Source organism: Monodon monoceros, unplaced genomic scaffold, assembly GCF_005190385.1.
Source record: "Monodon monoceros isolate NGI ecotype Baffin Bay Population unplaced genomic scaffold, NGI_Narwhal_1 Super_Scaffold_7, whole genome shotgun sequence".
Taxonomy (NCBI): domain Eukaryota; kingdom Metazoa; phylum Chordata; class Mammalia; order Artiodactyla; family Monodontidae; genus Monodon; species Monodon monoceros.
Genome location: NW_021703784.1, coordinates 93,185,197 through 93,254,732, shown reverse-complemented (window position 1 = coordinate 93,254,732; position 69,536 = coordinate 93,185,197). Strand labels below are relative to the sequence as shown.

Below are 69,536 nucleotides of genomic sequence, written 5' to 3'. Positions count from 1 at the left end.
GGACCTTGGGGTCAGGCCGGGTTTGTTCCTCTGGTCTGGAATTCCCTTCTCAACTGTGTCCACACTGAGGTCATCTTCACTGAAAACTGAAACCAACCCAAGAAACAAGTCTCAGGAGAAAACCCTTACTTGGGGTTATCATGTGTCTCATCTGTTTAAACACTGTGGTGTTGATATGGAGCAAGAACCCTGGGATCTGGTGACTCGACTTTCAGGGAACTATCCTGAGAAAATAATCCCACCCGGGGAAAGACCTTTATACACAAGGATGTGTGTCCTGGTAACGGCAAACAGCAGAGCGGGTATGACTCTCCTTTGGGATGAACGTTATAAAGTCTGTGAACTGGGACTTCCCTGGAGGTCCAGTGGTTAAGAATCCGCCTTCCAATGCAGGGGACACGGGTTCGATCCCTGGTTGGGGAACTAAGATTCCACATGCCGCGGGGCAACTAAGCCCGTGCGCCGCAACTACTGAGCCTGCGCGTCACAACTGAGACCCGACGCAGCCAAATAAAGTCTGCGTATTAGTGTAGAAAATGGCAACTAATAAAATGAGCAGAAGACGGAACGTGTCACCTTATGGCTCCATGTGATGATTCACACGCAGGAAGAAACACTGACAAAACACAGCTGTGAGATGTGGTGGGATCTGGGGGGGTCTCCTCTCCTAGTGCTTGCTGGGTCACACCTCCCACCAGCCGCCCCTCACACAGATGGGTTTCCTGAGGGCATGAGACCCAAGGCCCTGTACCCTGTAGGCACTAAATAAATGCCTATTAGAGGCAGTGCTGGTTGACCCAGGCCCTGGGTGTTCCAAGAGAGCATCTGGTGCCGGATGAGGCAAGGCCCACGGTCGACGCTCCCAGAGATTTCCTGAACGAATCCAAGAGCAGGGTCAGGGGCCAGAGGTGGCACCCAGGATGGGCAAGAGCCCCTGGAGGGGGGAGGGGGCCAGGGAACCAATCTGTGGGATCCACTGGGGCCCCAGGGATCCAGAGACCAAATTTAAGGCTCTGACATCCAAGAAGGGGGGTTGAATTCCTGCCCTGGCCACAACCGGCTGTGTGAGGCGAGTCCACGTTCTGTCCCTGCACTGGAGATTCATCGCAGCTGGCCGGGGCACTGCCCAGGGGCTGGGGCGCAGTGGCCCCGGCAGCCGCAGCTCTTCATCCCCCCCCCCGCCCCAAAACGTGGCTGGCCCCCGGCCTCACCCTTCTCTCTGTCTCTCTGGGTGTGACGCTCTCCCTGAGGCTTCAGACCATCGCGCACTCTCTAAGTGGAGACTCCCAGGGTCTTTGGCCCCAGCCCCATCCTCTCCTTTGAGCTCCAGACCCCAAACCAACTGCCTGCTTGAACCCTCCAATTGGCTCCCCCAGTGATCGCCAAGCTCAGATTCAGCAGGCCTCCGAGTGACTTCACCACCCTGCCCGCCAAACCTCTCATCTCCTGCAAGGCACCCCCTCCCTCGGGACCTAGCATCATCCTGGACTCCTGTCTCTCCTCCCCCCTCACACCAGGTCCCTCAAAAGTGGGTTAATCTACCCTCCCAGCAGTCTCCCAGCCTCCCTGTCCACTCTCTACCTGGCAGCTGAGATACCATCTTTTTTTAAAATTAATTTATTTTTGGCTGCACTGGTTCTTTGTTGCTGTGCGCGGGCTTTCTCTAGTTGCGGTGAGCGGGGGCTACTCTTCATTGCAGTGCATGGGCTTCTCATTGCGGTGGCTTCTCTTGTTGCGGAGCACGGGCTCTAGGCACGTGGGCTCAGTAGTTGTGGCTTGCGGGCTCTAGAGCGCAGGCTCAGTAGTTGTGGCGCACAGGCTTAGTTGCTCCGTGGCACGTGGGATCTTCCTGGACCAGGGCTCAAACCCGTGTCCCGTGCATTGGCAGGGTGATTCTTGACCACTGAGCCACCAGGGAAGTCCCCGAGATACCATCTGATACCGTCATTCCCTGGACCTCTGCTGGCTGCCCCTGCTTGCAGGTGGACAGGCCAGGGTCCCAACACGACCTTCGCGTTCCTGCATGCCCTCTCTCTGCGCTTGTGCCAGACCGGGCGTCACACACCCTGCTGGCTCGCTCCTGCCTTGGGCCCTCCCCCCGGGCCGCTCCCTCCCTCTTCTCTTCCCTCTTCACCCTTCCTCCTCTTGGGTGACACTCACTCACCCACCAGGCCTGGGTGGAGCTGACCCTTCCCTGACCCCTCCAGGCCCCTGACCCGCACACCTACCGCCTATCTGGTAAGGCCTTGTCTGTCTGTCTGACCACACTGACCACACGTCTGCACGACGGGGCCAGGGCCCTGTCAGTGGCTCTGGAGTGTCTCAGTGAGCCTGGCAAAGTGCAAGCACTTGTAGGTTTTTTGGGGGGCTGTGCTGCATGGCTTATGGGATTTTAGTTCCCTGACCAGGGATCGAACCCAGGCCCTCGGCAGTGAGAGCACGGAGTCCTAACCACTGGATGGCCAGGGAAATCCCACAAGTACTTGTTGAATGAACGAAGGAACAGCTGAGTGCATAGCACCTTGTGAAGAGATGAGTAGGGAGGGCCCTTGTCTCTCAAGCCCCAGGCAGTGTGGAAGCAAGAACACCACCGCCCCGCAAGGGGTCCTGAGGCCCCGGTGCTGCCCCAGCTCTGCGGCAACTTGCTGTGTGTTCTCGGGAAGCCACTCACCCTCTCTGTCTCCTTCTAAGTAAAAGGGGAGGAGGATGGGCTGGACGAGCTGACCTCTAAGGCCCTTCTCACCCGCGCTCCCCTTCCACACACCCCGGGCAGCTGCTCACTTTACTCCCCACGAGCCTCCCATGTGGGCTGTCCCACTGTCCCCCTCCTACGTCCCACTGTCCCCCTCCTACGTCCCACTGTCCCCTCCTACGTCCCACTGTCCCCCTCCTACGTCCCACTGTCCCCCTCCTACGTCCCAGCTCAAGGCATCCGTTGCTAAGTTTCTAAATTCTCTCACAGAATTTCCTTAAAATGAACATGTATCACTTTCATGTTCAATTTTCTTTTATTATTTTGTAAGTTACAGACGTAACCTATGCTTGTGGTAAAAATAAGAAGTCAAAGAATACAGAAGTATGTGAAGTAAGTGAAAATCCCTCCCCCGACACCAGAGCCAAAGGTAACTACTAGTAACTGGTTGGAGTATTTCTAAAATCAGGAAAAAAAAAAAGAAAAGCACATGTTTATTTAAACCAACTATCAACGAACAAACGCTCGCCACTCTCCCAAATCCACACCATGTGTCCCCCTCCACAAACTCTCCTCTGTTGTTTTTCCTCCAGGCCCTCTCTTTCCAGGGTGGCTCTGAACTCAGACTGCGTTCAAACCCCAGCTCTGCCACTTATCTAACCTCTTCATGCCTCAGTTTCTTCATCTGCGAAGTGGGGATAACAATAACACTCTGTTTACGTGGTTCTGGGCAGGACGAGATGCTCTTGCACAGAAAGCGCTTAGACTGGCAGCTGGGCAAAGTGAGGGCCTCCCAAAGCGGCGGTGGCGTTTACAGCGTGTTTCTCTGACAGTGTGCACTGCTCTCTGAACTCTCCAATTTTATCTTGAATTAAGTAAGAAACCACGAAGGCATTATTGGGCACCTACTCTGTGCTGGGCATTGGGCAAACCAAAGTTTAGGTATTGACTCCTTTTGCCTCCTGGAAGCTGACAGTGGTGCTGGGGGCACACACACGCGCAATAATAACAACAATAAGAACAGCTCTCCGTGAACGCAGCTCTTCACAGCCCTTGAAACACTCAGCATGTGTTGTCTCATCCAAGTCTTAGGGCCGCCCTGAGCAGGGGCCAAAGTCGGCGTTGTGGAGGAGAAACAGAGACTCAGGCCATTCAGCACCCACTCCTGGCACGTGGCTAAGAGGACTGAGCCAGGATTGAAACCCAGGCCAGAGCCACTGGAGAGCAGTCCCCACCAGGGGTTACACCAGCGGTCTGGGAGAGGCGGGAGGGGGAGCCGGCGGGGCGGGCCCTGAGGGGCTGGAGACACTGCCTTTATTATTCCCACACGCGGCCAGGCCGAGGAGTCCTGGAGGGCAGGCCCACGCCTCAGCCTTGGCGTACTGCCACTCTCGCCCACCGGGCCCAGGGCTGGACACACTCCCTGGCTGGCCCGCCTCGTCAGCTCCTCTCCCTAAGGCGTCCATGGTAACCTGCCTGCCAGGGCTGGGGCGGAACGGGAAGCACTGTCACCTGGGGATGGGGTAGCCGGTAGGGGGGGCCAAGCTGTCCTCTGGGCCAGAGGCAGGGCCTGGAGGTAGAGTGGAATGAACATGCAGACCCTGGTTCCAGTGCAGCCTCAGGCTCTGACTCCCTTGGGGTCCTCGGGCAAGCCACCCCACCTTCCTGAACCTCAGTCTCCTCATCTACAAAATGGGCGGGCCCATGCCCAGGGTGGTTGTGAGGGTGACCTGAGCCAGCACAGGGAACACGCTTTGAGCCGTAATGAGCTATCTAAACGCCCGCTGGTGTGGAGGGCTGACACTTGTTGAGCGCCCGCTTGACACACATTAAGGAATCAATATTAATTAGCTCACCTAACAGATGGGATTCAGAAAAGACAAGAAGCTGCCCAGGTCACACAGCTAGAAAGTGGTGGAGCTAGGATTTGAAGCCAGGCCTGTCTAAGCTCGGTGCTCTCCCACTACAGAGGGGTCTCCTGGAAGGGAGGCAGCGTTTGTGTCGAGGCGGTGTTTCATGTCAGTGGGGTCAGTCTCAGACCTCAGCCCCGTTACTCTGAGGCACTAACCCCAAAGCCCCCGGCCCTGGAGCCTTCAGGCTTGGCCTCCTCCATCTGGTCCCCTCCCTCTGGGCTCTTCCAGCCCAGCTCAGGGCCTTGGGGGAGGTTTCTAGTCCTGATGATGCCATTAGAGATTCCCAGGGGTCCCCGCCCACCTGAGGGCCGGGGAGCCAGCAACCCCTTGGTCTGAAGAGGGGCTGGCGCCAGAGCCCAGCTGGGGCCTGGCTGGGGTGGGGGCCCCAGGAGAAGGGAAGGCGCCAGCTCATTAGCTGGAGAAACAATGGGGAATGCCGAGTCCTCTTTCTCGGAGGCTCTGGAGCAGTGACACCCTCCTCTTCCTCCTCTCCAACCGGCCGGGTTAGGAGGGCCAGGTTAGGAGGGAGGGACGTTCACCCCTTCTCCCACAACACCCTCTGCCACTCTCTGAACTCCACCTCCCAATTGCCTAACACCAGATGGGGGCAGGGAGAGAGGTGAAGGAGCAGCTCAGATCAGGGTCCTGGGTAGCTACCCCAGCAGGAACCATCCCACCAATACCCCTGGCTACTCCTGGGTGCTCCAAACCCGACTCCCTCTCTGCCACAGCCGGGCCTAGGATCTCGGGGTTGGGCCTTCTTCTGCACCTGCACACACCTGACCAGGGCCTTCTGCACCTGCACACACCTGACCAGATCAGGGCTTGCCCCAGTCCACGGAGGGTCCTGGCCACGCCAGGCCTGGGAGTTGGGCCCCTCTGGCCAAGCAGGACTGGGGGAGGGGCCTACGACTCCCTCCTTCCTGCACCAAGGCTGTCGGTCGCCCCAGGAAACTGGGACCCGCGGGGCACCCCGGCCTGCTCCCATCTCTATTCAGAAGCCTTCTGACTGGGCACAGGCAAAGCCCCAGACGGCCTGCCTCCTCCGGGATCTCAACGCGCACGCCAGGCCTCGCCGCAGCCCAACGTCGGGGAGAAGGCGGCCTCCGCGCCCACTCCTCCAATTCCAGCTCACGATCTCCTCGCCTAGGACACGGAATGGCGGAGGCAGCCGCACCACGGATATGCAGCGGCCATCAGTCCGGACCTGAGGCTGAGGGGGGGCTCTGGGCGCTCTGTCTCGGAAGGAGACTCCATCCCCACGCCGCCCTCTCGTTCCCGGGGTCTGTGAGCTGGGGGCACGGGGGTGGGGGAGCCCGGGCAGGTCAATCCTGGCCGAAGGGCGGGTCGCGGCGGCCGGAGTTTCTCACCTGAAATTGGGCGGCGACGCGATGTGCAGCCCCAGGAACGGGGAGGCGGCAGGCGGGGACGCGGCCCCCCCGCCCAGGCCGCCGCTCTCTCGCTCCGCCATTCTCCCGCACAGCCCTGGCCATCCGGGCGGAGCGCGGCGCGGAGGCGGCGGCGGCGGCGGCGGCGGCGGCGGCGGCGGAGGGGAAGGAGGCGGGGGCGCGGCGAGAGGCCGCCGCCGCGGGTAAAGGGCTGGGGAGGGAGCGGTGGGCGCACCTGCGCAGGGCAGGGCGCAGTTCCAGACCGCGCACCGCTCTCGGGACTGGCGCGAGCGCCACCGCGCGCGCCCCCGGGCTCCGTGCCGGGGTCTCGTGCGCCCCGCCCCCTGCCCCGCGAGCTCCGCCCCCCCCCCCGCGCGCTCTCCAAGGTGCTGAAGTCTCCGCCCCTGGTCCCCGGCTTTGGCCCAGCCCCGCCCTAAATCCCACACCGACTCCTCTGCCCAGTTCCTCCTCCCTCAAAGCCCTCCGTGCCCATGCGGGCTCTGCTTCTCGGTGTGGGCCTAGCGCCTGGGTATCGAATAACTAATGGTGGGTCCCTGGTCCCTAGGACCCTAGTTGACCCCCTCGCTGCAGGCGAGGAAATGAGGGTCAGGAAATGAGGGTCACGGAGGAAGGCAGAGAAAGGCGAGTGGGTGTTGGGAGTTGGCTCCTAGAGCAGACAGATTTGGAGTCAGGTGGTGTGAAATCACAGCCTGGTTCTCCAAGTGAATAGGTGGTGTGGCCTTGCGTTAGTGACAAAAGTCCTAAGGTTTGATTTTTCTCATCTGTGAAATGGGGACAATAATGGTCCATCTCACGGTTGTGAGGATGAAATGTAATACAAATGTGTTGTCACTGGAGGCTGGGAACGCCCCACCTCCAGCTGGGAACCAGGGCTAACCCCACCCTGTCCCCTTACCTTGAGGGGACCCTCTGTCCCAAGAACTCTCCCCAGAGTGTCTCCTCACTAAAGATTGACTCAAGCCTCCCTTCAGCCCCAAACACCTCTAATGGTGAATTGAACCCTTCCTTTTGGCTTCTGACTCTCAGCTTCTCCTCCCTGTGTCAGGACTTTCTGCTTTCTCCCTCTCATTTAGCAGCTCAGTTGCATTTCCTGCCGAGCACCCCCTCTGTGCACCCAGACGCCCCATAGCCAGCTTCTCACGTTCTCAGACTTGGGGCCTGTCCTCCTGTCCCTACAGTTGACTTCTTGGGATTCTTCCGGTGGTTTTCCTGCTCCTCCCAGCACCTCTGCCCCTGCTAGGTTTGGGCCATGGCTCCTCCTGGTCTTCTCTCCCCTAAGAGGACTAAGCCTGTGAGCTCTTTCACGGAGCATGGACTTCTGGATACTCGGGCTGCTGGCCACGGCGAGGCCCCCAGCTTTGGTGGGTCATAGAGCCTCTGGCCAGTCCTCACTGGCTTGTCTGGCCAGCTGAGAACCACAGAGGTCCTGTCCTTCTGAAGAAGGGGCAGAGCAAACTGCTTCACAGCTGTGGAATCCTATTTGCAAATCTAGACTGCCCACTGGTTGTGCCACCCAGTGGCACGACCCTTCGATTAGCACCCAGAAAGGAGCGGCAGGCACCTGTCCCACAGTAAGCAGCCCCCGAGCTCCAGCCCTGAGAACATTTCAATACTTAGAGCCGAAGGCCTTGCTGCCTCTCTTCTCCCTGCCCCTGGGCCCAGAGGGGACACTTTACCTTTCCTGTCTTGGCTCAGGCTCCTTTCACTACACCCAGATGGTAACCACCTGCTGCTATGGTGCTGACTTTTCCTCCCAGGGAAGCAATTTTGCCATAGTGGCTAATAATTGTTCCTTAGAGTGTGTGCTTCTCCACTAGGGAGCCTCCTCGGGTCAGGAGCGTGCGCGCGCGCGTGCGCAGGTCTGTGTGTGTGTGTGTGTGTGTGTAGGAAAACTCCATCTTCCAGAATCTCTTGCTCAAGAACAAAGGTATCTTAGCTTCCGTGGCCAAACCAAAGCCACATTAGAGAGAAGCCAGGAGAAGGGAGAGAGGGAGGGCCAGGCCCAGGTGTCAATGGGAAGGGGGCCATCAGGAGCTTCAAAGCAGAGCTGAGAATGAGACGCGTCCCAGGGTCAAGTTCCTCCTTTTCCCCTTTCTCGCTCTGTGCAAGGCAGCTTGTGATTTTCTTGGCCTGGCCCAAACCCCACCCCACAGGAATTTGGGGTGTGGGCTAACAAAGCTCTCATGTCCAGGGGTCCAAGACTAGACACCCTCACAGGAAAGCCCATGCACACCGTAGAGAGGGGCCGCTCTGGCCAGATGACACGAGACAAAGTCAGCATCCAGGCTCTGGGCTTGTCTGTGGGCAGATCTGACTCCGTGGCCAGAGCCACGTAGCATCCCCTCTGCACCAAGCAGTTGCAGCTTACGTGGCTGAGCTGAGGTAAAGAATGGATTGAGCGCCTGGGGGGGCCCTGCCATTGACTGATCCCCAGCCTGGGGGTGTTTAAGTGGGCCGAGAGGCTGGGTCACTGCAGAACAGCACTCAGGAACCGCATCCTGGCCCTGGCATGCTCTGTACCATTATGGCCGACTGACCTCCAACGCTGACCAAGCTCTGGAGTTTACACCACTAGGTGCTCCAGTTGCTCAACTAGGAGCCTCCCCGATCCTCCATCTCCCATCCACTCCTCCCTGCCACCTCCAAAGTGGCTGAGAGGCTCCTGGTTCAGCAGAACCAAGACGGTCTGACCTAAGGCTTCACGCGGGCTAAGCCCCACTGCCTCCCAGTCCCCAGACCTCCCGCAAAACTGACAACAGCACAACTCTGCTCAGACAGGATCAGACATTTATGGAACACATGAATATTCACAAACTGTGGCAGAAACACACCTTCCCAGCAATAGAAAATCTCTGTATAAAGTGCATTTGGCCTGCCACCATCTCCCCATGCTGGTCCTTGGATCAGGATTTGGGGCAATGCTCCGCAGGAGCCCCCAGGGACACCTGGGCCAGGAGACGGGAGGCGCGAAGCGATTGTGGAGCTCCACGCCACTGGATGCACCCTCTCTTCACCCTGCCCCTCCCAGCTCCGGAGTGGACGCATGCCAGGGATGGTGGAGATGTAGGGGGAGGAGGTCCTGCCAACTTGTACCTTAGGGAAGAGAACCATCCTTAAATGGGCAGGAAAAGGGAATCGTCCTGACATGTGAAGGTGCTGCTAAATAAATACTGACTCTGGCCCTAAGCCCTCTGGCCTTCTCAGTTTCTCAGACTAGCCCTTCCAGGCTTGCTCTACTCTCCTTCTGACAATAGCCCCCGATTCTCTTTCCTCTTGGCTGGGGCTAAGGGAACAGTGAAGCCCCCAACCCAATGCTGCAGAAAAAGCCATCACTGGTGCCCTGTTCTCCCCACATGATTATGGGACATTTCTAGTGAGGGTGACATACATACAACAGTTGGACTCTAAAGGCAGCTCTCTGGCTGAGAAAGCCTGAGGACGTCTCAGGAAGAAGCCTGTCGATGTGCTGGACAGATGTAGGAGGCAGGGGCCTGACCCAGGGTTCTGGTCCCAGGACAGAGGACAGTGAAGGGCAGGGCTGGCGCCAAGGGAATGAACAGCTCTGAGGCTGGCGAAGGTCACAGGGGAGGTAGAGAGGAGAAGGCCCAGAGGCCAGCTTAATGTTACGTGTGAGGACAACGATCCCAAGAGGAACTGGCCTCTCAGCTACACACGCACACGCACGCACACACACACGTACGCACACACACACGCACGCACGCACACACACACACGCTGTGGCTCAAGTGCAGGCCATGGGTGGAAGGAAGACTTGCTCCAGCTGACCGCACAGCCCTCCTTTTCATGGTGTCTTTCTCAGCACAGCCCCGACCGTGGAAGGCTGAGGTGGGAGGCACAGGCTGCCTCTAGAATGCAAGGCCTTGGCTTCTTTGGGTCAAACCTCCCACCCGCTGCTTCCGGAAGGCTTGGTGCGCTGGGTGGGATCTCGGCTTGGGTCTTTCCCAACTGTCCCCGGCAGTCCACCTGCCTGGGTCTTTGATGTCCAGCTACTGGGAGAGCTGGTGTGGCAGCTTGGTTGCTGACCAGCCCCGGGCAGGCTGTGGAATCCTTCAGAGCGCAGACTAGAATGGCTTCCCTGGCTGGTGTCAGCTGAGCTCGGTGGCAGCACCGAGATGCCATGGAGTGTGGCGAGAGGCGCCATGGGGCTTTCTGCCACCAGGAACCTGGCCTCCTCCCGGTGGAGGCACTTGAGCCTCCAGTCAGCTTTGGGGCCGGCTCTCAGCTTCTGGGGAACAGTAGTGAGAGCCGGCCTTCTACTTCTAACCTCAGGTTTTCAGCCCCGAAGAGGGAGATGTTCTTCTCAGCTCTCATCTATGATACTGTGCATGCAGCACTCCAGTCAGGCGCCTGGCTGTACTTCTGCACGATGATGCGAAGTTTCCAGATCTGTCTACAGCCGCGTGCTCAGTCCCAGCTCCCCAAGGAAGAGTCCGGAGAACCCAGTGGCAGGGAATTTTAAAATAAGAAGCCAGGCCAGGTGACTATGTCTGGACACACCCGTCCCCTCCAGCCTGCCCAGGAACTCAGCAGAACCCTAGCTGCCGCTAGAGTCCCACACTCTGGACAAGAGCCAGAAATGCTTCCCCTGCTTGGCAGTCTGACATGAGGAGGGAGGGAGGGAGGGAGGGTTGGGGGGGCAGATGCCAGGATCCCAGCTAAGGTCCCACCACTCTAATATTCAGACAAGGCAGCTGGCTCACAGGGACAGGTCTGGGGTGAAAGTCACTGCCATGACCTCTAGCCTGGTGTCCAGAGGCTGAGGTAAGCTGCTACAGGTACTCCTCCAGCCCAGGTAGTGTTCGGAACCACAAGAGTGTAGACACATGCACATGCAAACAGGCGGGCACTCCTTCCTCGGCACACACGCACACACACGCACGCGCACACACACACACGCACACGCTTGCTCCATCTCTGGAGGTGATCAGCTGTTCTGCAGGTTGCACTCTGCTGGCACGGTGGCTGCTCAGGCACCCAGGCTTTGCTCAGAGTCACGGCACTGCAGCTGAAAGAGAAAAACAAGGGCAAAAGGGAGCGTTCAGGAGGCTCTCAGTTGCCCAGGGACACAGCTCCTCCAGCTGCTTCTCTGGGGAACTGGGAAGAGCCCAGAGCAAACTGAACGGGCCACGGTACCTGGGGACAAGGTTGTTGCTGGGATGCCAGCGGGTGCCTGAACACTGGCCCTCTGGGGTGCTGACGTGGACAAGCTGTCCCCCGCAGACCCTCTGGGCCTCCTCTGCCCCTTGCCTGAGAGCAGCAGAGGAGGGGGAGAAGGCCACGGACAGTCACCTGAGGCCTTGGGTAACACTTGCTCAGATATGACAAGGGCAGTTTCTGAATCAAGGCACAGCGGCCGCTGCCAGAGATGGAGAATCAGATAAAAATGGCTGGAACAGAAGCCAGCCGGGACCAGTCATCTTGAAGGTGAAGGCAATGCCTGAGTTCACAATCGGCCGGTGAGCAAATTTCCACACAGAGATAAGAGAACCCTGGCACTGTGCTAGAAGACTGAGGGGCGGGGCGGGGAGAGGAGACGCAAGGATGACTCATTTTAAAGATTTATAACATCCTGAATCTGGGGCAGAGGGAAGAAAAGGCCTCGTGTCTGATAACAGAGGACAGGGTAAGCCCATCATAATGCTGGGTTGCCTGCTGAAATAGGTCTAGTGTGTCTGAGAGAGTAAAGAGACATGCAGGGCTCCGTTAAAAGTTTGTACCTTTTAAATGATGGTCAGACAGATAATAACAAGGAGGCTTACTGAGCCTACTATGGGCCAGGCACTATACACTTGTGTTATGGCTGAACTGTGTCCCCCCAAATTCATACACTGAAGTCCTAACCCCCTCAGAATGTGACTGTTTCTGGAGAGAAGGTCTTTAAAGAGGTAATTAAGTTAAAATAAGGTGCTTAGGGTGGGCCCTGATCCCAAATGACTGGTGTCCTTATAAGAAAAGATTAGGACACAGACACGCACAGAGGTGAGACCATGTGAAGACAAAGGGAGATGGCGGCAATCTACAGGCCAAGGAGAGAGGCCTCAGAAGAAACCAACCCTGCGGTCAACTTGATCTCAGACTTCTAGCCTCCAGAACTATGAGAGAATAAATTTCTGTTGTTTAAGTCACCCAGTCTGTGGCACTCTGTTGTGGGAACCCAAGCAGACTAATACAGCTTGCGATCCCATGAACCCTGAAGATGTGGCTTCCAGTTGTACAGATGAGAAAACGGAAGCCAGAGAGGGTAAGTAAATTGCCCATGACTAGAGCATTCAGAAGTGGCGGAGGCAAGACAGGAAACCGAGGTCTGTCTGATTCCAAAACCTGTATTTTTATCACTAAGTAATCTCTATATTATAGTATTGCTCATTAAGACTTTTAGAGGATATAAAAAGAAATCAACATGATGGCATGAAGACTAATATCCAAGCAACATAAATGGAGGTTCAGACATTAACAGAAAAGGGGAAATGCTCTCAAGAGTCCAAGACACTGGAGTCAGGGATTCAAAATCAGTCTTCTGACACATGCGACCCTTTTCAGACAAATGTTAAATCTGAAGAAGATTTTAACTGGATGGTGATAATTTATCTAGAAGCTGGGAAAAATCAAGAGCAAACGTAGGAGTGGGTGGGTACCTGTAGGGGTCAGTACTGAGTGTCTCTTTAAAATATTTTCAACAATTTTTCCTTTAAGCTTGTACTATAATAACCTAGCCATATTTTTTCACTACGAATAAATATATTTGTTAAATATAAAGTGTACATATGTTTATTGAAACATGCTGATTGTGATATCTATTTTATACATAGATCTCTCTCTGGCCCATATTGTTAAGCCAAAGAGATGACTATTCTTTTGAAACTGAAAATTTCAGGCTTGAAGAGTATACACAACAGGTCCTCCTACCTACTACCTCCATTTCTTGTGTTTTCTCCACCTTCAGGAATGAGGGAAGATAAAGAGTGCTTTAAGATTCCTTAGAACGGGGCTCTTATTCTGGGGGTTCCTGGATCCTTAAGGGGTCCAAGGATAGGCTTAAGGGGCAGTCCACGAAGACCAGGAAGAGAAATGTGTACATTTCTCTGTGTGTGCAAATAGGTACAATTTTCTGGGAAGAGGCTCTATCCTTCATCAGACTCTTCAAAGCATGGGTAACCCAAAGAGGGTTCAAGAACTGATGCCTAAGCTTAGAAGATATGGGGGTGAGGTGCAGTCAGGTGGCTATAATAATAACAATTCATTCGGACCTACGCTGACTTGGGTGTGGTCGAGGTATGGGGCAGACTCATGAAGGGAGGTGGCAGTGTCCTGGCCTCAGATAAGCCCCAGTGACCCACGACCCTCTATGATGGGTTCAAAAACCCAAACAGGGGGCTTCCCTGGTGGCGCAGTGGTTGAGAGTCCGCCTGCCGATGCAGGGGGCACGGGTTCGTGCCCCGGTCCAGGAAGATCCCACATGCCGCGGAGCGGCTGGGCCCGTGAGCCATGGCCGCTGAGCCTGCACGTCCGGAGCCTGTGCTCCGCAACGGGAGAGGCCACAACAGTGAGAGGCCTGAGTACTGCAAAAAAAAAAAAATACCAAAAAAACAAAAAACAAACCCAAACAGAAAACCAAGGTTTGGAAGAACCAGCTTACCCTTGTCTACAAAGCTAGTCAGAGGCCTGTTCAACTAGTTACTCAAGTTGCTCCATCTGCAGATAATTAGATGGTCCCTGCACTCTTGTTCTCAAGCTAGGGCATAAGTCTGCAGAAAAAGGGGGCTGGGGAAATCAGATGAGGCCTTGCAGGAAAATGATAACAGCAGCACTAAAAGAAAGGGAAGAACAGCTAGGGGAGAGGCACTAGGGAAAAATCAACTCATAAAACATGCACTAAAAAAAAAAATCAATCTCACGATTGTCCAACTCTTTCAACCTGTCATTAATACAAGAAGCAGAAGTGGCTGGAACGTAGAATAAGTTAATGAGCGCCTCCCTCAGTGTGCCGATGTCAGTTAGGACGGCCCCCCTGGGTACCTGTGCCCTCACACCCCTTCCCACCCACTGGATGCTAACAAGAAACCCAAATCTGCAAGTCCACCCTTCCCCAGCTGCCGGCCCAGGAGGGGTGTGTGGATACCGTGCACGCGTGAGCGTGTGTCAGCAGAGGAGACACGACGGCTCAAGGTCGGGAAGAAGCTTTGGAGCCTGTAACCAGGTCTCAGAGGTCACCCCTCGCCACCACACGGGGTGAGTCACAGTGCCCAAGAGCTCGAGAGGGGCAGAGGGTTTGCTGCCAGCTCCCAGTTAGGAGCAGGGAAGGCCAGAGGTGCAGCTGGGCCTGGATGGGGTACAAAGCTGGGCTCTTAGCTCAGTCTCATTCCTCATGTCAACTACATGCCTGCCCTTCCTGCACCACAGAAATCACATGGCAAAGGGGAGGGGACGTCCATTAGTCGACAGCTTCTTAGTAAGTGCCAGGGAAAGTGTGAGGGGACACCAAGTCCCAACTAACTTCTTGTTTCAGGAACTGAGAGACAGAGAGGTGAGAAGAACCTGTGCGAAGGCCCCCGGGGCAGCGAGCAGCACGATGGGGTTTCTGACCACCACACGGCCTCCGCTTCCACTGGGCAGCATTTTGCAGATCGCCCAGTGCCTTTCACACACATTATTTCACGTGAGGAAGGATATACACGGAACAAATGTCAAAAAGACAATGAAGAGATTCCAGAAATCAGGTTTTCCTCAGCGAAGCCCCAGGGCTAACCGAGCTTGGGTGAACTTTGGTGGAGGAGGGGAAGAGGTGATCCTTGCCATGAACCCTTTATATTCAGTGGGCTTCTCTCAACAGATCACCATGTACCAGCAGAAGGACAAATGGATCACGTGAACTGTTAAAATAATTAGACCAATAAGAAAACTCTGTACACAATTGGAGCCTGCTGGAGTCCTGAGCAGTCAGCAGCTTTGGGGATTACGGGGAAGCAGCTGAAATGAGAGCTATTTGGCGCTGGCTTAGTTTTCAGTTTAGTGAACATTGTACGATAACCAAACACAGAACAGATACTGATGTGGGTTTGAGGTAAACACGGAACCGACGGATATCAGGGTATGTTTTCCCACAAGATCAGTTTACATCATTGTCTGGTGCAGGCCTGAGGCATTAGAAATAACAGAATCACAAAACTATAGAGGCTGGAGCTAAACATGGCCTCAAAATGTCCATGATGGAGCCTTCAGGCTGGTAAAGAATGATTATTCACACTTTATAGCTAAAGCATCTCAGAAAGGTTATGAATCCTGCCCTAAGTCACAGAACTAAAACTGACAGAGAGGAGAGGGGGAAGGGTCAATACGACTGTATCAACACAGGCCCTGTGGCCACTGCTCTGTGGTCCATCCAGCTCAGCGTGCTGGCCCTGACCGAAGTAACAGTAACATGGTCAAAGACACCCTGCGAAGCATATGCAAAGGTGGTAATGTGATTTCCCCTGCGTGGTGCATTTTACTCATTCAAAGGCTTTTCACATATGGTTTTTCATTCTTTCCCCAGTGTGTATGCTCGATGGGAGGGCAGGTGACAAGATGCTATTATCACTGTTTTACTGACGAGGATGCTCAACATCTTTAGGCCCAGGTGCTACCACCAGTACACAGAGAAGCACAAGTGTCACTAAGAAACACTCTTCTCTCAGGGTTTCCAAAGAACATGAGTATCTGTCCCGTCCTCTGACCTCCTGGTCCTCCCTTCCGATCAATCAGCCATGATTAAGGGCTAAACCTTGAGAATCAGTCCTTAAGATCCCAACAGGCTGATGGATATCTCCTGGACTACAAGGCAAGAGACCAGTGCTGACCTCTGCACCCTTGTAATGTCCACTTGGAATCACCACCACAGACTCTCAGCTGGCTCTCTCCTCCCACCATTTCTTCTTAGGTCCCAGCCCAATGCCTGGTTAATCTTCCAAAAATGCCAATTTGATCATTCACTCTCCTGTTCCAAAATGCTCCTTAGTTCCCAGAGAGTACACCAAGGACTCCATCTGCCTGACCTTAAAGAGCCTCCATGATCAGACCCAACTGTAACCTTATGTTCTTCTAAAAAAATAACAATATCCATAATAATAATAATAGCTACCATTTTATTTATGAACTTATAAGGCAGGCACTGGGCTAAGTGCCCTGTATATCGTAGACAGTTATCGACCAGTACCTACACTTCCTAGCTAACAGAATCTGGATTTTGCTCAGTGGGTCATGGACGTGGCCCAGACAATGGGTCAGGCATGGTCTAAGTCAGTGATTCTCAAAGTACAGTCCCAGAACAGCAGCATCATCAAACTGCTGCGAACTTGTTAGAAATGCAGATTCTCAGGTCCCACCCCGGACCCACCGGATCCGAACCTCGGGGGGTGGGGCCCAGCCATCTGAGGCTTAACAAATCCTCTAGGGAATTCCACTGCTCACTCAGGTTGGAAATCAGTGGTCTAACCAATCCTGACAATCCACATCCCTATTTCCCAGCTTTGGGGAGGCTTTGTGACTCAGTTCTGGCTCACGAGGCCAACGTGAAAAGCTGGGGAAGGGGTATCCTGGGAAAGCTTTTATTTTCTTGGTGGAAAAGGAAGAGAGGCATCCCCTGACAACCCTCATAATATAAAACTGCAACCTCCACTGTGCCCCAAGCTTTCTACCTTCTTACTCGACTTTATTTTTTCTTCATACCACTTAGGGCTTCTTGACACATGATGTATCTATTTGTTTACTGTCTGTCTCCTCCCACAAAGATGCACCCAAGAGGGAAGGGACGACTTTTTTAGTCTTGTTCACAACTATATCCAGTGCCTACAACGGTGTCTGGCAAATCGCGATCACTTGACATATGTTTATTGTATGAATGAGTGCAGCTGTCTCTGCGTTTCCTTCTCTTTCTTGCTTTGAACAAGGAGTTGATGGCTGAAGCTGTGGCAGCCACCTTGAGGCCAGGAAACAAGAGAATCTCAGAAAAACTGGCTCTGACACTGTTGAGCCACCAAACCAAAACTAGCAGCACCCAGCTCTGGGCCTTTTGTTCAGTAAGAAAACCAAATCCCTCTTTGTTTTAGACACAGTAGTCAGGTTTTCTGCAACTAGCAGCCCCACACATCCCTGACACATACATTTCATCATTTAATCCTTGCAACAAGAACCTAATTTTTGGTGAGGAAACTGAGTCTCAGAGCGGTTAAGTAATTTGTACAAGATCATGTAATCATTAAGCTGTTTTTCTTGTTGGAAATGCTCTCCTTGCTGTCTAAATCCAATTCATCTTTTGGGTCCCCTAGGGTAACCTTCTGTGTTGTACTCCCTGATCACTCTGGCCCACCAATAACTGTCTCGTGATAAGCTGGTAGAGTCTGTATCATTTGTCTAGGAATTACAGGTTATTTGTCTTGTTTTTCTAAGCAGACTATTTAACCCTTGTGGATGGGCATCGTATCACATTTTTTTTTTTTTTTTTTTTGCGGTACGCGGGTCTCTCACTGCTGCGTCCTCTCCCGTTGCGGAGCACAGGCTCCGGACGCGCAGGCCCAGTGGTCATGGCTCACGGGCGCAGCCGCTCCGCGGCACGCGGGATCCTCCCGGACCGGGGCACAAACCCACACCCCCTGCATCGGCAGGCGGACCCTCAACCACTGCGCCACCAGGGAAGCCCCGTATCACATTTTCTATGTCTTATGCTCCCCTTCCTCACACACTTGCTGGCAACAGTTTCAAGCTGAATTGGATGCCATTACCTCTGAGGAACCATGACCCAGACATTTAACCTCTCTGTTCTTTAATCTTCTCACCTGAAAGTCAGAGTATCACCCTGGAAAGTTCCAGGTTTGTAAGACAGAATGAACTATGCTCAGTACCACAGAGTTAAGAGGTAACTAAGAGAACAGTACCTAAGGTTGCTGGTACTCCCAGAACAAGATAACAAATCTGTCCATCTGCAATGTCTAAGACGAAGAGCCTAGTAAAGACAAGGGCACAGGCATCAAACGCTCGCCGTCTCACTGGCATTCAAGTCTAGATGTGCAAACCAGTTGGCCTCACCTGGCTTGAAGTAGAAGGGTTTAGAAAAAAGAATTGGCTCCGTGGAGAAAATCACCCTCCAACCTAATGATGCTGACGGCACATAAGGAACAGCCCGAGATGATGACCGAAAGGGGACAGTAATTTATATCTCCCCCAGAAAGGCTCAAAAGGCCCTTCTTGCTCTGGGGAAGGAAGAGCCAGGTTTTTGTTTTTGTTTTTTGAGACATTCAGGGGGCTTTCAGGATGAGCACTGCCAGGGAAGTGCAGAGCTGAAGCCACAAGAAAGGCACGAACGGGAAGAGTGGCTGTAAGAGGCACAGGCGATAGGGGAGCCTGGGTCTTCTGGCCCTCAGGTGGGGCTGGGCTAAGTGAGCCTCCAAACGTCCCTAAGCCTGAATTCTGAAGGTAAGTGCTGCCCTCTGCTGGCCAGCCTACAGGACACAGCCTGTCGGGGCGATGGCAGAGGGGCCTGGAGCACCCCCAGACCCTGCCCTGGGACTCTTTCTCCCACAGCTTCAATCGGGTCTCTGCTTTCTTTTTCTGGATTTGGCTCACTTTGATAGGTAGCAAGAGTCAATTTTTTTTTCCCTTAGCTGGCAAAGAAAGAACAAGGCTTTATCTTTAAATTCTCTTTCTAGTATTAGAAGGTATAGAAGTCAGGATGGTAGAATTTGAGCTGAAACCCTAGAAAAGCCCCCGGCCCCTACCAGGTTCTAATCTAGTTTGTGGGTTTTAGCCTTCGGCTGGCAGGGCAGCTCTCCACACTCACCCCACCTCTCTCCCACGCCCGTCCCTGAAGCTGACTGCCAGCTGCTGTCACTCACTCTCAGACATCCTTGCTCAGCAGCTCTGAGGGGGCAGCCCTGCCACCCTGGCCCGTTTGCTGAGTTCTTCACCAGGTGGCTCCTCCGCTGCTCCCAGCTTGCGTTTGGGGGACGCTGGGCCACTGGGTAGTGGTCTTGGGCCTGTAGGGAAGCAGGTCAAAGTGTCACACAGACTTGTGTGTGGAGCCAAGATGACGCTCAACCGTGTAGCAGCAGCTCTTTAGGGGGCAGGGAGCCTGCTCATCAATGCAACCAGCGCGCTGCTTCTCAGACCTGCCCCTTGACCTTCCTTTCAGCAGCGACTCTGCCTGGAAATATCCAAGGAGAGCATAACCAGGCCTGCTGGCAGTACAGCCAGCTTTTGGGCCCCAAATCCCATGGGCTCCAGGCCAGAGACTGATTTGGCCTGTCTGCCATCCTCGCGCTGAGGGTGAGGCATTCCCTCCGTAACTGGCCTCCTGAAGCCAGAGTGAGCAGTGCCCTAACCCGGGGAGCCAACCTGGCTGGGCAAACTAGAAACTAGAAAAAGCCCTGACGTTCTTGCCGGTCTAAGCTCGCTGACCTTCGTCCCGGAGCCGAACGGCAGAGGTTAAGAATGCAGCAAGGCCATCTACTCCTCTCTCCCTCCACCTGCCTGGACAACTACAGTCGCCTCCTTTCCAGCCTCCGATACTCGGGGGCTCTTGCCCACACTGTGCCCTCCACACGGCAGGCAGAGTGAGCTTTCTAAAACATAAACCAGGTCACGCCTCTGCCCTGCTGACCCCCGTCAGTGCCTTCTCCCTGCCCTGACGACGGAACCCTAATCCTCCTCGTGGACGCTGAGTCTACACGCTGCTACTCCTGCTGTGTCCGTCCTCCTCTCGTTCCAGCTCCTCACTCAGAACACACCAGCCCCACTGGCCTCCCTCCTCTCGTTCCTGGAATGGGTAAGCTTGTTCCCATCTCTGGGTCTTTTCCTGCTCTTCCCTTTGCCTGGAATGCTCTTCCCCCTGTTCTTAGAAGGCTGGCTCTGCTCACTGCATGGGGCCCTGGTACTCCATCTAAAGTAACCCCCTTCCCCAGCCCTCTTTTATCAGGTCACTTGATTTTATTTTCCCCCAAAGCACTTGTTATCTGACATGATCCTGCACAGCTCCTTTACCATCTGTCTCCCCAGGTGGAATACAAGTTCTATCGGGGCATAACTTGGTTCTGGCCTCCATCCTCAGCCCTCAGTGACTGAAGTGGGAGTAGCTCTGCAGTGCCCTTGGGGTGGGCACAGGCCACGGGAGGCTGGCTGTACTCACCTGCACTGCTCATGCCCCCAGCCTGGCTCGAGCTGGGCTCTGCCACTGGATTGCTGAGGTCTTCCATACAGGAAGGGACAGACGCCAGCAGACCTGGGAAAGAGGTAGGGGGATAATCAGAATGCAATCTCACAGGACTGTACAGGGCCCCAGGGCAGGTAGGTACAAGGCAGGGGGTGCTGGGCCATGACATCAAGGTTCCATCGCTTCCCACTGGCCACAACTAATTCAGAGAGGCCTGATCCAGCCCAGCCTGTGTGGCGTGTGCCCGGGAAGTCAAGTCAACAGCCTGGAAGACAGTGCTCGGCGGCCTCCCTTTGCAAACATCTGGGAATGTCTACGCCCCGAGCCTGTAGGTGTTGTCCTTCCCTTCGGGGAACTAGGGGGTGGCAGTCAGAGTAGGGGCTCCTTACAGAGTCCCCGGTAGCGGGAGAGCTGCTGGTAAATCTGCTTCATCCGCTCAATGTTGAGCCGGCTGGTCTCGGCATGGTTGACGATGGGCCGTGGGTAGTCCACACCAATGATGCACTTGGCTGCCTTCTGAATCGACTCTGGGGCATTCCAGGGCTCATAGATGTATCGAGAGGGGAACCCTTTCAATTTGGGCAGGTATCGCCTGAAACAGACACGCCAGAGGACCCATCAGCACGCTAGAGTCTCCTTCAAAGGCCAAGCACGTCTCACCCTAGGAGGAGGCCAAAGTGGCCAGAAACCAGAGAGCCTGGTCTGCACCCGCACCTGATGTAGTCTCCACTGGGGTCCGTGCGGCGGCCAAAGCCCACCGGGCAGTAGCAGTGGAAGAACTGTTGGAAGAAAGCACTGCAGGACAGCCACATCCAGCTGCCTGCGTTCACGCTGAAATCTGCATCCAGGAGCAGCTCATCAAATACCTAGATGCAGGGAGGGTGGGACAATCAGCCTCCTTGGGGACCTACAGCCATGGTTCCCCCCAAGTCACCACACACCCTGTGGAGAAGGGAGCCAAAGCCTTCTGCTGAGGGCAAGCCAAGAAGGATCTGGAGGGAATCTCCTGGACCCAGGGGTCCCAGCCCATCCCCCAGCCCAAAAGGGGGCTGCCCTGGGCTGCCCGCTGAGAGAGGACTCACCCGGACCCCGCTCTCCCAGCTGACCCAGAGGTCCCCGCGCGTGAGGAAGCAGGCCACAGCGTGCCGGGCCAGATGGTGGATCCAGCCCTCCTGCCTCAGTTGGGTCATGATGGCGTCAATCCAAGGGAAGCCTGTCTTGCCCTCGGCCCACTTGGCCAGGGCCTCGGGGTTGCGATCCCAGGGGATCTGGATGCAGATGGGGTTCCCCTCCATGCGGTCAAACCTGGGGTTGTTGGTGGCCGCCGTGTAAAAGAACTCTCGCCACAGGAGTTGCCCAAACAGGGAGAGCGGGGGTGTGCTGCTCCGCTTCACCTGGTGGGGTGGGACAGCACGTGGATACAAACGCTTGCCCAGCTATCAGCGCCGTGCCACTCAGAACTTCCCCACAAAGGAATCTGGAGCTGCCATGAACTTGGTGGCTCCAAAGCCCCTAGATGCGTGGAGGGACCCTGTCCCAGGAGAATCGGCAGAGTGAACCCTGGGCCCTGGCTGTGCCCACTACTGCTCAGAGCCCTGAGGATGGCTGCGGAGCAGCAGGCAGTGGAAAGGGATAGCGCTGCCGGACTCTGCACTGGGAACCAAACTCCCAAAGACTGGTCATGATCCTTGCCCTCGAGAGTTCCTGTTGGGCTCCACTTTCTAAAACGTCAAAGTAAGTTTTCTCATCAGCACACGGAAAAAATGCTCAGTCTAGATTTTGGTTAAATAAGTTATGCCCAACAGCCTGGATCTGGGGCCATGAAAGAATTAAGACATCAGACTGCCAAGCAAATAATAATCTTCCTAAAATCACAAGATTACCCACCAAGCGGGCAAAGTTACCGCATGCCATGCCACAAAATCCAGATATTGGCAAGAATGAGGAAACAACGTGAAACGATGCAGACGCAAGGATGGATCTGATGAATCTGAACAGCTGGATGTGTTGTCCTCTCTCCTCCTGGGGGTGGGTGCATTACTACAGGGCTATCCACCTATTGTCCGTGTCCAGCCCTGCATTCAGCCCTCCGGGTCATTTCCTCATCACTGATGGGCAACTGCCGCTCCTAGGCTCCCCTTTAAATGCTCTGGACACAGCCCCATAGGGGGCTGCTGTGCTCTTCGCCTTAGAACTGGCAGCAGCCTCAGCCTCCCTGCCTCCCACCCTGACTGCTTGGCCCCCATCCACCTGCTGCCAGCAGAAATGCCACCTCCGGGGTCACACCCCGAGGTCGGCTTTCCTGCCTGTTCTGGTCCACTTGAGAATCTGGATTTGTTTAGATCAGCAGTTTGCGCTGTGCTTGGCTCTGGCCCCTCTTGGATGTGGCTTCTTCCTCACCTTCTCTGGACAGTACGCACACTTAAGCCAGAGGGAAGGCCTCTCTTCAGGGTAACTGACCGGCCCAGAAAGCCCTGGTGTCCTCTGGGCTGCAACCGGGGGCGGGCTCTGCCGCGCTCACTGCCCCTTACCTTTTTGTACAGGTCCCACAGGCGGTAGTAGAAGAGGCGGCAGGAGAGGCAGCCGAAGCGCAGGTAGGGGCTGAGGCCCGTGGGGCTGGCCAGCAGGGAGTTGGCATTCATGCGGGGTCTCTCATAGTTGGCAACCCAGGCCTGCAGCAGAAAGAGAAGGCAAAGAAAGGACAGACCTGGAGGCTTCAGAGGAAAAAACCTGACACACCAGCTAGTTAAGGAATCTGCCTAAGGTCGCAGACCAGAAAGCCAAAGAGCCAGGATGAGAACCTGTGCACGTCCTGCTACTTCACGCTGGCAGAATTTTTGATGGAACCACCACCGATCAAACAATGAGGCCCAAGTTCTTGTCCTGACTCTGTTTAATTTGTGCTATGAGCATAAGTTATTTAGTCCCTCAGCTACTTGTTTATTAAATGAGAACAAAATTTCCCACCTCCTGGGGATGAAATAAGATGATGAAAATGAAAGTTTCTGAAAGCACTGAAGGGTCTGTGATTCTACAGAAGAACGGAAAAAGGGCATCTACATTACAGAGGAAGATATCCCTCCTTCAGTCCCTGCTCTGTCCCAGGGGCCCTGAGGCTGCTGCTACACGGTGGCTACCCAAGCGCTTCTCCCCACTGTTCAACAGCGCCGAGAAACCCATTCCTGGAAACCCGCAGTCATTCACTGCTGGGCCACTTGTCACGCAGGATCGTTGGTCTCGTTTTTATCATCCGTAGCTGCTGCAGAGCTTTATCTCCACAGCTCACTGGCACCTGTGTTCTCTCGTTCGCTCTTAACCGTCGCCTGAGGCAGCATTTGTCATTACCTCCTTTCAAAAACGAGGAAAGGAAGCTCAAAGTGTTACGTGACTCTTCTGAGGTTACAGAGGTGGTAAGAGACAGAGCTGGAGGGACTGACTCCAGATTCCAGTCTTTTTCCACTACCTCTAATAACCATTTTCTCTTTCTCGACTCCTAATGCCCTCTTTCTCTTCGTGATGACTATTTCACAAACTTCACGCCCTCTTTATTCTTTTTTTGGCCGCACTGCTTGGCATGCGGAACTTCCCCAATCAGGGATCAAACCCACAGCCCCTGCAGTGGGAGTGTGGAGTCTTGACCACTGGATCACCAGGGAAGTCCTTTACACCCTCTTTAGACCTCCTATTCCACACTTTCCCACCACCCTTCAGCAGATGACCTTCCCTCCTTTTGATAAGGAAATGGAAGCCATCAGGTAGGAAACACCTCAACTTTTAGCCACCAAATCTAGAAACTCACCTGCATCCCCATCTACTCCCTGTCCCTCCTGTGACCCTGCCCAAGGCTAAGGCCTCCACCTGGCTCTGGAGCCCTCCCCTCTTCCTTCTCTTGCACATTCCATCTCTCCCTCTCTTCCCTGTTCACTCCAAGGACATTGGGAAAATGACCTTGTTTCGTTGCAAACAAAACAAAACAAAAAGAACTTCTAGTCACCCTGCGGACTTCTCCCCTTGGGTCCTCTTTCCTCCCTTCGCAGCCAGCCTTTCTCCATTTCCTCACGCCCACCTCCACTTCTGCCTTCACCACTCCCGCCAGAGTCTCTGAGATGTCCATGCCACCGGATCCTGTGGGCGTTTTCTGTCCCTGTATTTTTGGACTCCCCCGCAGCACTTCATCCTGCTGACTGCTCCCTGTCTCCACACCTGCCATTCTGTTGGCTCCTGGCTGCCATCAGCTGGTTGGTTGTTCTTGGTGTTTCACCAGGTCCACCACCCCTCCCAACTCCTTAAGTGTTGGCACCCCAGGGCTCTGTTCTAGGTCCCTTCTACTCAACTGTGTTCCTGCCTGAGTTCATCCAGTCCCACGGCTCCCGAGACAATTTCTTTGCAGACGATCACCATGTCTGTAGCTCTGGCCCAGACTGCTCACCTAGACTCCCAAGTCACTCCACCCAACTCCCTGCCAGAGAGCTCTACTTGATTGCCTTTCAGGCACCTCAAGGGTAGCAGGTTCTTTTCTTTAAACCACCCTTCCATTGGCATTCCCTATCTCAAAAACTGCACTGTCATCCACCTCGTTGCCCAAGCCAAAAGCCTGGCCGTCACCTTTGACTCCCTGCTTACCAGGTCCTGTCAATCCTACTGTCCAAGTGTTTCTCTAATCTGTCCTTTTCTTTCCATTCCCTATTGCCACCAACCTGGTTTAGGCTAAGATTGTATCTATACTGCACAACTGTGACAGCCTCCTAACTGACCTCTCTGCATCAATTCTTGTCCCCCCTAATCCACCCTCCACAGTGGGAGCACAGTGATTCTTTAAAATGCCTGTCCCTGAGGACAATACATGCACTGGGCTTCCTGGTGTTCTTAGGCTAGAGTCCCAAATCCTAAACATGGCTTACAAGCACCCCACAGTGGCCCCATCTTTCTAGCTTCCTTCCTCACCACTCTTCTTTAAGCACCATGCTCTTACTAGCCTTTACACACGCAGCTCCCTTGGCTGGAGTGCTGCCTTCCTTTCCACTCCCCTTTCCTTGGTTAATTTTGACTCTTCCTTCAAGTCTTAACCTAAAGGCCACCTCCTCGGCAGGTGATCCCTCAGGTATTGGTTAAGTACCTCTAACAGACGCGAGGTATATTTACCTGCTCATATCCTTGGCCCACCTCTCTTTGAAAATCTTTTTATTTTAAGTGAAACACAGATACAGAAATCACACAGATGTGTGCTTAACAAATTATTCTAAGGCAAACACCTGTGCAAACACCACCAAAGTTCAAGAATCAGTACTTTGCCGGCCACCCCAGAAGCCCATCTATGTGCTCATCCCAGTCACGGTCCCTTCCCTGCCCTGTAAGTGACCACTTGCCCAACTTTTATAATAATCACCTTCCTGGGACTTCCCTGGTGGCACAGTGGTTAAGAATCCGTCTGCCAAGGCAGGGGACACGGGTTCGAGCCCTGGTCCAGGAAGATCCCCCATGCCGTGGAGCAACTAAGCCCGTGCATCACAACTACTGAGCCTGCGCTCTAGAGCCCACGAGCCACAACTATTGAGCCCACGTGCCGCAACTACTGAGGCCCGTGCACCTAGAGCCCGTGCTCCGCAACAAGAACAGCCACTGCAATGAGAAGCCCGCGCACCGCAACGAAGAGTAGCCCCCGCTTGCCGCAACTAGAGAAAGCCCGCGCGCAGCAACAAAGACCCAACGCAGCCAAAAATAAATAAGTAAAATAAATAAATTTAAAAAATAAATAAATAAAAATGTTTACATTTTCCTGTTTTTGCAAAGCACATTTGGAAGGGAGGGCTTTATCTTTTCAGTTATTTCTCGCATTTTTAAGTGTTTTTTTCTTGTTTTCACCCAAATGTGCATCCCTAGGCACTATAGTTTAGTCTTGGCTATGTAAAAGACTTTGAAGTGTTTTTTTTTATTATTAATTTTTATTGGAGTATAGTTTCTTTACAATGTTGTGTTAGTTTCTGCTGTACAGCAAAGTGAATCAGCCATATGTATACATATGTCCCCTCTTTTGGATTTCCTTCCCATTTAGGTCACCACAGAGCACTGAGTAGAGCTCCTTGTACTATACAGTATGTTCTCATTATACTTTGATGTGTTATTTAAGTTTTTTTTACTCTATGCATTCCCTGCCATTTCCTTCTTTTCCTCTTATATTTTCTGCCAAAGAATCCAAGCCGTTTGACTTGTACTAATTCCCACAGTCCAGATTTCCCTGTGTACTTACGGGGCAGTTCAACACATCCCTCTGTCCTGTGTGCTGCCTGCAAACTGGTGGCTGGTACCAGAGACTGGCTTGGACTCAGGTCTGATCTCCTTGGCAAGACTACAGGGGGTACATGCCTGACCGTCACTCTCCTTGGTGTTAGAGGTCATTAATGCACCATGTGTCCTCACTAGGGGCTGCAAGATTCCATCATCCCTTTTTCATTTAATTGGGACACCTTTATGGAGAGATGCTTGTCCTCAGCTACTACTGGGTAACCCAGTGGTAAAGATCATACTGTTTGCCTCCCCCTTTTTGGTAGCAGCACCTAATTTTCTTGTGGTGGCCCAACCCTTCCCTAATCTCAGTTCAAGGTGGGAAAGTAAAGCTAAGCCACCTCTGACTCTGGGAGTGGGCTCACTCCCAGATTCAAGTCTGGCCAGAGAAAGCGCCCCCTTCCCTGGCCACAGTGACAGAGTCAGGGAGAGTCACATGGCCCAAGCCAGACCAATGAAAACACTCCTTGGGACTTTTTCTGAAGCTTTTGGAAAAGAGGCAGACAACGTCCTCTGGTGGTGCTAAGCAGATTGAAAATAAGCTGCTGGTGACCAGCCTTGCCACTGCTCAAGGAAAGCCTGCCTGAGAATGAAATAATACAGAGGAAAGCAGAGCTGAGATGGTGAATGCATTCCAAGTAGCACTAGCTGGACACCTAGATCCAGCTGTGCCTGAAGGCTACATCTTGGACTCTTGGTTATACGAGTTAAAAAAATCCCTTTTTCAAAGGCCAACTTGCAAACAAGAACTGATTAATATAATCCTCTTGCTCTTTCATTCCCATAACCCTCTGAACTACTCCTTTCCTAACCCTAAGCATACTGTAATTACTTGTTTCGTGTCTATCATCTCCTATAGACTGTGTTTCTGGAGACAGACACGATGCCTGTCTTTTTAGGCAGTCTTTCTAGCAGCTAGACCATTCTGACATAAGAAAATACTCGCTTCAGATTTGGAGAATTGAAGAAGTTAAAATAAACCTCCTGAAATGGTTAAACTCCCGCCCATCAGGTACCTTTTGTTCTCCCTGACGTGTAAAATACCGTATTCCCTCGGGCTACCACTGAGTCTGAAGGGCCCTGACATAAGGCCCCACTACAAAAGAGGCCCTCCAGGGGTGTCTGGAAAAGAAGTCCCTGACTTGGTGTGTTTTTTTTTGTTTTTTTTTTTGCTGTACGCGGGCCTCTAACTGCTGTGGCCTCTCCCGTTGCGGAGCACAGGCTCCGGACGCGCAGGCTCAGCAGCCATGGCTCACGGGCGCAGCCGCTCCGCGGCACGTGGTATCCTCCCAGACCGGGGCACGAACCCGTGCCCCCTGCATTGGCAGGCGGACTCTCAACCATTGTGCCACCAGGGAAGCCCCAAAATGCTTTTAAGGGGATAATAATCCCCAAGCTATAGGTTAGCTCTTTACACTTTTAAGTCTCATTGTACTCCTGCCACCCCATTTCTGGGGTGGCCTTTGAAAAAGGGATTTTTTAAACTCATATAACCAAGAGTCCAAGATGTAGCCTTCAGGCACAGCTGGATCTAGGTGTCCAACTAGTGCTACTTGGAATGCATTCACCATCTCAGCTCTGCTTTCCTCTGTATTATTTCATTCTCAGGCAGGCTTTCCTTGAGCAGTGGCAAGGCTGGTCACCAGCAGCTTATTTTCAATCTGCTTAGCACCACCAGAGGACGTTGTCTGCCTCTTTTCCAAAATCATCTGCCCCTTTCTGCCTCCTTGGCCCAGCCTTTGTCTCCAGGCTGACCGTAAGAATCTCTTGGTAAAGCTGACGTGGACAAAGACAGCTGGTTCCCCCATGCCCTTGGACATCAGTTCTTATCCTTTTAAATTGCTGGGGCTTGCTTTCGGCCCTGTCTGATGGTAACACCCAAATAGGGACATCAAGGCTGCTGGGCCTTGGGGAGGCTAGGCCCATGGTGTGCTTTCACTGCTGGCGAGGTACCTCCAGGGCTGGGAAGCATTCTTTCCAAGTCTGCTATCTTAGCCTCCTTCTTGCATTGTTATCACCTGGATGCTGGGCCAAATGCCCAGCCATGTGAGCAGGAATAGAACAAGTTGTGATTTTAGGGACCCAGTCTATAAACCATCTGCAGGGGGGCAGGAAATAGAAGCTGACTGTTCATGAGAACCTCCTCTGCTTCTCTAGTCCCAAGGAGGTAGCGGCATGTGACACTATGAGGGGTGCCTCTGGGGCCTTGGCCTCTTTCCTTCCTCTTACCAATTCCCACTTTACTGGGAGGTGGGTCATTTGTTCTCTGTGACAAGCAAATGGAAATCAAACCCTTGGAGGAGACCCAGCAAAAGATGGGGGACACATGAACACAAAATAATTAATCTTATGGACTTTACTGACCAGATACCCTCTTAGTAAGGGGACACACAGATGAAAGAAAAGCAATCTAGCCTAAGTTTTAGAATCACATAGAACAAGATCTCACTCTACTACTTACTAACTGTGTGACCTCAGGCAAGTTACTTAACCACTCTAAGCCTTAGTTTCCTAATCTGTAAAATGGAGGAGCTTAATGCTGTCCTTGTAGGGCTGTTGGAAAGATGAAAGGATATAGTGCAAGCAGGTGCTAAACCCAGAAATGCTCAGCCCAGTGACCAGCCCATGGTAAGCACTCATTAAATGGTAACTGCTATTATTATTGTTGCTATTGCCATAAGGAAGACTTTCCATTTTTCAACCAGCTTGAGCTAAGAGGCCCTAAGGGACATGAACCTGGCTCCATCTTCCCTGCAGCATGGGTGTCAGCATCTGAAGTTCTGTGTCTCAGAAACGCGGCCGTACCTTCCGTTCCAGGTGCTTATCCAGGCGGGCCAGAGCTTCCGTCTCTCCTCCTTGCCAAACAGCTGGGCCGAGTCCTTCAGTGGGGAATCCTACACGGGGAGGAGCAGGTCACAGGACTGGAGGTCAGGCCATTTCAGTGACGGCTCGGCAAGTCCTCCCAGGCTGGGCTGCTCTTTGAGCTTCGTGGGAACTGAACCACTGTGTTTCTGGTGCTAGTGGGGCTGAGATAATCCTTAATGGGTCCATGTTTTCTAAGTCACGTTGGTTCTCTTTCCACCGTGACCTTTCCTCTCCTTTCTCTCACCTCCCCCAAGCTTCACTCTGGACAGGTGAACAGTCCTGTACAGCTGGCACTGTCAGGTTAGCTGACTACTCGGTGAGAAAGGCTAACTGTTCAGATCAAAACAATGGATGGTGGGGAGGAAGGGGAACGGGAAGGGGAGAGAGGGTGTAGTCAGTAACCTGACAGGCCGACATACCCCCTTTCATCAGAAACAACACTAGTTATGTTGGTATTGAGAAGCCCACTGATGCCAGCACCAGGCTGTGCCTGTATCTGAGAGGGAAAAGTACAAAAATAGAGGCATGAACTAGAAACAGAAGATTACATACATAAATACGAACAGAAAAAAGACTGCAGAAGGACTACTGCAAAATTAAGGCTGGTTTTCTCTGGGTGGTGGGTAATAGAGTTATTTCCATTTTCATGTCTCCGTATTTTCTAAAGTGTCTACAGTAACTGCATTACTTTGACAGAAAAGAAAAAACGGCAAATTCTTTTACAAAAAAGGAGGTGCTGGCATGAGAGGCTTGGGGCAGGAAGTACGCACCCAGCTCCTCCAGGGAGGGCACGCCATAGGTCTCATCGTGGCTCTCCTGGATCTCAGCCCTGCAGCCCTCCATCTGCTGGCTGGTCACAGAGCCCACAGGCTTCTTGGGCAGCTCCACACGGCTGATGATGGCCTGAAAGCGCTTGTAGGTAAGGGGCGGCTTCTGCCCATTCAGCTCAATGATCCTGGGAATCCCAAAGCACACCAGACGTCACTCACAAGACCCTTCATCTCAGGTCCCTGCCCACCCAGAAAAGAGCCCAGACTTCGAAGGCTTGGAGGGTGGCTTTCCTCATCCGCTCATGGGTCCCCCTCCTAAGTGGAAAGGAGGGGACAAGGGGGGCTACATCTCCGTTTTACCGAGAGGGAATATGAAGCCTAGATTGCCGGAGCAGGTGCTTGGAGCAAGTCAGGGCCAAAGCTAGGGCTCAATTCCAGGTTCCCTGGTGCCGATGTGGAGCCGCCTAAGGACAGAGACTGACCATATCTCTCTAATCACAGAAAAGTCCCCACTGGCCTTCTTGGTCCTTGGTTTGCCTGTCCAAGCCACAGGGAGTCCCGTGGGCCTCCCTCTCTATCCCAGCGTAAGCCTCGAGGAAGTTCTTCGATAAGAGCTGCAAACATGTTCCTTGGTTGGAAAATCATTCCCTTGTTGCGCCCCAATTACTAGAACAGAGAGGTGGAGAACAGCCTGTCCACCCTAAATCGGAGGCTGGGCCTGGGGTTAATAGTAACAACTAATACTTCAAGGGTTTTTTCTTTCTTGCAATTTACAAAAGTATTTTTTCATGAGCAAGGGAAACACAGCTGCACTGAGATAGGAAGAAAAGATATAGGAGAGTTTAGAGGAGAACTGAGGCTGTTTTTGTAAGGATGAACTGGGATGGGCTGCATCTAGACTCCCAGGGCTCTTGTTGGCCAAGAAGCAGCTTACGCAAGCCGGGCTTGCTGGGCGAGTTTATATCTCAGTTCCTTTCTCCTCCCTTCCGTTAGTGGAGACAGAAGGTTGGCTGCTGCCCCTGCAGTACCTCACCCCTCCTCCGGCACGTGGCAGGAGGAGGAGCTCCACACCCAGCGCTTCCCTGAGCTGAGCCCAGCTCACATGCAGAGCTGTGTGACCCCCGCCACTGGTTGTGGGGAGAGGGACAGGGAGCAGGGCTTGGCAGCAGTGGCAGCAGCAGCAGGAGGGTGACAGCTCTCGCAGGGAAGGGGAGGAGAGGGTTTCCTCCTAGGCCCTCTGAAAGCACAGAGGCCCTGCAGGGATCTCTAGAGCCTCAGGAGCAACATCTAAATGCATGGCCGGGAAACCCAGATAGCCAGGGGAGCCCAGGGAACGCATCTCAGGAACAGAAGTTGTGTCTATGAGGACAGAGATCTGCTGGGAGGGGCGACAGACAGGGCCCACTGAGGTCAGAGGGCAGTTTCTGAGCAGCAGGACAGAAGCGGGAGTGTGTGGCATAGATGGGACTGGAGCGTGTTAGGAGCAGATCTATGAAGATCCTGGGTGGGGAGCCTCACTGCTTCTGTCCCTTGGGCCTAATAAGCCTCTTTGCACCCAAATCGGGTAAGCTCTTTGAGCTGCTCTACAGGCCCCAACTCTGACCTATTCTCTTCCAGCTTCTAGAAAACGCCATACTTCATGTGCCAGGGGGCCCTATTGCTGAATCTCCCTGAGTTCCACTCAGCAGGGGCCCAAATCATCAACTCCCACAATTGGCAACCTGACCCCTGGGGCCCATCTCTTACTTGTCCAGGTCATAGAGAGTATGAGAGTTCTCAGTCACCACCTCCACACCAGCCTCCTTGGCCATCTTCATGATGGCTGCATCCCGTTCTTTCCCAAAGGGTTCAGAGTCATATTCAAAGGTCAAGCGGGTCACCCCCCATTCCTGTGGGGAGAGAATCTGTAATGCTCAACACTGTTTGGGGAGAAAGAAGCTGGGCACTCAGCTCTCTCCTGGGAGGGTACAGAGCAAGTCTAGAGACCTGACAGAATGGGCTGCAGAACAAACTAGGGACAATGACTTGAACTGGAAAACCAAAAATCTGAGATCCACAAGGTTTGAGGAGGGCAGGCCTTTGAGGTGAGGCCAGCAGCCTACAAGAGTGGAGCCCGAGGCTAGTGGTCTCGGTGGAATCAGGAGAGAGGTGGGAAGCTCTGTGCACTTGCTGTGTCCTTGTGGTAGGAGAATGCAGCAGGAGGATATAAATACATGCTCCCAGGGGAGCCTCCAATCCCAGAAAGGCACTGACTCACTGGTAAAGATGGCGGGGGACAGGATCGCCATATTCCGCCTGCTTGGCAAGCCTTTCCCAGAGCTCCTCAGGGCCCTGAAAACTTCTGGCCTAGTTTTCTTGGCAGACTTGTGCTGTGTGAAGTGTGTTGATGGTTTCCACAGCAACACTCCTGAGGCCAGTAGGAAACACAGCTAATAGGCTCCAGGTCTCAGAGAGCTGGGAAAGGAGGAGCAGCCCTTAGCCCAGAGGTCAGAGAAATCAGACCAGAGGGGCCACATATTTAAAAAGAAGGGAATTCTTTTCCAAGTCATTAGTCATGTCTGGTAGAAATTTCTAGATTTCCTAGCAAAGCTGGGAGAAAGTGGCCCAGTGAAAAGTTGTACAGAAAACCCACAAAAAGCCCTAGAGCATGCAACTAGCTAGAAGGAAACCACATTCCAACCAAAGTCTCTGGTCATGGTCCCTTAAAACTCTGAATGCCCGGGGCAAATGTCCTGGCCGGGCACAGGCCAGCCTGGTCCTGACTCAGCCCTGCTGCATGTGAGTCCTGAGCAGGGTTGCTTATCCCTCGTTCAAGGACAGCAGCACTAAACATTTATTGAGCACTTACTATGAGCCAAGTACCATGCTTAGCAGTTCATACAGATTACACTGTTAAAGACTCATAACCCTGTGAATAATAATAAAAATATTATTAGATGACACCTTTTCCAAGAAGCCTCCTAGGCCTTCTCCCTCAGTATGATTCTCCTGAACCTTGCCCGTTTTCCCTCACAGCAGTTATCATACGGCAATGAAGCTTCCCATTACTTGCCTGTTTCCTCCATTACAGTGTGAATGCTCATAGCAGAAATCATGCTTATTCTTCATTACCCTAGGACCTAGTATGGGGCCTAGTACACAGTAGAAGCTTAATAACATACAGTGAATGAATGATCTATCTGTATCTCTGGGCTGTTAGCGGGTTGGCCTCTGAGGTGCTGGGAGAGAGGGGACAATGCAGAGGCAGAAGAGAGGCAAATGTATTTAACGGTGCGGTGGTTAAGAACACAGCCCTGGAGTCGGAGCCTGGGCGCAAATCCTAGACCATCACCCTTAGCTTCCCAGGATACTGTTTCTCATCTGCAGAGTAGGGACAGCAGCGCCCACCTCTGAGGGCCACTGTGAGAAGTACGTGAATTAATGTATGTGAAGCACTTACCTAGAACAGTGTCTGACTCATAGTCAGCCCTCAATGAATGCTGGCTATTATCAGCACCGTGGCATTTGTGCGGGGACGTAAAGTGAATGATGAAGTGTTTACTAAGCTATGGCCTTGACATTAAGTCTTTGCTCTTGCCTTTTCCCCCAGGAAGAGTAGGGAAGGAAGCTGGGGTGGAGAGAGGCAGAAAAACAACTGTGTGCCGCTGGGGATGAGGGGAGAACGTCCTAGAGCCCTCTGTCCACGAGCACTTTCGTCTCTGTTTGGGCCTCAGAAACTGTGTTTTATAAAGGGGTTGGGGGGAAAAGTGGGCTGGCTACCTGGTATAGCAAACAGAGGCCTATATGGTACCTAAATGAAGATTTTATCAATCATTCACAGAGGAAGTAGGGATGTTTCCTCAGAGAGGCTGACTTTTTTTTCCAATAAGCAAAGCAAAGCAAAGCAAGATGGGAAACGCCCATTGCTCAATAGGAAACCTCACCCTCAAACTCCTGGCGTAGGAAGAGCCCTAATAAATCTTGCTGGCTTGAGCCAAGAAAACATCTAAGGAAGCCAGTGGCATCCGGGGTGGAATAACTTGCCACATCCCATGTCTGGACGGAGATGGGAACTTTCCAACAAGACACTGGATTCACAGAATTTTTCCTTAACGCAGTTTCCATTCTGTTGGCAGCTGACTGGCTGCATTTGCTCCCAACTTCCCTAGCAGCAGTGGTCAGACCGTCCCCGACCATTTCCATTTCCTCAGTCAGAATACTGTCTCGTTCAGTCTGCGGGGAAACCCTGGAGCAGACTCTCACTATTTTCTCTTGGACTTTGCACACTTACCTTGAACAGCCTTGGGAACACGTCAGCCGGCTGTCCCCGGACTACAAACAGGCGGGAGTTCAGTTTCCTTAAACTTGTGTCCAAATCTTCCAGAGACTGAAGTAGGAACCTGCAGAACCCACACAGCCCTTGTTGGTGGTAACACAACAAAGAGTTACTCTTTCCTAACAAAGCAGGGAGAAGCTGGTACATTGTTTATGCCCAACAAGTAGCATGGTTCTACTGCGTTCTGGCTGACGTGTGATATGGTAGAGGATCAGTGCCACCTCCGCTGAAATCCTGCCTTTGTCATTACTAGCTGTGTGACTTTAGCTTCCCCCCCCCCCACCGCTAATCTGTGATATGGAGTTGGTGTTGGTACCTATCTCACAGAATTGTTAAGAAAGCCAAATAATGCACGAAGAACATTTAGCACAGAGCCTGGCATGTAGGAAATCTGCGATAAGTGTGAGCTGCTCCTACTCGTGTTGTTCCTCTGTGATTACAGGCAAGTCACTTATTCTCTCTTGGCCTCAGGCCCTGGGGGTAAATATCTTCCCACCACTAGGTGGTTGTGAGAATCAAAAGGGAGGACAGATGGGAAAGCCATCTGAAAGACAAGTGCAGTACCGTGGTATGGAGGCCCGAGGTCCTATTAGCAGAGGAATAAGACTGCAAGAGCCCTGGAAAGTCTCACCTACCCTGGTCCAACAGACTCCCTTGTCTTTCCGCACTCATGCTTTGGGCTGCACAGATGTCTACCGCCACGGTCCCATGGTCCCACAGCCTGGGCTGAGTCCCCAGTTGCCAGGGTTTCATTTGGCAGGTAGCTCATTCTCCAGGCTTCTCCAGGGCTCTGGCCACCAGGTTTTTGTCCCAAGAGGGAGGAGGCACTTCTCTGTAAGATATCCTCCCATGCTTTCGGGGGTGGGAGTTGAGGTGTGGGAGACTCCAGCAACTTAGGAGACCTAGCCTGCGAGCTGGATCACCATGGGAAAGGGAAAGGAAATTAACACTGCCTGAGAGCCCTCAGTGTTTTATTTATTTACTTCATAGGACCACAAAAATTTATCACCTGTTCGGTTAGGCATAATCACCTTTCTGAGAAATTCCACCAATACATTTTATGATATGTGTTTTATCTTTAAATTAACATTTTAAACAGATTATGTGTTTTATCTTTAACATTTTAAACAGATTAACTCTTCATGTGGTTCAAAATTCAAGTTACAAAAGGGTACACGGTAAAAAGTCTCCTCCTCCTGCTTCCCCAAGGAATTTAATCCATCCCCCTCTCCAGAGACAACTAATGTTATCAATGTTATTATATGCCTGTTATGCTTTTTAAGTGTGTTTTCTTTTGAATTCTCTCAACACATTTTTTTTTTTTTTTGTGGTATGTGGGTCTCTCACTGTTGTGGCCTCTCCTGTTGCGGAGCACAGGCTCCGGACGCGCAGGCTCAGCGGCCACGGCTCATGGGCCCAGCCGCTCCGCGGTATGTGGGATCTTCCCGGACGGGGGCACGAACCCGTGTCCCCTGCATCGGCAGGCGGACTCTCAACCACTGCGCCACCAGGGAAGCCCTCTCAACACATTTTGAAGGAAAATACTATCCTCTTTTTATAGATGAGGAAAATGAGATACAGAGAGGAGAATTAATTTGCCAAAGATTACAGTTATTGAGTGACAAAGCTGGGATAACAAACTATCCGTCTCTCGGTCAGACTCAAACCATGTTTTCTTCTCTGTGCCGCATTTCTTAAGCCTTTCAGTGGCACATCAAACACTGCTCCAGGGGCTGAGATTCCTGCAGGATCTCGTGTGTTTGCGGCAAACACAAACGTGACTCCAGGTAATCCACTGACATTCTGCTCTTCTTCCTCAGGAACGATGCCCTGGCAGGTGAGCCTTGTTCATGGACACCTCCTGCTATCTATGCTGGGGTCTCCCACCCAGGCCTGTCAACGACGGGAATCACCGGATTTTATTTTGAGCACAACGAAACCTGGTGGCTCCTATGCAGCACATCACGTTCCCTTGACTATGGCAGGCTTACAGAAGCAGCGACTGTTCCCAGGCTGCCAACTGGAACCAGTCCCTGCTGCCACCTCTGATGTCGATAACCTGACACTGCCAGGCGGAGAATGCCACAGACCCACATTCCAGCACGAGCTGAGTCCTGGGCTCAGCCCGAAGCATCAGGCTAGCTCACGAGCAGGCAGAGACTCTCCAAGGGGTTGCGATGGGAGACTGACAGGCTGAATGCTGCTTTATGCAAAGCCAAAGCTCCACCTCTGCAAATTCCTGTTTCTGAAACACTGTCACCCTCAGAAAAGGAAAGCTAAGACAGAGTGACGCACTTGCACTTGCTCTGGCCTCCTCCCAGGCCTCACCCTCTTCTCAGGAGGAAAAGACGAGAGACCCGTGTAAACTGCCTCTGTGCCACTTGAAACCTGGGCCCTGCCAGGCAGAATGCCTAGAGATAACTGGTGACTTAGATTCTGCAAGCCCAGGACAGAGGGTCCTGCGGCGCCCAGGAATGGCCCTGCCACGCACTTTGGGGGCCTCAGCCTTCACAGTCCACCATGCTGCCCAGGACTTTGATTTGAAGCTACAAATAGGACTGGCATGCACATGAAAGCTAGGTTCCAGCTGCCTTCTGCAGACTTTATTTCTAGACCTCGTTTATTAAAAGGAGAGATTCCTTGCAGCATCTCTGTAGTACAGATAACCTTGTGAGAACCCTTTTCTTCTTTGACAAGAGAAGTCTATAGCCGAGGCAGTGAGCGGAAGGCACGACTCTGGACTCAGCAACCAAAGGATAATAACAGTAACAGCAACAACTAACATTCAATGAGCATTTACAATGAACCAAGTACTATCCCACTTGTTTTACATATATCACCTCCTTTAATTCTCATTTTACAGATGAGGAAAACTCAGGTACAGAGAGATTAAGTAATTTGCGTAACATCATTCACTTAACAGGTGGCCAGAATTCAAACCCGGACAGTGTGGCTTGGCGTCTTTATTCTTAACCACCAGGCTCCACTGCCTCTCAACCAGGACTTACCCCCTGAGCACCGAGGCTGTGCCACCAGGGACTCAGCCATCAGAGAGCAGCACAGCCCTACTCGTAGGCCAACACCTTTGCTACCAAATCCTTGCTCCTCCGGGGATCAACAGCTGTGAATCACCCAGAAGCTTGCTTAAATGCAGGATCTCAGGCTCCATCCCAGACCTCCAGAAACCGAATCCACATTTTAGCAAGATCCCCTGGTGACTCCTTTGCACATCAAAGGTTCAGAAGCACTGTCCCAGAAAACTGAATTTTACTTCTAGCTTCTATTTACAAGTTGCCTTTCTTTGCTTCTAGTTTGTTTTCACTGAACTTCCTCTCTTTGAGAGCCTGGTTTCTGCCTCCCCTTTGGCCCTCTAGAAATGCTGTTACTTCCAACTCCCCGCCTCCCCAGTCAAGCCCTGCAGGGCTCCTCCAGGAAGGGAGGCCTCATGATGGCCCCCAGGAGCCCCAGCCTCCAAGCAGACAGAGAAAGAGTAGCCACTGCTAGGGCACCACCTGTGAGGACTGCCAAGAAGGGACAGGGGGCAGCGGAGTAGTGCTGGCCCTGGGCAAAAGCTCACTGGGGCCAGCGGGCGCATTCTTTAACCAGAGAGACCCTTGGGCCTTTGTACTCCCCTAGAGCCCTCGTCTCCACATGGCCAGTTTCTCTTTACTCCAATGAGGGGGGACTCTAAAGAAAACTGGCCTGGGCATTGGAGGTGGCAGTGTTCGGGCAGGCAGCTCACCCTTGGCAGCTCCAAGCTGAGCTCACATGGCTGAAATTCAGAGCACACCGTCCTGGGTGAGAGTTCAAGCTCACCCTTTGGATTAGACAACATGTGCAGCTTAGTTGCATTATGTAAGTGCTCTGGAGCCAGAAGCAGACAGAACTGGAAGAAACCAAATTGGGATTTCAAAAAATACTAAAAGGACTCAGTAATTCAGGGACTCCATGGAACTAGCCCTTTAAAATAAAAGACACGCAGATCTTTTAGGGAAGGACTTCTCTAGAGAAGGCAGATTCTGTGCTGAGAAATATTTTGTTTGTTATTAATAGGAAGAGGGAAAATGATAGTGAACTCTCTTTTTGGGTCTAGATCGCCCTTGACCAAGTTTCTCTGCTTCAAGCCAAGGTTAACTGTAATGATGGTATCATTGGCCAGCCCAGACTGGCTACATAGGCTATTAATATAAATTAATTTCTCCTAAGTAATTAAGAGCGCTTTAAGCCCCATGGAAAAGGATAACCCAAACCCACAATCCATAGCAGGGATTGATCTCTACGTATCACTTAGCTAAAAATATGTTTATTCTTTCCTAATTTCAAAGAGAAAGATGAATGTGAAAGTTTTCATCCCTTTTAGGCAAATGGAAACATTTCCTCAGCAGCAGAACAATAAAGTGACTCTTGGGTACCAGTGTGAACAACTCAGAGAAACTCAAATTTCCCTGCCTGTAGACCTTCTTGCTGACCAAGTTCCAGGGAAGAACCACCCAACTTGGACAGTCCACCAGTGTTTAGCTCCCGGCGTTGGGAAGAGAGACTCACTTGTTCTCACCAGGCATGCTGGGGAGTTCCCAGGTCATCTCATTCACTAGTTCTGAGTGATTTGGGCTGATATTTTATTTCTACCAACTCCTTCTGCCCCCAAGTTCCTGAATACAGGTGTAGCACAGAGCCAAGGAGAAAATGACATAAATAAAGGGTGAGGTGAATTGTTGCCAAGACCCATCTGGGTTGCAGTAGGGAGAGAAAGGTAATGAAAAACTGCAAGGGCCATTTTTAAATCTAGAAGGGGCTCACATCCCCTCTTTTTTTTTTATGGTTCTCACTACAGTACTTCCTTCTAGACGCAGTAAATCTGGGGAAGGTGGGGCTGGGGAAAACGGCAAAGGGTTTAGCTAAGTAGTGCTTGGCAAAAAAAAGTCCTGAGGCTCAAATGCTACAATTAGCCTATAAACTTCCCACTACCACCAAGGCAAGGAGTATGCAAGCCCTTCTCCTATGCTAATAAATGTACATGTTCTTGGTTGCCTTTCTCTGTCCACTTTTACTCTTAGGAAGGGCCATTCATGGTTATTTTAATCTGATTTTTCTGCTGAAAAACGCTGTGTGGGAGTCAGTGTAGGAAGTGCAGGAGGATAACAGAGATACAGATTTTGGTTCCCCCCACCTCTTGCAGATGGCCCAGGGCCCACTCTTCTGAGGGAGGCTTCTCAGAGGCAGCAACTGAAAGATTTACAGAGCTAGAATGTTACACTGCAGCACAATTCTCCCAGGTCACTTCCAGATCCAGAAACAGCCACTGGAAGATTACACATATTGTAGTTACACAGAGGTACAGCTGGCTCCATCACTCCCCCAAAACCCAACCGAGTGCACAAAACAGTCTGCAGTTCTGCCCTCGCTCTGAACCTGGGAGCAAAGAATATGGCGGGGCTGGTACGAATGTGTCTGTGCCCAGCTCCAGGAGCAGTTATCGTATTTGATCTGTTTTGTGTGATTTCACCTCTTTCTTCGGATGCCAAAACAAATCAGACTTCTTGCCAATGCACTGCAATACATATCCCAGGCTGTCGGGCTCAGGTCTGGGGTTCTCTAGTCCAGTGCTTCTCTGGCTTTGCTGCACATCACACCTTTAAAGACCCTAATGCCCAGACCATAACCCAGAACAATAAAATCAGAATTGGGAGAGAAGGGGGCCCAGACATCTTTTAAAGATCCTTAAATGATTCCCATGTGCAGCAAGGTTAAGAACCACTGCTCTAGTCTGTCCCCCTATTTTATTTACTTCATGGCATTAGTTCTACTAAATTAAGGTTGTTTACTTGTCTTGCACCATGCAAATGTAGGTTCCAGGAGCTCTGGACACCACATCTGCTTTTTCACTGCTATTTCCCTAGCAGCACCTAGCAGTGTGCCTGGCAGATATTAGGCACTCATTAAATAATTGCTCAATTAACATCTGCATTCCTACACAGTCTCTGACTTCAGGATTTGACACAGGCATCTGAACTGCCACATTCCTTTTCTCTCTCTCACTCACTCAAAAGCACAATCACAAAAGGGTGACCCACAAAACTCCTAGTTTCTAGCGAATCTGAGTTTAATCAGCAACAGAGTTTTTGTTGCTGATCTGTAATTTCCACTACCACAAAGGAGTAGGCAGTCCATGCAATGTCCTCCAAAACCCCCAAAAAGGAGAAACTCCGTGACAACGCAGCAAGCAAGCAGCCTGCATTCTATTTACTCTGCTCTGACTGGCACACTGCCACTGGGAGAGGGGCAAAGTCTCAGGCTTAGTCCATGCTAGGGATGGCCGGTCATTTGAGGATGTTTGTCAAACCCAACCTCCTATCTATAGAAACTGAAGCAGAGGCAGAGCAATAGAGCAGCTGAAAATTGTGTGGGCAGGCTCTCCACAGGACTATCTTTAGTTGTTCCCTCAATATAAATGGGTCAGGAGGGGGGCATTTAATAGATCCACTGCTAGGGGCATTCACTCTCCTAGCAGGGCACACACACCTTGGTGAGGAAAGAATGGTGGAGAGCCAGCATATCCTGGGAATAACCCTGCCCCTCGAGCAACAAGGTCACAAGCACACATGCTCCAAAACGATGCAAACAAACCAAAGGACTACCGAGGGGCGTGTTAAAGAGAGATGGGAACACAAGGTCTCAGAACTCCTTGGTTTTAAACACTCGTTAAAGAGAAAACCCATCAACTGCCTATCTGTTAATCTTCTCCCATGATCCTGTCCACTCCATCTCCTGGGAATCATCAAAGAGGGACCCTTGATATCACAGCTTTCCTGGTCCCTAATCTTAGTACATCAGTTGATAAACATCTAATCTATAATGGCTCAACCGTCCTTTAAAAACAATCTCATGAGAAGAGGAGGAAGGGACACTTTGGTTCCTTTTTTTTTTTTTCCTCTAACAAGCCCATAGCTGCTGAGGGAATTCTCCAAAATGGATTAAGTACTGCTCTCTGCTCTCCAGCTCCGGACACGAAGTGCCTCTAACTGAACATGCCCTTGAGGTCTTTATCTATAATGAAGGGGAGACGGCACTTGCCCTATCTAATGCTAAGCCAGAGTCTCTAGACGCCTCCAGAAACAGAATGATCTTGGTGGAGGGAAGGCAGGATGGTTGAAAAAATGGATTCAGACAAACCACAGGCTTACAGATGACCTTCAGGAGCACAGCAATGCGCTCTTTACTTGAAGAATGCAGGCATCTGCCGTGCTATCAATTCAGAAACCCATCCCTGCCCTCACACCACAACAGTTCCTGTCCTCCCCCTCCCCCCGCCCCCAGTACACCCCTAAGAGCCTTAGACAAGGAGTCCCTGTTCTGCCTCTCACTGGCTGCAACTCCTTGAGCACGTCAACTTTGTGTCTCTAGGGCTCGAGAGTCTCATCTGTACAATGGGGATCATGATCTGTCCCACAGGAATGTCGTGAGGACCAAAGAGGGTAACACGCAGTGCGAGCGCGCGGTGTCAGAAGCTGAGCCTTGGTCCACCCAGGCTATTACTACGGGGACTAATTGCTTCCCTCTTCCCGACTTCTCCCCTCTGGAGACTCGGCTCCGTCCCCCTGCCCCACCTCCTTCAGGCCGGGGCCTTTCGGCAGAGGGGACTGGGGCCAGAGCCTCCCTTTCCGAGGATGGGTGCCCCAGAGGCTAGGCTGCGTCCCCCGGGCCCGCGAACCCGCCCCGGGCCCCCTCACCTCCATCGGTTGATCCCGACTGAGGAGGAGGCCGCGAACCAAGGGTCGAGGATGTAAACGCAGCGCATACAGTGCGCCCCGCGCACGGCCGCCTGCAGCGCCGGGTTATCATGGAGCCGCAGCCCCTTGCGGAACCAATGCACTGAGGAGGCGCCTTCCGCGCGGGCCGCTGGCGCCGGGGCCGCCACTGCCGAGGTAGCCACAGCCGTCGCCATCACCGCCCTGACTGCTCTGGCCACCGCTGCTCCGCCCCCATAGACACCGTGGGCTCCGCCCCCAGCCCGCCCAGTGACCTATGACACTTCCGTTCCTCTCTGGGTCCCCGCCCCCTGGACCTGGATCCCATCTTCTATTGGCTGGGCGCCTCTCGCCCGGCGATTGGCTCTGAGGCGCCCAGTCTGGCCCCGTCCCCTCACGTTCCCACCATGTGTGGGCTCGCTGGGGAGGAGCCGGAGGGCTAGGCGGGTGACGCAGGCTGGCGCTCCCCAGAGAGGTCTGGGCTTGGACCGAGTCCGGAGGTACTGTGGATCCCAGGCTTGCCGCTGGAAGCTGTGTGGGCTGGCGGGGTTGCTGTGACTCCAGAAAGTGAATTACACGACGAACAACCGGCCGTCCTACATCATCATCGTCATCAATATCATCATCATCTACCGCACTCTATACATCATTAAAACATTCTACTACAGCCGCCATTAATTGAGTGCATTATATATGCCAAGCAAAATGATAATACCCTTACATTGTGCCATTTACTACTCAGTTCAGCCCAGTTGCATTCATTCAACGAACCCTAGTGAAAGAGCTGTTATTATTCTCATCTTACGGACAAAAAACTGAGGCTGCCGCAGGGTGAGTGACTTGCTCAGTATCATAACGCTAATAAAAGGATTCTACCCCGATTATCGTGAATCCGAAGCTTCTGCTTTTACCTACAAAGCTATACCTGCGTCTGCGCTGAGCAACGTGGCATTTACAAGCGGTAGAGTTCAAAGAGTGGGGAGAAGTGCCCTGATGTGCAGCGGTAGAAGGTTTGGGAGTAGGGGCTGGAAATGTAGAGGACGTGGGTTGAGATAGTAATTATGCCATCAGATGAGTTTTGCTTTTACTTCTATGTTGAGTAGACTCAGTGGTACCTCTGTATGCCAAGCACTGAACTGGAGTCTGTGTGGGATACAGAGATGTGGAGGACACTCCCCATTCCTCCCAGGGGAGCCAGGTGGAGCCCTCTTCTCCTTCTGGAGTCTAGCACAGGGCTTGCTGATTGACAGAATGAGTGACAGGAGAAGCATATAAATACCCACAGTGAAGTGTTGATGATGGACTAAGCTAGCCTAGTCAGATTGGGGCTCTGGGGGTTATCAAATGAAGAGTCAATCTCAGTTTGTCCCTAGGTTGTGCCCATGCTCAGAACCCTTCCTGAACTTGGGAATGAGCAGTGAGGAATTTAGCGATATAGCTAGCAATTTAGTGGTGTTGATTGGCACAACTCTTAAACCAGTGTTGTTGCAATCCTAGGGTCTCTCATTGCCAGGGCTTTGTACAAACTGTTCCCTCAAACCTGGATCACATGCCACACTCCACCCCCTTTCTGACTCCACTTTGTCCTGTGTCACTGCTCAGTGTAGATGTCACTTGCCATCTGGTCCCAGCCTACCTAGTGACCCATCTCGTTCTGTGCTTCTTCTTATCACTGGTCTTAGTACATGGTACGGGAATTTCTTACTTGTCTGTCTGCCTCATTAGCCTATAAATTACTGGAGGGCAAGAAATGTGGCTCATTTACAGCTGTATTTCCAGGGTCTAGCTCAGTGCTTGGCACTTTATGCTCGAGGATTATTTAGTAAAAGTTGGACAGGGACTAGAATCTCAGGTTGCCAGGAACCTTAATGGTCTATCCCAGTCTGGACCCTGTCGTTATTTTTGAATCCCCTCTCCAAATGCTTGCTGAACGAAGAGATGCCACCCCTCATTACTTTTCTTTTTTAAAAAAAATTTATTTAAATTGAGGTATAGTTGATCATTTCTTTTGAGATTTTGTGTTCCTCTCTCCTACCCCCCCATTTTTTAAAAATAAATTTATTTATTTATTTGTTTTTTTTTTTGGCTGCGTTGGGTCTTTGTTGCTGTGCAAGGGCTTTCTCTAGTTGCGGTGCGCGGGCTTCTCATTGCGGTGGCTTCTCCTTGTTGCGGAGCACAGGCTCTCGGCACACAGGCTGCAGTAGTTGTGGCACGCGGCTGCAGCAGTTGTGGCACGCGGGCTCAGTAGTTGTGGCACACGGGCGCAGTAGTTGTGGCTCATGGGCTCTAGAGAGCAGGCTCAGTAGTTGTGGCACACAGACTTTGTTGCTTCGAGGCAGGTGGGATCTTCCCAGACCAGGGCTCGAATCCGTGTCCCCTGCATTGGCAGGTGGATTCTTAACCACTGCGCCACCATGGAAGTCCCCTTCCCCCTTTTTTCTCCACAAGGTTGATGCTCTACTAGGAATGGAACAGAGAGTGGAAGGAGATCGTTCTTCCCTATAGCCTCAAAGATGGGTATTCTTCTCTTTTTCTCCTCTGAACTCCCACGATGCTTTCTCTATAGACCATGAGCTACATGAGGGCAGGGACTGTGTTTATCTTGCTCATCAGTGTATTCCCAGAACCTAGTTTGGTACCTGACATGTAGTAGGTGCTCAATAAATAGTTGCTGAGTGATTGTCATTTATCTCTTTCTATTTTTTTTGGTTGACATGTCTTGCAAGTTTATTTTAAACTATAGGTTCCTCTTCGTTCTCTCTTTTTTTCTCTTGGCAATTTATTTGTTGAGGAAATAGGGTCATTTTCCCTGCAGAGAGCCCCACATTCTGGGTTGTTCTCATTCATTGCATCTCTGAGAATCATTTAACATACCAATCTCTAATCCTATACTTCCTGTTAATTGGGAGTTAGCTCCAGAGCTTCATAAGAATTCAGGATTTTTTTTTTTTTGAACAAGGATACTTTACAAATGAACTTTCATTGGGGAGCAGACACAAGATATCAACTTGTTTCTTTTTTTTTTTTTTTTGCGGTACGCGGGCCTCTCACTGCTGTGGCCTCTCCCGTTGCGGAGCACAGGCTCCGGACGCGCAGGCTCAGCGGCCATGGCTCACGGGCCTAGCCGCTCCGCGGCATGTGGGATCTTCCCAGACCGGGGCACGAACCCGTGTCCCCTGCATCGGCAGGCGGACTCTCAACCACTGCGCCACCAGGGAAGCCCGATTTAGGCTCTTTAAGTTGGGTTTTCTAGCATCCAGACTTATAAAGGCACCCAAAGAAAAAGAACAAAATGAGGAGAAATTGATGCCAAGAACCCCAGGTCAAGGAAAGCAAAGAAACACAGTGCAGGGAAAAAACCCTCATTGCCTGGGAGCAGGAGACAGACCTGCTCAGCAGGAGAAACGACCTTAACACTGGCCACTAGGGCCCCGAACAACGTACTGAAAACTACAGGCGAGAGGCGTGTACAGAAACTGCGTCGCCTTCCCTGTGGAAGAACAGTGAAAGCACTGTCTGGGGCAGGGGTTCTGCCTGTCACTGCCCATCTGCAGGCTAAAGGCTTCATGCTCTCTCACCTTTCTCCCCCAATGCCATCAACTCTTTGCATGCTAGAATGCATTTTAAAAATATTAGACTCATTGAATTGTATGCTTCGAACGAGTAAATTCGTTGGTGTGTGAATTATAGCTCAATAAAAGACGTTTAAAAAAATTTATTAAGAGTCTTCTCTGCAATAGCCTCTTTACCAGTACTGAGGATTCAGTTGTGAGCAAGAGAGTCCCCATTCCTGCTGTCAAGGACTTTACAGTCCAGTGGGGGAGACAGTGCTATGGAGGAAATGCCCAGGGGTGGGATCTTATTGCCATAGCTAATGTCTGTGAAGCACTTACCATGTGCCAGGGACCTGCTCAACTCGTTTGATCCCCATGACAATTTGTGAGATACGTCATTTTCTTGTCACTATTTTGCAGGTGAGGAAACCAAGGCACAGAAAGGTTAAGGAACCCATGCAAGGTTGCACAGCTAGTCGGTGGCAGAGCTGGAATTTAAATCCAGGCAGTCTGGCTCTAGGGTCCAAGTTGGGTGAATAAAGGAGGGCTTCTCTGAGGAATTGGTGTTGTCCAGGTGTTCACAGTTGCCCCCTTCTTACCATCTGCTCTGTCTCGACCAAACTTTAGTCAGGCTTCTCCCTTTCCTACAGGCCCCTGGACTCCGCTTGCCCCAAGCCTGAGCAAGCACCGAAAAAGTAGAATGTGCCTCCCCTTATCAGCTTCTCCTGGTTACTGGCTGACTAAAGCCAGATGTTTTTCCTATCAGATCCCATTTGTCACTTCCCATTGCTTGTCTGTCTCCCCTCCATAGATTCTGCTTGCCTCCTCCTTTATCCTAAAAGAGAAGAACCTTTCTCTTCTTGATTTTGAGATGCTCAAAGATTTCTGAGACTGGTGTGTTCTCTCTATTGCAGTAGCCTTTCTTTCTAATGAACGTGTCTCCCTATCTACGTCCAGATTTGTTTTTATTGGACAATGTTTGCGCTGAGATCTGAGGGGCTAGCAGGTGCAACTATGTGGAGAAGGGAAAAACAGTGCTGTGGGTAAAGAAAACAGCATGTACAAAGGTCCTGAGGTGGGTAGGAGCATTAAGCACTAGAAGAGTTAAAGACTAGATGCTAAATGAAATAAACCCCAGGTCAAGCACCCAGGTTCCCTCTATCCTTCCACTCATCTGTCCTCAGGTGTTGGCTGCTTCCCTCAAGGTGGCAAAATGGCTACAGCAGCTCCACCCACCTACAGAATGCTTCCTTTGTAAGACAGAGGAAAGTCTTTAGGGAAGCACCCCGTCAGACCTCTCCTCAGGTCTCATTGGCCAGGATTGCACACATGGCCTTGCCCAGGCCAATCTGATATGATTTAGACCTATCACAATTCACCCCTGGGGTTTGGATGGAGCTGGCCTCAGGGAAGCAAGAGTTCACCTGACACTTGAACAAAATGGGGGCTCTTTGGTCCAGAAGAGGGGGTTATTGGTGAACAACCAGCAGTGGCTGCCATTTGCACCTTCTATTAACATGATTAAAAGCCCTGAGGAATTTTTGGAGGAGGTTGATGGGATAGCATTCACTCTTTCACCCTCCCAAAATAAACTGTGAAGCCATATGCAAATATTCCTTACAATAATAGAAAGCTTTGTTATTATGCTGCTATGTTAACTATTCTTAGTATTTGCAGTAGCAAAATCGATCACAGAAGCCCCCCAGGTCCTCTCCTGCATCCCTGCGCATTTCAAGGACAGTGTGAAGAGGGGCAGTAAAGCTTTTCACACACTCTAAGGGCCTGTAAATGTTGTGTCTACTCATTGCTGCTGGAAAATGGTGGAAACAACCAGAGTGACCCCCTTCAGGGAGCTTCTCTTCTGGGGAGGTGGCAAAAGAAGGGTGCTTTAGCTGGCAAAGCCAAGAGAGACAATCCCATCAGCTCTGGTTCATAGAGTTGCTGCCACCTTTGCCCCCCGGTTCTGTGTCCTATTCAACCTCTCACAGATGTGATGAGGCTGCCAAAGAAGTTATATTCTAAGAAAAAGGGCGTGAAATGGTGGCCTGAGGCTGAATCTGGTCCGTGTGTGTGTGTGTGTGTGTGTGTGTGTGTGTGTGCCACACAGCCCACACAGTATTTTATAAATCTGAGTCACTGTTTAAAAGAAATCAGGAGGTTGCACTTAAAGATTCAGATTTCCAGCTTCTCTTGCAAAAGTAGAAGTTCTGGCAATATAGGCCCAAGTGGCAAAAGATGAAAAGAACTCAGTCGTGTCTCCCCTGTTTGAAACTGTCCATTTCACCACAGCTCCCATCCAGCTCACCTTCCTCATTTGCGTTACTGGTGGTCCCCATTGCTGTCTTTACATCAGGAGTTCACTCCCGTGATAAATAAGTGTTCACCTTCCCTGTGATTGCAGCGGGAGGGAGGGAGCAGAGAAGGCAGATGAAGGCGGCAGGGATGGATGCAGCAACAGAGCCCTGGCGTCTCCAACTCCTGCCAGGGCAGATCCTTCCCACCCAGCGGGCTGGAAGGCTGCTCTGGGCAGGTCTCAGAGCTGAATCCACAGGGCCCGTGTGGCAGAGGGGACAAAGTCCTACCGTTTTTTCTGCCGTGAGCTTCCATCTAAGAATCACAGCTGCTGTTTATGTAGCAGATAGCATGCTAAGCGTGCAACACGCATTATCTCATCCAGTCACTGCACTGCCCTCTGGTGTAGCAACTATCATCATCCTCTCTCTACATATCAGGCAACTGAGGCTCAGAGACATCAAGTCATTTGCCTATGGCCACACAGCTAGGAAGTGGCCAGGAAACCGAGTCTGCAGAAATGTCATCTGACTCACGCAAAGACGCCCAGCCAGCACATGGCAGAGCTGGGATTCCAACTAAGGTCCAATTGCCTAGAAGTTGAAAACTGGTGGCCAGAGGGGCAAACTAGTTTTGGAAATTAGGAATTTGGGGCCTTCTGCTGGGTTCACTGGCCCCCAGTTTGCTATAGGCTCCACTAATCCCTGTTGACTCACACCCTGGCCTCTCCCCTTGCCTGTTATTTGCCTGGTCTCTGGAGAAGGTGAGAACCTTCACGTTCTTTTTATGCCCCCTCACCTTCCCACAGAGTCCGACTCAAGTGAATATGAGCTCTTGGTCCCAGGACAGAGCTGGAGGTCTGTGTTTGTCTCTGTTGACCCCATCCCACCAGGTTTCATGGGAGTTGAAAGCTGAGATCGATGAGATATGGTTTGGGTTCGGGTTCAGCTCCATGACCATGATGCTGTTCCAGAGCCCAAGTTTTGTTGGATAGATTGAGTTGGCTTTAGGATCCACTGGTTCACTGGGGTGGTGGTTGAATTGATTTTACTGTTTTAAGTCATTTCTTTCTAACTGAGATTCAGTGCAAAGTGATCCTGCTTTAAATTAGGGTTATTAAAGGGGGTTTAGGATTACCTGAGATGAAGGTGTAAAGAGACTAGCTCAGGCCCTGCATATAGCGGGCACTCACTAAGGACCAGGGGAATGAAAAATGAGGTAAGGCAGGGACCCTGTGCATAGTGACCTGGGGAGGAAGCAGAGAGAGGCTCGCTAGCTGGATGGAAAATCATATAAGCCTTCTGGGGCTACAGAGCAGCCTGGAAACCAGACTGCAGGACTGGTAGAAATGCAGGCACCCCCAACGAGCCCCACCCTCACACCACAGCCTCCTTCCACCTGGCTGGGGCTCACCTGAGACTATTTCTTCCTCCCAAGCCAGCCTGTACCTGGACAGAAAGCTGATGGGGAGTGGCAGTTGTAGAAATAAACAAAGCTCATCCAAACGAGAACAAACAGGCTATTTATTTGGAGCCTGCTATAGCGGGGCAGTCAGCCACCATCACTTGTAATGTGGCAAAGATTTGAAGGCAGGCAGAGGAATGGGAAAGCTTTACAGTGAGAAAAGGGAAGTCTTCAGGAGGCTGTTAAACTGATGGGGAAGCTGGAGGTGGGCTAACTACGAGGGGCCAGGGCGCCTTATGTGACTGGTTGGTCCTTAGTTGGAAGTAGTGGGTGCGGGCCAAAATAGGGAAACAGGCAGTCATTCCCCAGATCCTGACTGTCCTGGGCTCACGTCTGTGGAGATATTGGTTTGGGTTCCAGAGCTGATTGCTGCCGAAGCTGTGGGTCAGAGTTCTATTGCCATATATGGCTTGGCCAATGTCCGTTTGTATGTTCAGTCTCACTGTGCAGAACCTAACTCTGTGATTTGGGTCACGTTGCTAATTTCTCTGTGTCTCGGTTCCCTCACCTCATCTGTGAAAGGGGGATGTTAATAGTACCCGGGTCAAGTGCTCAGAATAGCACCTGGCATGGGATGAGTATCTAACAAGTGCCAGCAGTAATAATAGTCATGGTGATTGTTGTTATTATTTCTAAAAATGATGATGATGCCTAGTAGAAAGGGCACTGGCCCGGGAGGAGGGGTCTGGGTTCCATCGCACTGCGGCCTTGGGCAAGCCTGTCATGCATTCTGAGCCTCAGGCTTGTCTGTGGAATCTGGGGCTGGACTCTGACTTCCCAACTCATTCCTGGCTCTCACGTTATAAATTCCCCACCTGTGCTCAACAGGTGCCGGACATCCTGCTGTCGTCCCCACGCTACTAACCACCCCTCCCTGCCCCACACCACCCATAGCCTTCCTTCACCTAAGCTCCCAGCACACCTGGACCAGGTGCTTCAGTGCAGCAGGCTCTGCTGTCCCATTTCAGCTGGTTTCAGGTCCTAAATTTAGCCCTTTCACAGGAGCCAAGGTTTGGGGGTGGGGGGATGGGCTGCGCGAGGGCTGCATCTGGTGAGGCAGCTGTGGGAAGCAAATCAGACAGGGGGGCCAGCAGGGCTGAGTACCACACTCTGTTTTGTCATTAGTGTCCCGGACTAGTCATTTGACCCTTTGGGGCCTCAGTTTTCTCATCTAGTAACTAAATTTCATGTATGTTGACTCCTTAAATCAACATATTATCTCTTAATTAGAACAACTTTCTCTTCTTTCATATGAGGAAAAGGATCAGAGAGGTTAAGTGATTTATCTAATTCATTCTCCTCACAGCAGCTAGAGGGAACTTTTTAAGCTATAAACCAGTCATGGCACTCCCAGTGGCTTCCCCAGGCACTGAGAATAAATCTAACCTCCTTGCTGTGGTCAGTAGGGTGCTCCCCGGCTGGAACTTGGTCTCTGACCTCCTCTCTTTCCACCCCATGGTGAGTGGAACCAAAAGGAGCCAGTGTTTCCAAGTAATGTCAGAAAGTTGCCAAGTCTGTCCCTTCCGCCTTTCCTATTCCTGGGATTTTTTTTTTTTTTTTTTTTTTTTCCAGTACACGGGCCTCTCACTGTCATGGCCTCTCCCGTCGTGGAGCACAGGCTCCGGACGCACAGGCTCAGCGGCCATGGCTCACGGGTCCAGCCGCTCCGTGGCGTGTGGGATCCTCCTGGAACGGGGCACGAACCTGCGTCCCCTGCATCAGCAGGCGGACTCTCAACCACTGCGCCACCAGGGAAGCCCCGGGATTTTTTTTTTTTAATACAAATTTATTTATTTTTATTTTTGGCTGCATTGGGTCTTTGTTGCTGCACGCAGGCTTTCTTTAGCTGTGGCGAGCGGGGGCTACTCTTCGTTGTGGTGCGTGGGCTTCTCATTGTGGTGGCTTCTCTTGTTGTGGACCACGGGCTCTAGGCACGTGGGCTTCAGTAGTTGTGGCACGTGGGCTCAGTAGTTGTGGTTCGCGGGCTCTAGGGCGCAGGCTTAGTGGTTGTAGTGCACAGGCTTAGTTGCTCTGTGGCATGTGGGATCTTCCCGGACCAGGGCTTGAACCTGTGTCCCCTGCATTGGCAGGCAGATTCTTAACCACTGTGCCACCAGGGAAGTCCTTATTCCTGGTATTTTTGTCCCCTGGGAATAGCTGGTTCCCCAACTCTGCTCCTACCCGCCTGGACTTCTCTCTGGTTCTGGACCACACCCAACTCTTCCTTCCTCAGGGCCTTTGCATGGGCTGTAACCTCTGCCTGGGATGCCCTTTCTTTAGCTCTTCCTATGGCTGGCTGCTTCCCATCTTTTGGGTCTGAGGTTAAATGTGCTCAGGGAGAGGCCTTCTCTGATTCTTTTGTCTAGAGAAGGGTCCCCTCTGATATTCTCCATTTTGGCTCGTTTTCTTCATTGTCCTCAACATGCTGTATTTGTTTACTTGTTTTTAGTGTCTTGTCCACTATTTGTCTCCCTAGTGCCTGATGCATAGTAATACTCCAAGAGATTGTTGTTTGTTGATGTTGGTAAGAACGATAGCTCACTGTATTTCCAGAATGATGCTGAGCATTAATTCACAATCATTTTGTGTGGCAGGAGGGACAAGGATTACCCCCATATCTCAGATAGGAAAAGTGAGGCCTGGAAAGGTTAGGGGACTTGCCTGAGGCCCCCTAGCTTTTAAGAAGTGGAACCCAGGTCTCCTGACTCCTGGTCAAGTGCTCTTCAAAAACAGAAGTGAAGGGCTTCCCTGGTGGCGCAGTGGTTGAGAGTCCGCCTGCCTGATGCAGGGGACACGGGTTCGTGCCCCGGTCTGGGAAGATCCCACATGCCGCAGAACGGCTGGGCCCGTGAGCCCCGGCCGCTGAGCCTGCGCGTCCGGAGCCTGTGCTCCGCAACGAGAGAGGCCACAACAGTGAGAGGCCCGCGTACTGGAAAAAAAAAAAAAAACAGAAGTGAAGAGCGACGCATTCTGAAGCAGAGGTGTGTTGCAGCGTTGGCCCAGCTCACTGTTCCTAAATTCTCCATCTTCACCCACCAATTTTTTTTTGCTGGGCAGGCTGACTTTCACATCCCTGTCTTTTGTACCAGGCTTTTTTTTTTATTGTTTGTTAAGTTAAAATTTATTTTGGCAAGTTAAAATCTATTTTCTGAGTTTTTTAATTTTTTAGTTGTATCCACCCTATTTCAGGTTATCTTTGTTGATGTCAGATGTGTATATGACGTTTATATGGTTCTTTTTAACCCTTCCTGGCTTTTTATTTTAGAGGAAACTTTGAAGAGAAACTCCTTCTTGATAGATACATTTTTTCTTTAGCAACTTGTTATCACTGGAATCAAAGGGAGAAAGTGATTTCTTTTTCCATTGGTTGTATTTGTATGTCACGAACAAAAGACAATTTGTTCAAAAAAAAAGGGACAAGAGAGAAGGGGAACAGTGGGTTTGCAGGGGAAGGAGCACCTCTTCTGCTGCTTGCAGGGGAAACATTCCTGGAGGCGGTCTTAGCTCCTTTAAATACCATAGAGATGAGCTGGGGGCGATGGTGCTGACTGTGGGAGAGGCTGGGATGCTGGCACTGCACATCTTTGTGCTTTCCTGTGTGGGGGTCTTGCACAGTAGGCTGTTGTGTCCTGAGACTTAAGGCTGCCTGAATTTTTTTCAAACTATTTAGGTTTTCCTTGAATCTTGTTCAAGAAAGTGCAACTAACATTAAGAATGTTATCTCAATTTTCTGATCATACAAAGGGTGCAGAAACGATTATGTCCCTTCTCTGTTTAAGGGACCTGGTGATGGCTTTAAAATCGTTTAGAATCAAGTCCAGATTGACCACTGCATTCAAGGCTGTTCATGCCATGGCCCACCCTCCTTTTCTATTCACCCTCCCCCCCCAAAAAAAAACCTCTCACCGCCCCCCATGTGCTCTTTCCTCAGCTTAACCTTGTTTCCTGGGCCAGTCTACCCTTGCTCCTGGAACCCCCTACTTGCCCAGTAATATTCAGTTCAAACATCTTGGCCCTTGTGAAGACTTGGTCTCTCCATCTTCTGAGACCTCAGGGCAATACTGCATCTGTTATTTGATGTGTGTTTATATTCGAGACCCTTGAAGCAGATTTGGGTCTTCATACCAGTATGTTCTACCACAGTGCCTGGCATGTAGTAGATGCTCAAAAAATGCTGGGTACCTGTGCTCTGAAGGCAGAGACCTCCGTCTGAATCCTACTGCTGCCTCTTCCTTCCTGTGCTCCTCCTTGAGCCTCAGTGTTCTCATCTGTGAAATGGGGGATCGGCGATGGTGCCCACTTCCAGGCGCGTGGGAGGGTTGTGGAGATGAATGATGGAATAGAGGACTCAGCAGTGTCTTGCCTCCAGCAAGTGCCCAGTAAATGGCAACAAGCACCAATATGAAACCTGAGGTCTGGAAGGAGTCTTGGTATTTGAATCAACCCCTTGCCTGGAGGGAGAACAGATTCTTAGAAGGGTTGTCCTGCTAGAACCCAGGCTTGGCGATGGCAGGGATGAGCCTTCGTTCATAAATCCCAGCCAGACCCTGCCTGTCCCTTCTCGCTGCACACACACAGGATGTCTTACTCTGATTTTTAATTAAATCACACACAATTCAGGGCATCAGGCCCCACCAACTTCATTAGAAGCCACCTGGGATTGTGCGGGGACGCGAAGAGAGTAGTCGTGAGACGCTCCACTCTCCCCAGCCTTTCGTTACAGGTGCTGAAGACATCAGGAGTTACCCCAGGGAGTTTCGTTCCACTTGGTGGAACAAAACACCCAACAGAAGGAACAGGAGTTGTGAAAGCCACCCTCAAGCCCAGAGGGTGTGGTGAGGGGAAGGGAAGATTCTTTCCGTCCCAAACTCAGGGAAGTTTGTAATTGTTAGCTTAACACCTTCATCAAGATCAGGTTACAACACCTGCCCTGCAGGGACCTGGATCTTGGGGGGCCCAGCACAGCTTAGGTGGAAGGCTCTGAGCTGACCCTGGCTCCATCAGCATTCCCTGGAGAGGCAGAGTTGGGAGAAGCCAAAGCGGCTCCCTGCCTCCACTTCTGGGGGGCTGTTACCTGAGCCAGGTAGCTGTTTGTGCCAGGTGGCAGCTGCCCCTCAGGGGCAGGGGAGTGAGGCGGGCAAAACTGGTGTTAGCGACTGCGGGAGGGTGTTAATGAGCAGGGGCCTGGGCCAGGCTTGGTACCCCCGATCCTTCAACCCCTTGCACGGGGGCTGCTGGTCTCAAGGCAGAGAAGAGAGAATGCTTGTTCATTTCCTCCCTCAGCCCAGCCTACACTTTCCTCCAAAAGGGGCTGGTTTGGGGTGGGCCTCACACCGGGGCACAGAGGTGTGAGGTTTCCCAAATCCTAAGCTTGTGGTGGGGTCACACCCCCACCTCCCCTGAGTCCAAGTGAAGACGTAATGGCTTTGCCAATACTGTCCCTTAAAGGTTGTGGCCTGTCCCCAACCCCAAAGGTCATGTGGAGGTAGGAGGCCCTGGCAGGGGGACAGGAAGGGGTGCTGTCCCTCTCCTACTCCCAGAGAGCTGGTGCTCTTCCAGAGAACCTAACTGGCTCTTCCCATGGGGGTTCCCTCCTCCCTAGGGGAGGACAAAAACCCAGAAATAGGAAAGGGGGTCGAGACAGGTTTGGCAACTTTCTGACATCACTAGGAAACACCGGTTCCATTTCAACCACCAGATTCCCATCAGGTCTGTAAGGCCACTGTCTCTGGGTCCAGAGAGACACCTTCACTTCATTCATGGGCATTCTCTCTGGGCTGGGCCGGGCCATTGCAGGGTCTCCGGAGGAGCTCACACCTCCACGTTACTCTTCTCCTCCTTGGGGCGGGGCTCCTCCTGAATCTTTTTCATCTCCCAGCCCCTGACCCAGGTGTAGGCGGAGGAGCCGCCCAGCACCATCATGTTGCTCATCCACCAGAGGAAGCTCTTCGTCTCCTCGTAGTAGAGGACGGCCAGCACCGTCTGGAAACAGGCTTTGGCTGTGCCGGACACATTGTGGGTCAGGGGACTGGTGAACTTGATCTGCAGTCCTGTTACATAGCCGATGGCGAAGCCAAACAGGCCGCCCAGCGTCATCATGCCCCAGAAGTGGGCGCTGCCCAGCTGGGGGAAGTTGTAGAGGGCCGGGAGCTCCCCCAGCAGCAGGAGCAGGGGCAGAAAGAGGACGCAGGCGTTGACGTTGTTGTAGAAGGTCAGACGCCAGATGCTGCCGTCCACCGCGGGGAGCACCTTCTTGGTGTAGATGGCATTGAGTGAGACGCAGAGGCTTGCGAGCACGCCAAAAAGGGTGCCCGTCCAAGACAGGGTACCCTCTGCGCCCTCCTGGTCCACACCAAGCCAGAAGCCACCTACAGTAGGGAGAGGAGGAGAAGGGTGAGCGGGGGCAGGAGGAAGGACAGAGAATTTTGCCACCAAAAGTTCACAGACTGTGTAATGCTGTCCCCATCATCCCATCCTCCCTGCTCTTCCTGCAAGAAACGTGTGCAAAGTCTCCACTACATGCTAAGCACCACTCAGGGCTGGGGAAGTAGCTCAGGACATGAACCCTTCCTTACGGAGCTCACATTCTGGCAGAGGAGAGAGACATTAAAATGATTAAAGAAGTAATTTTAAAGAAGTAATCTCCCAATTACTTCCTTAATTACAATTGTAATGAGGTCCATAAAACTAACAGGGTGCTGTGAGAGCCCATAACTGGGCGACTGTGCTGGCCTGGGGCACCTGGAAAGCAACATTTGAAATGAGCTCTGAAGGATGAGCACAGATACAGCACTTAGTGGTTAAGGTGACCTTGGCAAAGCGACTTAAGGTCTCGGAGCCTCGGCTTCCTGGTCTGTAAAATGGGAGCCTACAATGGTTAGAAGCACTTGTGGCCTGAGGTCTTTGGGGATAGTCACTCTTTCTGAGACTCTCATGTTGTGACATCTCCTGCTCACAGAGCCTCCATGGCACCCCGCTGCCCCCCAAGTCTGCAAGGAGTCTCAGCCTGGCATGCGGGGCTTCCCACGCCCTTGCCACGATCTGTGTCTCTATGTCACGATCACCCCGAGTCCCCTCTCATCTCCCTGCTTCTCACACCAGAGCTCAGTGTCCTTGATCATTTACTGCACCAGAAACACCCTCCTCCTTCCTGGGAGATTCCACTCATTCTTCAGGGTCAAAGCCAAGTCTCTCCAGGGCTGAAGTCTTTCCTGATATCCCCAGCACCCAGACCTCTTCCTGGCCTCCTCCTGCTGTGCTTTCCTTCAAGACCCTTGCCTGCCCTGGGCTGCTAGACACCTGCCCGTGGGGACAGTACAGTCCCTTTAGCTAGACCCCACCTTCCCAGAAGGCAGGAGCTGAATCTTACACATGTTTTATCTCCCGCCTCAGCAGCCCGCGATGTGGTTTTGGTGCCAGAGAGATTTGGGCTCTGATCAGGCTCTGCTATTTAGAGGCTGGGTGGCCTGGGGACAGTTTACTTAACTTCTCTGAGCTCCCATTTCCTTCAGCTGTAGAGATCTGGGTCACGTTCTTGACCCTCCCACTCCAATCAATCTACTCTCCGCCTTGCAAACAGAATGATCTTCCTACAGTACAGATCTGCTCAGGTCCTGTCCTGGCTTAAAGCCCCTCTGTGCCTCCCCACTGCCCTCAGGAAACAGTCCAGACTCACTTAACTTGGGCAGCCTCATGGGTGCATCTTGCTCTGGCCCAGCCATGCAGAAATGCACATGTTTTTTCTACTGACTAGAACATTCTCTCCTCACTCCTTCCTTATACCCATCTAGTACTTTCTCTGGAATGCCTGCTTAGATTCCTCCCTCCCCACTCCCCACCAGGGTTTCCACAGCACCTTTTGTGTCTCAATCCCAGGAGGCCTGGAGAGTCACCTGAGACCCATCTTCCCCCTCGAGGAGTAAGGAAGGAAGGGGAAACACTGCGGAGAGGAAGCCAGGTGCTGGGCCAGCACAGGGCACCAGCCTCCAGGGCGCCTGCCCCATCAGGCTGGCCAGCGAATGCACTTTCCCAGAAGCTATCTCACCATCTGCTACTTCGATTACTTTTTGGGACTTGGGCCTAGTTTCCCTAATGACTTCACTGGTCGGCATGCAAATTTGCCAACCAGGAGGTCCCTCCCACTCCACCCCTTATAGGGTCAGCAGGGTTGAAGTGGAAATCCCTGGGGCATTTGGCTAAGTGAGGCCTGGGAGCCCATACCAGCCCCTTGGGGAGAAAGTGGAAGCAGCGAGCCCGATCTGCCAGGGGTCTTAGCAGCTCCCCCCCAACTCCAACCTCTGCCCTGCTCCCTCTCCCACCTTGGACCTAGACTGGGCAGCCCTAGGCCCCGAAGTGGCTCAGTGAGGGGAACATTTTCTAGGACAGGTGGCCTGGGATAGGCCTCTCCCCAGCAACCAGTGCAACACAGCCTGAGACTCTGAGACACCAACTGAGAATATGTAGGTCAACCAAGATGAAATTTGCAGCACCAGGAAGAACCTGAACAGGTTCAAAGAAAGATCCCATTCCTGGATGACTGAGCCCCAGGAGGGCTCTGAGGGGGTGGGAAGCTGGGGGTGCTCTTACCTAATGGGCTGCAATAAAACATTTTGTGATGATGGAAATGTTCTGTCATCTGTGCTGTCCAATACAGTAGCCACTGGCTACACATGGCGACTAAGCACTTGAAATGTGGCTACAGAATCTGGTAACAACACCTGCAACCGAATAACTGAATTTAAAAAATTTCACTGAATTTTAACTGGAATGGACACATGTGGTCAGTGGCTGCTGAACCGGATAGCGCAGTTCTAACCTCTAGGGGACAAGAACAGAGCAGAGTGGTTAGAAACACAGGCCTGGGGGTCCGGCCAATCTGAGTTTGCATCCCAGCATGGCTACTTCCTAGCTGTGGGGCTCTGGGTAAGTGACTTAACCTCTCTGAGTGTCAGTTTCCTTGTTTGTGTAGAGTTGATCATGGTGATGCTACCACCCAGGGGATATCTGGGGAACATAGGAGATGCTGTATGCAAATGATGTCCCCATCAATAATTTTTATTTTCTGAGGGTCACGTCTGGGAAGATGGCTAAGTTATCTCAAAGCATATCTCTTGCCACTGACTCAGGCATTATTGTAAGCCTGCAAGGTCAGACGGTGATGGTATATTTATTACAAGATGCCATGTCCTCTAGAAAGAGCACTGGATGGGGTGTCAGGACACTTGAAGTCTTGAGAAGCAAGAGAGTATAGTAGTGGTCAAGTGTAAGGAGCCAGATTGCTTGAGATCAGATCCCACCTCTGCCGCTTAGCTGAGTGATCTTTGACAAATTACTTAACCTCTCTGTGCCTTGGTTTTCCCTCTGTGAAATGTATATTAGAATCCCATCTTGTTTGAAGGGGCCTGATTGGGCCCCTAACTTGCTAGGTGACCTCCAGAAAGTTACTTGCTTTCTCTGGACCCCAGGCTCTTCCTCATATGACTGTCACAACAAGGGAGCTGGGACAGATAAAGTCAAAGGTGGTTGACAGGGTTATTCTTTAGGGTTTTGGTCCCCATCTTCCCCCACCGCCCACAGCCATTCCCCGTGGCCCTGGCTGGCCACTCACCAATGATGATGCTGCAGGTGAGCAGGGCATAGAAGGAGGTGGTTTGCTTGAGCAGCAGGTAGGAGAGCAGCACATTGAAGACGGTGGTGAGTGAGCGACCCACGTTGTAGAAGGCCACACCCACATACTTGAGGGAGAGGTTATTGAAGGTGATCATGCCGATGAAGACCACCGACAGGGGCAGGATGCTTCGGGCCACCCTGAGGTCCAGGCGCAGGGTGGGGAAGTCCATGGTACCAGGGCAGCAGGTGGCCAGTGAGCTGAGGCCCTTGCACAGCAGCGCGGTCACCAGACACTGGTAGAAGGTGACGAAGATGGGGGTGTCCAGCTGTAGGGAGGGGCTATCCAGCAGGTACTTGTTAAGGAACACCATGGAGATGGACGTGACCCAGTAGAGAGAGACTACCAGAGCGATCTGCAGTGCCCGCAGCACAAAGGGCTTCTCGTGGCTGGCCTCTGCCTCTCCGGAGGGGTCGGAAGTCCCCATCAGTGCCATGTGCAGGATCTTTGACCGCTTCAGAGAGGCCCTGTTCATGGTAGCAGAGGAGCTGGGTCACCCTACAGCCAGACTGATTTCCTGGAGTACGGAGCAGTGAGCTCACTTCTGCTTTCTGCAAGCTGAAGTCCTCAACTGTCACATGGTGGGTGGCCTGGAGGCCTCCCACCCTTCTCCTGGATGGAGAGGTTCTGCTCTGGGGTGAGTCCCACAACCCGCTGCCACCCTGAGGGGGTTCATGAGACAAGACACAGGGAAGAGGTGAGGGACGGGCTAAGGTTGGACAGAGATGACAGGTCAGGGGAGAAGGGGCTGGGACCTAGCAAGGAGGATTCGCAGGAAGGGGGGTGGCGGGGGAGAGATATGGAAGGAAAACGGGGAGAAATGCAAGGCGGAGGTGTTAGAAAAGGGCGGGGGACAGCGTGGTGAAGAAGTGCTGAGAGAGACAGGCATGGGCTGCTATGGGAGAGAAAGGTTTGCAGGGTGAGAGGGGGAGGCATGCAAGGAGCTGAAAGGAGAGCGTGCGGGGGGGGTTGGAAAGAGGGTGCAGGCGAGGTCAGAGGCGCTCACGGCCCAGGCGCCGGTACAAGCCCAAGGCGCGCAGTCTTCCCAGGTGCCGGCCCTCGCTCCGCCCAGCAACCTCCGGACTTCCGAGGCCGCTCCCGCCGGCGAGGCGGGCCCAGGATTCATTTCCTGACACGCCTCCTTAAAGAGCCCGCAAGCCCAGCGTCTCCCTTAAGGCCACAGCCTCAGAGAAATGGCCTTCGGAGTCAGGCTCGCGCCGGGTCCCTGGCAGCCCTTGTGCGCTCCCTGCCCGCAGATGGTGGTGCTGGTGTTAGATATCGGTAGCCGCGGGAGGTGCCTGTGGGTGCTAGAGCCTCGGCCCACTTCCTCCCCCCAGTCCCCCTCCTCCGCCCCTGCTCCACATCCTCTAGAGGCTTAACGCCCCTCGACTCGGCTCGTCTGCAGGTTCACGTTGCCCCTCATCCCCGGGCAGGACTGCGTCCCCAGAGCCTTAGGAACGCCCCGCGTTCCCCGGCGTCTAGAGAACCCCCGCCCCCAACCTACCCCGCGTCCTTCTACCTAGTCCCGCTCACACTTCCAAAACCTTGTTGCAGTCTCCTCCTTCCCCCTACTTTCACCGCCCCCATCCCTCTCCCGAGCCGGAGACCCCCAACAGCGCCCCCACCCCACCCCACCACACCCTCGATTCGAGACCCTTCCGGCGGCCGGATCCGAGCCTCAAGTCAGCACCCCATCCCCAAACACCTTCTCCAGGCCGGGCTCAGCCGCAAGCTCCGACCCCGGGGCTGGCGTTCCCTGGCCCCGAAGGCGACCCCGCTCTTACCCCCTCCTCTGCAGCGGCCGCCGGCCCGCGCCACATTGAGCCGCACCTGCAGCGCCGCGCCCAGGGCCGCGCCCGCGGGAGACTACTTCCTGATCCCAGCTCCGGGCGTGAGCGCCGCGCCAGCCTCGCCGGCTTGCTCCCCACGTGGACCCGGGGTGGCGGCGGAGCGACCCGGGCCGCAGCCTGACCTTGGCCCCGGGTTATCCCACCGGTCGTGGGAGCAGGCCCCCTTCTCTTTACAAGGCCACCCCAGACCCGGGTATACCGCCCAGGATCCCCGGCTCCAGTTACCGCGGCTTGCACGTCCCAGTACCCGGCTGCATTCGTGGTCCGCTGCCGCGCAACCGGTCTGTGCTTCCAGAAGTGTGTTCGAGGAACAGCCGGGATTCTTCCTGCCAGCAGTTAGTGGAGTCCCCCTCCCCCTCCCAGGGACGGGGCTGGGAAATGGTCACCAGCCTGGGCCGTCACTCACCAGACAGCCGGGAGGACCGACTTCTTCCTGGTACCCGCTCTAGCACCAACGTTGGGTAGCTCAGTTCTCCGGAGTTATCGTCATTAAAACTAGGGGTCTGGACCATACCAGTGGGCTTCAACCTCCTTGCTCAAAACCCTAGATGATATGGTTGAAAGTAGAGACGACTATTTGTGTGTAGGATGTCAAATACCATTTAATTAGTACCATTTGATTTATGGGTGAGATGTCTGAGATTTGCTTCGAAATATTCAGAATACTCACCCCCACCCCCCAAAATATCCCCAAAGGTTGATAGATAAAACAAGATAGGCAATTGTTAAAGTTAGGCATGGGAACATGGAGGGTATAGGAGTCTCCTTACTTCTGTGTACATTTGAAAATTTCCATAAGAAAAAGGTAAAGCTTATGGAGTACATTTAAAGTCTCACTTGCTAACTGCATAAACCCTTGCCCCAGTTTAACACAGCCCTTGGTGGGCTATGGGAACTGGAAGGGTTACAGGGAAATGAGCACCAACCAACAGCCCCAGGGCAGGTATAGCCTCCGGAGGGTGAGCTCTGCCCCAGGCCTGTCCTCTTCCAACAGCTCTGGCTCTTGCTCTGTAATACCCGCACTGCCCCTTCCTCTAGAAATGGGACTTCCTGCTTCCTAGTTATGGGCTGGTCTCCAGGTGGAGGATGCCATCTGATCACCTTGTCACCTTTGAATCAAATTACCCTTTGGGGGAAGGAAAGACTTAAAGGGACTGAGCTGGTCCTCTGACCCCTACTTGGAGAGTCTCATTACAGGGTCAAACTTTAAAGGTTGTGGGTTTCAGTTTATTAAGAGCAGCCCCTAGGTGCTCTTCTCTCTTAGGCCTGATATTTCACTGTGACAAACACTTTAATGGCAAACAGGGCAAACTTGTCTCTGAGAGGCCCTGGTTTCCTGGAAGGGCCCTTCTCCTTGGCACGTTAACAGGAATTAATATATCTGAAGAATATGCTGTCACCCGGATCCCCTAGGGCAGAGATATATACTGTATATAGGCCAGATGCACTTCACCAAGAGAGACCCAGGGACAGTCCACACTGGATGTTTGGGGCACAGTCTGGGCTCCCCATGTGCCAGGAGACCAAGGTGCATCCCTGTGTCCAATCCCTCCCCTTATGTTGTACCTGAAATTCCACCATTGGCTTCATTCCCTTGGATTAAGGTTGTAATAGGCCACTACAGTAAATCTCATAGATCCCAATCCTTTTGTCTCTTTATATGAAGGAAAGGGGAAGTGGGGATGTTTCTTAGGGGTCTAAGGCCTCAGGAGTTGTGCACTTTGTACAATCTGCTTTTGAATTTTTCTTAAGGAATGTTAATTGTTTAAACCATTCATAAAGGGTGATGTTTTAGGTCTTGTCAAGAGTAATTACCCAGGGTGTGAACTTGGTATGTGGCAGAACATAAGGTCATTAGTGTGGCAGTTGGGCCCTTTTTGGGTGTGGTCCTATTTTCTTGCCATGGCTGGGAGCCACTGATGACGTCAGAAGAAGATGATGTCTACCCGACAGGGTGAACAGAACTAACCTCCCAGGTGTGCGGGACAGTGGATCGGTAGCAGAAGGGCCTGAGAGCTCCTGGGAACACGCAGGTATTGACTCTCTCACCCCTGAGTTCAGCAAGGACTCCTGAGCCTACTCCATCTAGTGGACATCACTGTTTTCTACCAAAATTCATCCTCCCGTTTGTCCAAGATAATTGAATGGTTGCCCAGCCAGAGAGCACAGTTCCTAGCCTCCCTTGTGGGTAGGTGAACCACATGGCTCCATGGCTGGGGAACAGAGGTGATGTGTTGTACTTTCCAGGTCTAGGCCTTAAACGTTAGGTGGGCGCCCTTCCGTGTTCTCTCCTCCTCTTCCTATAACCTGCAACCCAAATGTGCCTATAACACAGCTGTTACCATGGAGACGAGGTCAATTTTTAGGGGCTGTGGGAGCAAGATGATGGAAAGAGCCAGGGTCTCTGTGTGGAGTAGAGCCACCCGCCAACCTGCCCTGCCTACCTTGAGAACAGTCGTTCTATGAGAGGGGAATCAACTTGCGTGCTATATACACCTCTGCAGTTATGAAGTGGTCTCTTTGTTACAGCAGTTAGGCCTTTACCCACAATACCCATCGTAGTCTATATTCCCTTCTCCTAGAACATATATGTATTCTCTAGGCAAAATTAAGAAGGCATGACGTTGTTAGTCTGATCCCTCTCTCTCTTGCTTTTTCTCTCCCTCAGTTCATTATCTATCTATCTATCCATCCATTCATTCATCCTGTTCCTATCCAGGACCTGGCACTATTCCTGCCACAAAAGCTGCTCAGTACCTCTTTGTGGAATGAATGAAAGTCACACCACAACTAGGAGTACCTGAAAATCAAGGCTGATTTAAGACCTTTATTGGCCCTATACCCTGAAAAGCTTATAAGTCTCCTCATTCGCCCTATATGTGATTCAAAATAAAAATTAATACTAAACTGTAAAATAAATGTAAGGAGAGGAAAAAAATGTTCTGTTTTTCTCATGGTGATTGGAATATTCTTTGGAAAATAGTATATTCTTTCCAGGAAAAAAAAATTATGACTTGACTTTGCTGGTACTTGTGGCAGACAGTAAGAATTGCCTACCCCAGGAGTTGGCAAACATTTTCTGTAAAGGACCAGAGAATAAATATTTTAGACTCTGTGGGCCATATGGTCGTTGTCACAACTACTCAACTCTGCTGTTGTAGTGTTGTAACAAATGGGCGCTGCTGTGTTTCAATAAAACTTTATAGGTACTTCCCTGGTGGCACAGTGGTTAAGAATCCTCCTGCCAATGCAGGGGACACGGGTTCGAGCCCTGGTCCAGGAAGATCCCACATGCTGTGTAGCAACTAAGCCCGCACGCCACAACTACTGAGCCCATGTGCCATAACTACTGAAGCCCGCGCCTAGAGCCCGTACCCCACAACAAGAGAAGCCACCGCGATGAGAAGCCTGCACACCACAACGAAGAGTAGCCCCCACTCGCCGCAACTAGAAAAAGACCACGTGCCGCAATGAAGACACATCAGCCAAAAATAAATAAATAAATAAATAAACTTTATAAAGATAGGCCATGGGCTGGATTTGTTTTGCTGGTGTAGTTTGCTGACCCCTGGTTCACCCTCTATTAACTTAACCTTCTTTCTTACTAACACTACCCATATATTGTTTGTATGTCAATGTGTCCACCTAAAAATACTTATTCCCCAGACCTCCTTACAGCTAGATGTGGCCATGTGACATACTTTTGGCTAATGAGTTACAAGCTGAGGATTTCTGGGGAGGCCTTTGCTTTCTTGATATAGGTACAGGCTTTGTTGCTTCTTGTTCTTATATGTTCTGTCTGTAATGCAGACTTGAGGTCTGGAAGGGCAGCAGCCATCTTGTAACCATGAGACAAAAGATAGGAGGAAAGCAAAGGATGGCAGAGCAGAAGCAGGGAGAGGGCTTGCCTGAGTCCCTTAGAGCTTGGATGAGCTGCCATCCAGCTCTGGGCTGCCTACTCCTTATTGCAGGAGATGAATAAGACCCTGTCAGTGTACCATTAGAGCACGGTCCACTATACTGTGTAATTAATTGTTGCTGGAACTCACGTCTAAGGTTCCAGGAAGACCCGGGATTGGGTGGTACTGGGTCTGAGGCAGCAAGGGAGGGGATACAATTATCTGGGATTGAATGCAAGCTGCAGAGCTGGAGGCAGAGTGGAGCATTCCAAAGGCAGGGCTCGGGTGGCAGAGCCCACGTCAGCATGGGCAAATTCCAAAGCATGAGATGCGTGGCCAGGGACTGTTCACAAAGGAGTCCCAACATGGGGGAGGGGGTTCTGCATGAAAGAACGGGAAAACTGCAGAGTATTAGCAAAGAGCTGGCTCTCTTTAACAATAACGTCTACCGAGGACATCCTCTCTATGCCCGGTGCTGGCTTCCGGGAAGCACCTAGCTTGGGATGGTGCGGGCCTTTTTGGTTTTTCTGAGGTCTAGGATAGCCAAAAGCATTACTCCCCAAAGCTCCTGTAACATGCACCTGGATAATCTCCAAGCGGGAGTGATGTTTTTCCCCAGCTTAGCAGCTAACCCTTGGGGAGTGAGTGACAGATCCAGTCCCTCCTGGTGGAGGGTGTTTTACTAACACTTAACACTTATTGGAGGTGGCTCCATGCCGGGGTTTTCCGTATACAACACGCAGTCCTCGCAACAACGCTGTGAGGGATAGTCTCTTGTTCTAATCTCTAATTTACAGATGAGGAAAGTGAGACCCCAGACATATTGGGTCACTAGCCCAAGGCCACCCAGTGAGGAGGTGAGAGCCAGATTTGAACCCAGACCAGTTTGTCTGCTGAGCTGAAGTTTGTCCTGTTCCATGAGTTCATCTCCTCCCGAGCCCGGTTTCCTGATTGGTCTCCTAGGACACTGGTCCTATGGAGTGACCCTGGCATTGCTGCCCTCTGTCCCGCGGTTTGTTGGAGGGCAGATATGTGCCTCGGGCTGCATTGTCCCAGTCCCCAGGGAACTCTCCACACTGTCACTCGAGAGCCCTCTGGTTGATCCACTATCTGATCTTTTTCTCTAACTTTTTCACCTATTAGTTTCATCTCCCACATGAACTGTAAACTCCTGGTGGCAGAGAGGGTGTAGCTAACAGTTATATGGTAGCTAGTCATTATCAGGCACTGCTCTGTGTCATGCCTTGGCCTCAATACCGCACGGTCTAATTCCTCTAAATTCATAATAACTCTTTGAGATGCTATCTTATTATCCCATTTTATGGAAGAGGAAACCGAGGTCCAGAGAGAGAAAGTAAGTCGCCTAAGGTCATAGAGGCTTGTAAGTGGCTGAGCTGGGATTTGAACCCCGGTCGACTGACTTACTTAACTATTAACTTTTTTCTGCCTCTCTTTTTGTGTACAGCACTTCGCAGTTTACAAGGCATTTTCAAACACATTAAAAAAAAGTTTTCAGAACACCAGAGCTTAACAGTATGTTAGAGATTGTCTATTCTAAACCCCTCACGTTAAAGAAAAGAAAACAGGTCCAGAGAGGGGCAGTTTATGAAAAGGTGAGACAGGACTGGAACTCCGCTCTCCTAGATGCTGACAGCCCTGCACATGCCAAGCTCCTTCCCTGGACTGGAGCTCCGTGAGCACAGGGGCTATGCCATTGGCATGTTTAGCTCTTCAGCACCTAACACAGAGCCTCACACACAGTAGGTGCTCAGGGAGTGTGTGTTAAATTAATGTGAGTCTAAGGTGATCAACATTGCTAATTATTGGGGAAATGCAAATCAAAACCATGATGATATGTCACCTCACACCTGTCCGAATGACTATCACCAAAAAGAACACAAATAACAAGCATTGGTGAGGATGTGGAGAAAAGGGAACCACTGGACACTTTGGTGGGAATGGAAATTGGTGCAGCCACTGTGGAAAACAGTACAAAGATTTCTCAAAAAAACTAAAAATAGAACTACTGTATGAGCCAGGAATTCCATTCCTCAGTATACATCTGAAAAAAACAAATACACTAATTTGAAAAGATCCATGAACCCACAATGTTCGTAATAGCTGTATTTACAATAGCCAAGACACGGAAGCAACCTAAGTGTCCATCAAAAGATGAATGGATAAAGAAGAGGATGTATGTATATACAATGGAATACTACTCAGCCATAAAAAAGAATGAAATTTTGCCATTTGCAGCAACATGGATGGACGTGGAGAGCATTATGTTAAGTGAATAAGTCAGACAGAGAAAGACAAATACTGTATGATATCACTTATATATGGACTCTAAAAATACAACAAACTAGTGAATATAACAAAAAAGAAGCAGACTCGCAGATATAGAGAACGAACTAGTGGGGGGAGGGTAATATTGAGGTGGAAGAGTGGGAGGTACAAACTATTCCGTGTAAGATAGGCTACAAGTGCTTCCCTGGTGGTGCAGTGGTTAAGAATCCACCTGCCAATGCAGGGGACACGGGTTCGAGTCCTGGTCCAGGAAGATCCCACATGCTGTGTAGCAGCTAAGCCCACACGTCACAACTACTGAGCCCATGTGCCACAACTACTGAAGTCCGCGCCTAGAGCCCATGCTCCACAAGAGAAGCCACTGCAATGAGAAACCTGTGTACTGCAACAAAGAGTAGCCCCCGCGCTCCGCAACCAGAGAAAAGCCCGTGTGCAGCAAGGAAAACCCAACGCAGCCAAAAATAAAATAAAATAAATAAATTTATATGTATAAAAAAAGATAGGCTACAAGGATGTATTGTACATGGGAAGTATAGCCAATATTTTGTAATAGCTGTAAATGGAGTGTAACCTTTAAAAATTGTATAAAAAAATAAATGAACACGAAAAGCAGCTATACTCCAATAAAAATTAATTAAAAAAATAAAATAGGTAGAGAGAAAAAAATGAACATGAGTCTGGTGTGTGTGTTATTATTAGACACACCATTTCATCCCAGTTATCCCTCAAGGCATGTAGCATGATGCTTGGCATGTAGTAAGTGTACTCGGTTGAATAGCGTTCAACCCTCAAACTCATCCCCAGAACCTCAGAATGTGAACTTATTTGGAAATAGGGTTTTTGCAGATGTATATCGTTAAGTAAAAATGAGTTCATACTGGATTAAGTTGGACTCTAAATCCTATGACTGGTGTCCTTATAAGGAGGGAGATTTGGAGACAGAGGTGACACACAGGGAAGAAGGCCATGTGAAGACGGAGGTAGAGGTTGGAGAGGTTGGAGTCATGTAGTTACCAGTCAAGAAACTCCAAGACTGGTGTTGGAGGTCTCCCTGATGTGCACTCCGGCTGCTTCCCTTTTTTGATGAGGTGTGAAGAGAGTACACACAGGAGGCATCTATTCCTTTTTGGGTAAGAACGTCTTCATCTCCCTTTGGGAGAGCCCACTCCTTGGCTCTTGCAGTCTCTGGGGGCCATCAATGCGCTGCTTGCTTTTCTCCAGCCAAAGCACCAGAAGCTAGTAGAGAAGCATGGAACAGACTGTCCTTCAGAGCTTCCAGGAGGAACCAACCTTTGACACCTTGATGGTGGACTTCTGGCTTCCTGAACTGTGAGAGAATAAATCTGCATTGTTTTGAGCCACTGAGTTTGTGATAATTTGTTGTGACAGCTCTAGGAAATTAATATGGTAGGTTTGTGAAAAACAAAACCAAAAACTCTTGCTTGACTGATAAATCTCATGATAGCAACAGCTTTTTCTCAGTCTTGGCTGGGGGTGATGGGAGAGAGGGTACCAGCAGCTAATTGAATCCTTAACGCCCTCAGCAGATGGTACTGATCTTCCTGGAGAGACATCAAGGCATAGTGAAAATCTCCCTAGACTTCTAGTTTTTGGCCTGGTGACTACAATCTTTAGACTTTGGATAATTCTTTCCACCTCTCTGGACCTCAGTTTTCCCATCAGTAAAATGGGAGGAGAGTCTGGCTTGCTGGTCTTTAAGATAAAAGACCCTGATCCTTGTCCCAGATGGTACATGGAGGGGCAGGGGAGGGCTTGTTGAAGCAAAATGGAAGGTATTGGATGATGTCACTGAAAAGTCCAGGGGGAGCGGCTGGCTTGAGGTGCAGCTTGACCCAGCAGCTCCAACAATGACATTAAACAGATCCTGTCTGGGCTCTTCTCCAAGTGTTGGCTTTGTTCTCAGGCTCCATGCGATGGCAAAAGTCTTCAAGCATTCCAGACTTTATACCATTTAGGTTTTTTTCTTTAAATAGACTATTTTTTAGAGCAGTTTTAGGTTCCCAGCAAAATTGAGCAGAAAGTACAGAGATTTCCTATAAACCCCCTGCCCCACACATGCACAGCTCCCCCATGATCAACATCCCCCACCAGAGCGGTACCTTTGTTAGAATCCATGAACCTACACTGATGTATCATTATCACCCAAAGTCTGTAGTTTACATTAGGGTTCACTCTTGATGCTCTACGTTCTGTGCGTTTGAACAAATATACAATGACATATCTACTATTATAGTTTCATACAGAGTCATGTCACTGCCCTAAAACATTGCTCAAGTTTCTGTCCGGTG

The 69,536-nt window shown here is 51.5% G+C and overlaps 2 protein-coding genes across 6 annotated transcripts; both read right to left on the bottom strand.

Annotated features, from left to right (window-relative positions):
• Window positions 1-8,789: 8,789 nt before the first annotated feature.
• On the bottom strand, window positions 8,790-42,476 carry CRY2 (cryptochrome circadian regulator 2). Of its 3 annotated transcripts, XM_029207800.1 has the most exons (13): window positions 42,177-42,209; window positions 39,617-39,672; window positions 34,402-34,510; window positions 31,878-32,020; window positions 30,132-30,316; window positions 29,302-29,390; window positions 22,746-22,886; window positions 21,297-21,608; window positions 20,929-21,080; window positions 20,604-20,806; window positions 20,191-20,283; window positions 18,902-19,042; window positions 8,790-11,040 (listed from the first exon to the last, which is right to left on the bottom strand). In XM_029207800.1, the coding sequence occupies exons 1-12, from the start codon at window positions 42,180-42,182 to the stop codon at window positions 18,918-18,920; spliced, it is 1,614 nt and encodes a 537-aa protein (XP_029063633.1). In that variant the 5' UTR covers window positions 42,183-42,209; the 3' UTR covers window positions 8,790-11,040; window positions 18,902-18,917. The 3 variants fall into 3 exon arrangements, with proteins under 3 accessions (XP_029063633.1, XP_029063631.1, XP_029063632.1); XM_029207798.1 differs by lacking the exon at window positions 39,617-39,672 and having other exon boundaries at window positions 42,177-42,476; XM_029207799.1 differs by lacking the exon at window positions 42,177-42,209 and having other exon boundaries at window positions 35,082-41,685.
• An 11,614-nt stretch (window positions 42,477-54,090) lies between these two features.
• SLC35C1 (solute carrier family 35 member C1) lies at window positions 54,091-61,372 on the bottom strand. 3 transcript variants are annotated; one of them, XM_029206964.1, is made up of 3 exons: window positions 61,269-61,372; window positions 59,112-59,638; window positions 54,091-55,872 (listed from the first exon to the last, which is right to left on the bottom strand). In XM_029206964.1, exons 2-3 carry the CDS (start codon window positions 59,605-59,607, stop codon window positions 55,316-55,318), a joined length of 1,053 nt encoding a protein of 350 aa, XP_029062797.1. In that variant the 5' UTR covers window positions 59,608-59,638; window positions 61,269-61,372; the 3' UTR covers window positions 54,091-55,315. The 3 variants fall into 3 exon arrangements, with proteins under 3 accessions (XP_029062797.1, XP_029062796.1, XP_029062795.1); XM_029206963.1 differs by lacking the exon at window positions 61,269-61,372 and adding an exon at window positions 60,956-61,048; XM_029206962.1 differs by having other exon boundaries at window positions 55,142-55,872; window positions 61,247-61,321.
• Between the last annotated feature and the right edge of the window lie 8,164 nt (window positions 61,373-69,536).

Coding starts and splice junctions, on each gene's coding strand:
- SLC35C1 (XM_029206962.1), bottom strand. CDS start 61,278: ATGCAGCCGGGTACTGGGACGTGCAAGCCGCG. Junction 59,639..61,246: donor ACTGGGACGTGCAAGCCGCG/GTAACTGGAGCC, acceptor TACCATGAACAG/GGCCTCTCTGAAGCGGTCAA. Junction 55,873..59,111: donor CACCTGCAGCATCATCATTG/GTGAGTGGCCAG, acceptor TCCCTACTGTAG/GTGGCTTCTGGCTTGGTGTG.
- CRY2 (XM_029207798.1), bottom strand. CDS start 42,391: ATGGCGACGGCTGTGGCTACCTCGGCAGTGGCGGCCCCGGCGCCAGCG. Junction 30,317..31,877: donor ACTCTCTATGACCTGGACAA/GTAAGAGATGGG, acceptor TGGGATTCCCAG/GATCATTGAGCTGAATGGGC. Junction 21,609..22,745: donor TGTGGGACCTGTACAAAAAG/GTAAGGGGCAGT, acceptor CCACCCCACCAG/GTGAAGCGGAGCAGCACACC.